At 42.3% G+C, this 72,089-nt stretch overlaps 1 protein-coding gene across 1 annotated transcript; it reads right to left on the reverse strand.

The window, feature by feature from the left end:
• Window positions 1-17,349: 17,349 nt before the first annotated feature.
• Window positions 17,350-18,087, reverse strand: LOC122644906. Its single transcript, XM_043838271.1, has one exon. The coding sequence runs from the start codon at window positions 18,085-18,087 to the stop codon at window positions 17,350-17,352; it is 738 nt and encodes a 245-aa protein (XP_043694206.1).
• Between the last annotated feature and the right edge of the window lie 54,002 nt (window positions 18,088-72,089).

A 72,089-nucleotide genomic window follows, 5' to 3' on the forward strand; every position in this document is an offset into this window, starting at 1 on the left:
TTGAGATTTGAGAGTTCAACAACTACCTTTTCTTCTACTCTTCTTAGTCTTTGATTTTCTTACCATTTTTACTTTTAATTTTATCTTTTATTTATTTTAATAGATATGTGATTCCATGTATCACATTGCATAAAACAATATATATAGACCAATAGCATATCTAGAAAAAGAATCACATTATCTTAATTTATAAATTTATAAAAATAAGATAACAAAATCCAATAAGGTAACTTGAAAGGATAGACGAACATGGAAATATATTTCAGATATTTTATTACTGTCGGATGGCTAAATGAATCGGATAATAATCAATCGGATAGGGGGATTATCGTATTCGTATCCGATTAGTTTCGAACGGATTCGGATTCTCCTAAACGGATACGAACGCAAATTGAATACAGATTTTTGAATATCTATTTAACATTCCTACCCGGCACAAAACTCATCAAACAGAATAAAAGTATTCATAATTGAATCCCTTGCTAAAAACCCCACAAAGGCCAGAAAAAAAATTAATAACCTAATGGCTAGTGTTAAGCATGAAAGAGGACCAAAATAGTGGTGTGCGTATGCTGTTTCGATTTAAATACAAAATCCAGCAATCTATCAACCACCAAAGGCATCTAACTACTTCAAATGTATTTTGTACAATTAAATAAAATGGGCTTATTATTAGTTTAGTTTCTCATTTTTTTGGAAAGTAGAGGAGATATGCATAAATATCCAAAACTCACAGGTGGATCTATAATTAGGCCTTACCTCAGGGGATGTACGTGTAATTTTCTATTTTATTAATAGTTGGATATCTATTCGAATCGGATAGATTATTTTCCAGATAATCTGAATTTGGATTCGGATACCCTTTTACCAGATACAAATACCTCTAAACAGATACAGATGTGGATCAAATTCGGGTTTTTGACTATCCATTTACATCCTTACATAGAAAGAATTCACTATTTCAGGCTTTCAACCCTTCAGTGAAGGAAGGAAGGAAGAGTCAAACAGCTCCTCCTAGCTAGACATTTACCAAGCATGAGATTGAGAAGCATATCAAAATGATGATTTATTTTCATCACAAAATAAGCATTCTTAGAACTTATCCTTGTTCACTTCATTTAATATGAGATTGCTTATAAATACCCTAATATTATCATTTACACATCATGGAAGTCTATGGATGTAGGGTTATGCAGAATGACATTGAGACATGGGAGGAAACCAATAAGAAGGTAAGCATAATTGACTACTAATTATTAGTTATGTATTATAGGTTTTGCCGATTAACTTCAATTGTAGTAATTATATTATATTTGTCAATATGGTTCATTTCACGGGTTTTTCATGAAACAAAAAATGAATGATAGCTAATAACTACTAACATATGATTATTTGTTTTTCTCAATCCTGTTAATTTTTTAGCCTAAAATCAACTTAGAGCAAACAATGAATATCTTGTATGGTTGGTAGTTGTATTATATTGTAAAATTACTAACAATTGTAGTAATTGTATTATATTTGTTTTTGTTCATCCTTGTTAAATTTTTGCTAGGTACGTTTCAACGGTTGTCCTCCTGTATGTTTCATGTATTATTGGTAGAAGATACACTAAATATCTTGTATGGTTAAGAATTAGGAGATAGAACTGATCCTAACAAATAACAATACATAAACATACCTATTAAGCTACTAGAACTAGTAAGGACGATGGCTAAGATGATAAGTAGTGTCATCCCGTGCATCAAACAGAAAAAATAATTTGAAAAATCAGTAGCAGTCAAATGCTCAAATACCTTCCAATCATGAAATGTTTCAGAAAGTATTAGGGGCTGAACTGCTATTGCAATAGGGTACGTTTGGTGGGCATTCTTCCAATGGTTTTAGACTTCCAGTACTTGGGAGCTTTTTGTTAAGAGTGGCAATTCTCGGTCAGTCTGGCTAATATATCTGACGTTATTGGGATTGGCCAAGTAGCCTAATTAATAAATAGGTTGGGCTACCTGGACCCAAGTAAGCCCAATAAAAAGATATACACCATTACCATTTCTTTTTGCTGAATTTGGCGGTCAAAACCAGCAAGTCATTAGCAGGGATGTAAATGGATGATCAAAAATCTGAATCCGATCGTAGGAATGTAAATGAATAAAAAACTTAAGTAAATAATGATTTTTTGTGTTTTTGAAGATTCAATATAGGTTCTAGAATATGAGAAAAAGAGAATCATGATCTAAGAGATATGGATTGAGAGTGAATTGTATCCACTAGGTGAAGGAAGGTTTGGGTTATACAAGGCAGAGATGTAAACGAATGATCGAAAATCCGAACGCGATCTGCATTCAAATCCGTTTAGAGGTATCCATATTTGGCCAGGAAATATCTGGATCTGATCACATCCAATCCGTATCCAAACTGAATCCGATCCATTTCCATCCCTAGTCATTAGGGATTGTCATATGTGCCATTGGGTCGAGATTTGGGCAAAGACCAAAAACAACCCTGGAATTGACAACCCAACAAAAAAAAAAAAAAAAAAAAAACATTACGAATTGTCCATGGCCGACTTCACCGATCCGACCTGACTCCTCAAGCCATGGATGGCAATAGAACTTGATAAAACAAATACCCACCCTGTCTCATCCCTAGTGGCTGGGGTATGACATCACTTTTATCGGCTAAGGGTCCAATATGGAATTTAAAAACACTCAAGTTGAGACCCAACCATATCCCAGGGGCAAAATCAGCCAAGCTGGGTCAGGTTTTCGAAAACTCCAGCCAACCCGAGTATGGTCACACCCAACTTTGAACTGATGTTTTGGTTCGACCGTAGTCACAGATGAAAGAGTAGATGAGTCCAAAGAATCTGTTGTAGGCAAAGGATAATGTACACCTTGATGGGGAAAAAAAAGTGCAAGTGAAAAATCCCATTGAATTAAATTTGATTCATGAGTCTAAGAAATAGTGAGAATTCTTGATTTTTCTTAATTCAAAGATCTAGTATAAATAATTTCTGATCTTTAATGGACTTTTCCCTTAAAACTAAAGTTTCATTAAAGAGCATTTCCACGATGTAGAACTTCCTCAAGGGATATAAGGTTTTCATGAGGATGATTCGAAGCTATCATCCAAACACGAACACCTTTATTTAAGAGAATTTTTTTTTCAAGAGAATTTTTTTTTCTTAGTGCATAGATCCTAAAAAATTCTATCTTTTCCAAAGTGGTATATCAAACCCTAGCCCCACTCTACTTGGTGGATGGGGTGGGTCATGTTGAGTCTTAGTCCAACAAGCATCAAAACTAGCTAATTAGCTAATCCCCAATTCTCTTTTGTTTTGAAAGTTGCATTGTGTAAATCTTAAATTAGTTTGCTAATATGTAATACGTCTATTGTATTAAAGTGTACTTTTTCTGGATATTTTCATCTCTAGTACTTTTTTTCACTCATTCTTCTTCCTGGCTTCTGTTTTCTTTGATTAGTAGACTCAAAGCCCATTTGAGAACATTCAAAGAATAGCTTTGACAACGACGTTGCCTAGTCAATGCATTATTTGCAATCTCAGAGGAGTTGGACCTTTCACACTTGACTTCAAGGCTCTCAGGAAAGTCAGCCCAACAACATTACCTCTTTGAAGGGTAATATGGTCATCTTTAAATGTTTAACTACACCTAATCGTTTAAACTTAACGTAAATGTCTTATTTGTAAGTTTCACAATTGGGAAAATTATGAAAGGTCTTATTTGTTAGCTTCACAGCTGGGCCCTGAGAACATTGCGCTGGGCTGAAATTGGGTTTTCTAAACCTAGCATAACCAGTCCTGATTGTGGCCCTACTTATTAGGTTAGTGTCAAGTTAAGCTTTAGTTATTCTAAATTGGAAAAATTACAATGCCACCCCCTGAGATTTGTATTAAATATAGAGCGACCCCCTGTGTTTTTAAATTATACAACCACACCCCTTGAGTGGACAGTGAGTGGATGGTGTTAAATAATACATTTTAAATACCAACTTTGCCCTCTTCTAATATCCTGTTAATACTCAGTGAGAAATTCCAACTTTGCCCTCTTCTAAGATTATAAACCAAAATTGACAAATCCTTTTTACCGTTGTCTTTTTCCTCAAATTTGAAGTTGCCTCCGTCGCTGACTTGCAACTCCACTGCACATGTATTCATTGATACATCTATTTCTTCTCTCCCTCATGTCTTCTCCCCTTATTCTCTCTTGGATTTTTTTTCCTGCTCTCATTAATTCGCTATTAACCCTAAAAAATCTGGAAACCCAAACTTTGAATCTCGACCTAACATGGTCTTCGTTGAGTTCTCCGCAAAGCTTGTAGCGAGAATTGCAGCATCAGACCTTGCTTGCAATGGATCAAAAACCCATAATCCCAAGCACATGCCATTGTCTTCCTCGCCAAGTTTTATGGCCGTGCTGGGCTCATGAATCTCATTAATGCCGAAACTGAACACCTTCGTCCTGGTAACTACCCCCTCTTTTTCTCTCAAGATTAAATTTTGATTTTTATTTGCTAAACTATTTTGCCGTTGATTAATTGCAGCGATATTCAGATCTGGTGAAATTTGTTTGATATGGACAAACAAGAGCTTTATCGGTTGCTAAAATAATGGAAAAATGGGTCTTGAACGGGAAAGACTGAAGGAGAGTAGAACAAGAAGAAGATTAAGTTGCACACTTTCTTCAACTAAGGCTACAGGAGCAGGGTTTATTTAACAGCCTTATAACCTGTAAATAAAATCTGCAAAATCCATCCATTTATGTGATGGAAAGAAAAGAAAGAACAAAAAAAAGAAAGTAAAGAGATGGAATCAAATAAAAAAGAAGTGGAAAAGAAAAGTTAACCCAGAGAAAAGGGGAAAAAGAAGACTTCATCAGGATTCAGGACTTAAAGGGGGTGGAGAACGGTAGATGCTGGAGTTGCATAGTATGACAATAGAGAGAAAAGCTTGTGCTAATTCTAGAAGAAGAAGATGGGAAAATGAAGAAGAATCGAGGAGAATGGTAGACGCCGGAGTTGCAAAGCACGACAGAAATGGAGACTTCCTCTGCTTCAGGATTGCCGTCGGATTGTCCCAAATTTCACCCCAAAGCCCTCTCAACCTACATCTACTTGCAGCAGAAGATCATTTTTGAACACCTAAAACGCTTGCAGTCTCTCTCTCTCAGTATTCCTTCTGAGCCCATAGCTCTTCGTCTCCTCTATCATGAGATGAATCTCGAGACTTCTCAGATTGTCTTCGTGGGTATTTACTTCAATGCCAGGGTGGGTTTCAATAGGGATTACAGTCTATTCAATTCGAGGTTGAAGAAACTACGGATCGATCTCCCTAGATTTCGGTTCTACAAGGCGAGATTCACCGTCAAGAGGCTTTGTGAAACCCTAGCTATTTGTGCAGGTCAGAGCAAAGCGAAGATAATGAAGGGAAAAGAACCTTCCTGTTTGGTTGATTTCTAGATGCAAGAGACAGTGAAGGAGATCAATGCAGCGGCAGAATCGGCAAAAAAGGACCGTTTTCCGACGACATCATCTCTATTATGGGCTGTCACACTTTTGGATTTACACTGCCGACTACAATACTAGGGGAATATTAGTCATTTTAAGTCATGAATTATCAAACACCGTACAACTTAACGGAATGATATAACGGAATGGGGCTAACTGTAACAACAAACCAAACCTCAGGGGGAGTGATTGTATAATTTAAAAATACAGGGGTCGCTCTGTATTTAAAATAAACCTCAGGGGATGACAGTGTAATTTTCCCTTCTAAATTTATAGGTGTAAAGGTTATACCGAGCATGAGTAACAATAAAAAACATGCCCTGATCCTTTAATTAAAGCAAATGAAAAAAAAAAAAAAAAAACTCCGAGAAATATGATCGGACCAAACATGGGATCAATTAACAGCTACACGATCCTTAATGAAATTGAGATAATTGGCATCATTAGTGACTAAAATATAAAATCCAATTGGTAAAGCAATAGAGGTTTTAACAGGATCACCAGCCAAACAAACGTTTACCCACACAATGGAATTCCAGGACTTTAGAATTCCCATTGCTTCTCCTACTACAACCTTACCTTAACCCCATCTTTCTCTACCCTCTTGATATTCTCCTCGAGTAACGTTTGGTATCTAACCTCAATCATGTTGCTTTGGCTTTTAAATTTCCATCCGGGAAGTACAGGATATTGGATTTGCTCCAAAATGTTGATAAAAGCACTGATTAGTAGTAAAATAAGAATCAACAGATGTACATCACCAGTTTTGATTGTGCCCTTAGTGCCCTCCAAAATCTTGATGTGTTAACGCTCCCTGAACATTCATGAACTATCAATTCAGCTTGTGACAAGCTCAATACCTCACCAACTTGTTTTCAGAAAGGCATTGGAAACTTATAAAATTCTAATTGGTAGCATGTATGTGACAGTCTTAAACCCTAGAGAACTTAATCGAAATTAGTAATAGGAAGTGAATAGAAGTGGTGAATCCCAGGTAGGGGTGTCAAAAAACCTGGCCAGCCCGAACAAGCCATGGCTGGGCCTGTGTTTCTACCAGGGTCCGGCTGGGTTTAATGTTTTCTTGGCTCTTGCAGGATTGGGCCAGGCCTGGGTTGAGGCCTTGGCCCTGGCAGGGCCAACCCAACCCTGTATTTTATTGAGTAGCTTAACAATAAATCAAAGTGGTGGATATAATAAGTGGGCTTAATAGTGTATCAAAGTGGGCTGTGATGGGCTTTGTTAATTCCACTTCTCAATGGGCCATAAATCATGATATTCAAGGTCAATCAGGTCCAATCAGGGTTGGGCCGGGCTTGGGAAAATCTTACCAAGGTCGAACCGGGTTGAGGGTATGCTTGGCCATGACAGGGTCGGGCTGGGCTTGGGTTTAGGTTAAGGCTCCTAGGATTGGACTAGGGTTATTTATGGCCTAACCCGGCCTAGCTCAGCCCATTGGCACCTCTAATCCCAGGGACCATATTGAACAAACAATAATTTGAATCAAGGACTTCTGAGACAATCAATGAGATTCTCATAACACTATGTAGATGGTCAGTGAAACCCACCCCTTGCCCCAAGTGCAATTCTCTATATTTCTGATTAAAATTAGAATGTTGGATTGAAAATCAATAGAAGAAAAAAAAAACCCACCCCAGCAATTATCAAACAGAATAAAAGTATCCATAATTGAATACCTTCCTAAAACCCCAGAAAGACCAGAAAAAAATTTAATAACCTAATGGCTAGGAGTGTGTGTATGCTGTTTCGATTTAAATACTAAATCCAGCAATCTATCAACCACCAAAAGCATCTAACTACTTCAACTGTATCTTGTACAAATAAATTAAATGGGCTTATTATTAGTTTAGTTTCTCATTATGCCGGATTTTCTCTTTCTTTGATTATTGCTCTGCATTGTCACTGAAATTATATGATAATAGACCTCAACCTAAGGGCGCACCTAGTGCACAAGGCTTCCGCTATTGCGCGGTTTGGGGAGGATCATAATGTACGCAGTCTTACCCCTGTTTTGCAGAGAGACTATTTCCAGAGACTCAAACCCGTGACCATTTGGTCACAATGGAGCAACCTAACCGTTAATAGAACTTTCAATCTTCAAATTGGTTTGTGCTCTAAGTTCACTTAATTGTTAATTGTTTTCCTTGTCGTGGGGAAGAAGAAAATTTCCTTAGGCAACTGCATTTTATCACCCTTACTGACCATTTATGTTAACTGAACTGCAAAACTTAGACTAGAATCATGGTTCAAACTGCTCTCATTGGAGACATCAATCTCTTCTTCCACTAGTTTTTTGAGCTCTCATTTTTTAGCTTGTTTAGGATGAAATCAAGGTACGTTGCTAGGAGTTATAGTGAATACTAGAGATCAGATTCTCATTGCTTCTCCTGCTACATCCCTGACCTCAACCCCATCTTTCTTGAGAGAGAGGAAACTTCTAGGCTTGTATGCATTTTGGTTTATCTTCTTTTCCAATCTGTTATGCACTTTCTTCTTGTGCTTTTGAAATTTCTTGTCTTCCCATTTCAATCCATATCCAAGATAAACTGAGGTTTTGTTTTTTGAAAAAAAAAAAAAAACCCAGGAATGGAAACCTTTAGAGCCCAAGAAAATTGGGTTTTTCACCTTTTCTTTTGTATCTGTTTCGACCTTTGTGGTATTACACCCCATCTCTGCTTACAAAAAATTGTTTCGGTTATAGATTCCTTAAGGCCTTGCATTGCACGTTGCCATCAAAGAGGTTTCCTATTTTGAACGACAAAGTGGAAAGGTGGGACCCGCCATGACTATAGATGGTGGGAGGTTAGAAACCCCACATGGCCAAGTAGCAGGACATTGGAATGAAAGTGGCCTCAATGCAAAGAGGTGGAAGTGTTGGTTCCCCATTTTCGGCTAAAGAGGGGCTAGGAGATGAAGCCACATGGTGGAGCATGATGGGATGAGATCGCACCAGGATCAAGGACATGTGGCAGCATTGACCCAGAATCTCATAGGTGCAACGGTTCAAGGTTTTAGGTTCTTATTTCTCAGCTAAGAGGTGAGCCAAAAAAGGTGGGCACGTGGAGAAAGGGAGGAAGAACTTGGACAGAATACGAGCTTTCTAAAAGTACATAGTTAGGCTGGGACCCACCATGCAAAGGATTTGTGCAACTGAAGAAACGTGCTTTGTGTTGGGATGCTCCACTAAGGGCCATGTAGAACACGTGGCGACAGGAGAATTGGATCAAGGATTGTGGGAAGAGATGACGGTTATGGCAACCACCTATAGGAGTCCTTCGTGGGCTCCATCTATAAAAGAGAATGAGCTTTCACAGCAAAAGGAACATACACCACAATCAACAACACAACACTCTATTATCTTTATTCCTTTTTTTTTTTTATCTTTCAAGATGTAGTCTTTCATCTTTCCCTGTAAGTTTTGCTAGAGTTGGCTTCCAGCCACCAATGCCTCATTGGCTTGTGTTTTAAGGGGCATTCATGTAGGTCTTGCTTGAAGAATAACTCCAGCAATCTTGTCTTGTTGCCCGTGCTTCAGAAGACAACCATCATCATCAAGTTGCAAACTTCATCAGTCCGTGGCTGGTCGAATTGTGGAAGCTTCATCAAAACCGTTTTTGGGAGATGCTTAAAGAACAACCCCAGCAATCTTGTCTTTTGGCCCGTGTTTCAGAAGATGATCATTAACATCAAGTTGCAAGCTCCATCAATCTATGGCTGGTAGAGTTGTGGAAGCTTTATCGAGTCCGTTTCTGGGAGATTATGCGATTTGGTCGTAGAATAGTTGTAGTGTAAATACCAAGTTGTAAGCCTCATCAATGTCGGATTTCACAAGTTGTACCGACTCCAATCGGACATAGACTGCAAGTAAGCAACTTTGATTTTCAATCTTCTTCCTTTGCTTCGTCCATCGCAATTTTCTTTCACCCAAAAGACCTTAGAGCTACTCAGGCATGAAAAGATCCCCTTTTCGTCCTGGTTAGAAGTCAGAACAGGCTGTTTTGCCAGTCAGAACAGGCCGTTTTGGCCTGGCAAGAAGTTAGAATAGGCCGTCTCGGCCTGGCTGACCAGGCCGTTTTGTCCTGGTCGAAAGTTGGAACAGGTCGTTTCCAATTCCGTTTGGGCCTGCGTCAAAGGCTCTGGCATGCCCGCGTTACCTCCACCACTTGCGTTGTGCCCCTGTGTGTAGGTGTTGGATTTTTCACCAACACATTTTGGCACGCCCGGTTGGACTCCAAAAAGGGAAATTGCGATGGTTCAAGGAAGAAGAAAGCATGCCGACAATGCAAATGCTCAACAAGAAGCAAATTTTGCAAATCGTGCATCGCAGGTGCTCAACAAGGGGCAAATCCCATTGTAAACAAGCATTGAGAAGCCGTAACTCACCGGATATTGATCAATATTGACCAAGCCAGGGGCACGGTTTATTTACTAGTCTTGTCATTGGTATTTTGAATGGCCAACAGTTTATTCTTTGGTCATTACTCGACACCAAGCAAGGGGCAAAGGGCGGCAGACAATTGCTGTAAAACCACTTTCTTCTTGAAGACAATGGGCTGTGTGCTAACTAAAAAAAAAAAAAAAGAAGAAAAGGGAAAAAGAGAGAAGTATGAAATACACTCGGAGCAAAATGCTTATTTGTTCGGTGAAGAAGGGTCTTTGGCAATGAAGAAATTAAAGTCGTCATTCTTCACGGCTAAATTTTTGCGGTAACAAGGTGTTTGAGTACATGCTCGACCATGGCTGTCATACGTGGTGGAGTATGAGACACAGTGAGGCCAACTACTTACATGTTGTTTCTGTTCCACTAAGTGGTGTTACCAGCATGATTTCTTGCCGAATTCATCTTTGTCATTGGATGTGTTCAAGGGGCAAGTGCCTGTGCGTGAGCTACGTGAGAGATTGCTGGAATTGCCCAACGACTACTTAGTAGTTTTGGTGGTTGACATGATCATGGAAGTGGCCCTGCCACGTGCCAGTTTTTTTCGCTAACCACTTCGATGGGGATATGGGTGAGTCGCGAAATTTTTGGAAAAAACCCGTTATTATTTTGGGTGTTTTTCTGATTAGCGTTTTCTCTTGCGGGGATCATCGGTGCTTGTTACCGTGTTTCAGTATTTCTCTGAGTTTATTTCCGTGTTATGTTCCATATTTTCTCTCTCATCTCCCCCATTATCTTTCTCTCTTCTCCCACATGCTTTCCACCACCTCTCTCCCTAAGTTATCTCTCTAATTCCCTCCATGTGCCATCCACTACTCCCATCTCTCCTAAACTCCCTCTTCCCTAATATCTCTCCCTCTTTGGTAGGAACCCATTCAAACTAATTGCTACAAAATGGGTAGTTAAGATAAAACAGTTTCTCTCTCTTCTTGCCATCATTGGAAAGAGAGTAAGAGACATATGTCTCCTCTCATTTCTCTCACTCAATTAGAATTCCCTTCAATTCTCTCTGACTTTGTGGATACCATCGATGCATATAGTGATATGGGGTGGGATCCGTCATCTATAAGTGTCATTAATCGATACGATTATCAAGGAAGATGGTTACGTTTAAGTCATTTAGAAAAAATCCTTGTGAGACGGGTCGACGGTTTTGGGTACCTGGTTGCTGATTTGGGTATTATTTCTATGGAGATCCGATGATGTTTGAATAGGTCTTAAGCCAGAATCGGCAAAAGGGGACCGAGAGAGTAGGGACAGTGGCACCGCATTTTGGTCAAATAGACCGAACTTAAGACTACAAAAGCATATCCACAATCCCATTCGCACTTGTGTGGCCTCGTTCAAACGGGATTGTGAGGGGCATTGTTACACCCCATCTCTGCTTACAAAATATTGTTTCGGTTATAAATTCCTTAAGGCTGTGCATTGCACATTGCCATCAAAGAGGTTTCCTATTTTGAATGACAAAGTGGAAAGGTGGGACCCGCCATGACTATATATGGTGGGAGGTTACAAACCCCACATGGCCACGTGGCGCAGGACATTGGAATGAAAGTGGCCTCAATGTAAAGAGGTGGAAGTGTTGGTTCCCCATTTTTGGCTAAAGAGGGGCTAGGAGATGAAGCCACATAGTGGAGCATGATGGGATGAGATCGCACCAGGATCAAGGACATGTGGCAGCATTGACCCAGAATCTCATGGGTGCAATGGTTTAAGGTTTTAAGTTCCTATTTCTCAGCCAAGAGGTGAGCCAGGAAAGGTGGCCACATGGAGAAAGGGAGGAAGAACCTGGATAGAATACGAGCTTTCTAAAAGTACATAGTTAGGCTGGGACCCACCATGCTAAGGATTTGTGCAACTGAAGAAACGTGCTTTGTGTTGATCGAGATGCTCCACTAAGGGCCATGTAGGACACATGGCGACAGGAGAATTGGATCAAGGATTGTGGGAAGAGATGACGGTTATGGCAACCACCTATAGGAGTCTTTCGTGGGCTCCATCTATAAAAGAGAATGAGCTTTCACAACAAAAGGAACACACACCACAATCAACAACACCACACTCTATTATCTTTATTCCTTTTTTTTTTTATCTTTCAAGATGTAGTCTTTCATCTGTCCCTGTAATTTTTGCTGGAGTTGGCTTCCAGCCACCAATGCCTCATTGGCTTGTGTTTCAAGGGGCATTCATGTAGGTTTTGCTTGGAGAATAATTCCAACAATCTTGTCTTTTGGCCCGTGTTTCAGAAGGCAACCATCATCATCAAGTTGCAAACTTCATCAGTCCGTGGCTGGCCTAATTGTGGAAGCTTCATCAAAACCATTTTTGGGAGATGCTTGGAGAACAACCCCAACAATCTTGTCTTTTGGTCCGTATTTCAGAAGACGACCATTAACATCAAGTTGCAAGCTCCATCAATCCATGGTTGGTAGAGTTGTGGAAGCTTCATCGAGTTCATTTTTGGGAGATTATGCGATTTGGTCGAAGAATAGTTGTAGTGTAAATACCAAGTTGTAAGCCTCATCAATGTCGGATTGCACAAGTTGTACCGACTCCAATCGGACACAGACTGCAAGTAAGCAATTTTGATTTTCAATCTTCTTCCTTTACTTCGTCCAGCGCAATTTTCTTTCACCCAAAAGACCTTAGAGCTACTCAGGCACCGAAAGATCCCCTTTTTGTCCTGGTTAGAAGTCAGAACAGGTCGTTTCGGCCTGGCTGAAAGTTAGAACAGGCCGTTTCATCTTAAAATAGGCCGTTTAGTCATTTAGAACATGCCGTTTTGTCCTGGTCGAAAGTTGTAACAGGTCGTTTCCAATTCTATTTGGGCCTGCGTCAAAGGCTCTGGCACGCCCGCGTTACCTCCATCACGTGCGTTGTGCCCCTATGTGTAGGTGTTGGATTTTTCACCAACATATTGTTTCCCCTTTTCTTTTGTATCTGATTCGACCTTTGTAATGTTTTTCTTCTTTTTTTTTTTGTTGTGTTTTATAGGGATGGTGACTGCATAGGGAGGAGGCCTATAATGAAGAAACGATTCTTTACTTCAAACTAGTAAGAAATTAATAATTAGACATACGCAATATCTCTTCAATATGCAATACGAGCTGGGAATCTCAACTTAAGATCTGGCTACAACTTGCTGATGAAACCGTGTGGCTGAACGATTTTATTTTATTTTGGGAAAATTACATGATTAGCTACTTGTGGGTTTTCATTTACAAAACTGTCCACCCTATGTTTGAGTTAACAAAAATAGACAAAAACAAGTTTAGTTTTACAAAACTAGACAAAGCAGTGACTCTCCTTCCTTCCTCGGCAGTCCCCCTCTGAAAAAATCTCTTCTTTTTTCCTCTGTTACTTGGGGTAGCAGAGAATGGCGGTGGCTGGGACAAGGGTAGGGTTGCAAGGAACGGAGGATGCCTGGGCGAGAAGGCAATGATAGGGGTAAAAATGTCTAAAAAAGTAAGTGTGGGAGGGAGAGACACTATTTTGTCCATTTTTGTAAACCTTAACTTGTTTTTCTCTATTTTTGTTAAGTCAAACATACGGTGGACAGTTTTGTAAATGAAAACCCAAAAGTAGCTAATCATGTAATTGTCCCCTTTTTTTTTTTGCACAGGGAGGTGGGGGTTGGGCGCTAGGCATGTGGTAGCGAGAGATTGGAAAGTGAGATAGTGGAACTCTCTCTCTCTCTCTTTTGATTCTTTTGAAACGATATATGATTCAAAAAATCTTGATGTTATGTAATTCACTCAACGGACGACATTTGTTGATGCTAATTCAACGAATAGGATTCAACCTAACCCCAGATAAGGTTAGGTAGTCTGCTGACCAGAAAACCTTATGCCATAAATGTAAATTGACATTTGCATTATTCCTCATTTGGTGAGGCTTCATTTAAAACACAGACTCGTAGAATATATAAGGTAATGACCAAGTTAGCACACTAAGCGTGATGGCCTTACCTCTGCTTGTCATTGTTCTGATGGGGTTCCCCATGATTCTATTGAAGCCTAATTTAATTAGGCTTAAAATCCCTATCCTAATAAGACTAGAAAATTGAACAATCATACTTGGTCTTCACTACTCAATTCCTTAGCCTCTCTACTTAGTTCACAACTAAGTTCTTAGAATTAGAGTTTTTGGCTCTCACCCTTGAATCATACCTAAGTACTACGGAGAAGTGTTGTCGAAGGTTTGACTTTGCCTATACAAGCGGCGTGACGAGCCCTAGAAACGTTTCTCTTGAGTCACAAAGGAAGGCTTCACTCTCACATAGTTCAAGCATCTTTTGACTAGGTAACATCTTGTTTTTGTTTCTTTACTTACTTTGAATTGGTTTTATTGCCACTTTTCACCTTTTGTTTTGCGTCTATTAGAGGTGTGTGATCCCATCTATCTAGATGATGATCACACACACCCATGTTTTTTGTTGTCTTTTTTATTTGTTCTCTTCACTTTAAAGCATGACTATAATCCACTGTAGACTAAGACTCCCCATACTTTCCCTTTTTTTTTTTTTTTTATGGAAATAAAAACTATATTAAAGATTAGAAAACAAAGTTCATCGGGTTTAGGTCAGTTGTTAAGTGGATAAATCCAAGAGTGTTTGGCCAAAATGGCTTATCTTTGATCATATTATGTATATCATTATACAGCAATTACAAGAGTGAAAGATAAGATTACAAAGATTACAAAGGATAAGATTACAAGGCTAAAATAATTCAAAGAATCTCCTATGAATATGCACAAGATAAAATCTATCCTATAAAATTGCACAAGATAAAATCTGCATCCCAATTTGGAGCGGACGTGTATGGTAAGACTCCCCCTCAAGCTGGAGCATGGAGGTTACAAACGCCCAGCTTGGAACATAGTAGATGAAACTGCTCACAACCAAGGGATGTGGTGAATAAATCAGCAATTTGTTCCAAACTTGTGACCTTGGTTGGTTGAAACAAGCCCTGTTGGAGCTTCTCACTAACAACATGGCAATCAATTTCGATGGGTTTAGTTCGTTCATGGAAGACCAGATTGGAGGCAATGTGGAGAGCAGCCTGGTTATCACAATATAGTGGCGTTGGTGTAACAGGAGCAAGATCGAGGTCACGTAAGAGAGATGTGACCCAAATAAGCTCACAAGTGGCAACAGCCATGGCCCGGTATTTAGCCTCGGCAGAGGATCGGGACACCGTGGTTTGTTTTTTGGTTTTCCAAGAGATTGGACAAGAACCGAGGAATATACAGTAACCAGTCATAGAGCGCCGAGTCATGGGGCAAGTGGCCCAATTTGAGTCACAATAGCCTGTCAAATCCAGCGAACTAGATGTGGAGAAAAAAATGCCTTGTCCAGGAGTGGCCTTGAGATAGCATAACAAACGGTGGGCTGCATCCAAATGAGGTTGATGGGGCTGATGCATGAATTGGCTAAGGATATTGACTGTATGAACAATATCGGGACTTGTGACGGTGAGATAGATCAGACACCCAACGAGCCGACGGTAGATCTAAGGATCAGGCAATAGATCACCATTGGAGTCAGTCAAACGAAGATTCTGTTCCATTGGTGTATTAGCGGGACGAGTCCCCATCACCCCACAATCGGCCAATATATCAGCTTGCATTGATTATCAGAGAGGGCCTTTATTTCAGCTTGCATTGATTCACGCCACTGGGGTAACTTCATAGCCTCTGCAAAGGTAGTAGGTTCTGTGATATCAGACAAGGAGGAGAGAAAAGCAACATGGTTTGACAAAAAATGAGTATATTGTAAAAAATTAATTAAAGGATGAGAAGTACCTGGTAGCACGGTCGAAGAAGATGGTTGCAGGGTCGGGTAAGATAACATTGGTAATCACGAAGACGGGCAGGTTGCACACGAGTGCACTGAGGGCGGCCAGATGAAGGGGCCGGTGGTGGTGGATCAATAGGTGGTGGATCAACAGTTGGAGGACCCAGTGAGACCAGGGGTGTAGTATCATCGGGTTCTGGGAGGGGAAGGGGTAACACAACAGAGGAGGGAGGGGTGGGTTGAGTTTGAAAGGGGAAAATGGACTCATGGAAAACCACATCATGGGAAACAAAGACTTTTGCAGTCGCGAGGTCATAAATACGATACCCTTTTTGTCCAAATGGATAACCAAAAAAAATTCCTGGGACAGCTCTTTGGTCAAACTTGTGTTGGATGGAGCTATTACGGGCAAAGCAAAGGCACCCGAATACGCGTAAGTGAGAGAGAGAGAGGGTTTTTGACCAAAGAGAATTTCATACGGGGTTTTCCCTTTAAGGACGGGTGTGGGAAGGCGGTTGATAAGGTAAGCGGCAGTAAGGACACAATCACCCCAAAGAGTGAGGGGTAAGTGGGCCTGGAAACACTGGGCGCGGGCAATATTGAGGAGGTGCCGATGCTTACGTTCCACCACCCCATTCTGTTGCGGGGTGGAAACATAGCTCGATTGGTGGATAACCCCGAGGTTGCTAAATAATGTGATGGTAGGGGCATTAAAAAATTCAGACCCATTGTCAGTGCGCAGGATTTTAATTTGGGCCCCAAATTGGGTGTTAACCATTGCAAAAAAGGATTTAATTAGGGTATTAACCTCTGATTTGGACTGCATTAGATATAGCCAAGTTCCACGGGAATAGTCATCCACGATTGTTGAAAAAAAGAGCTCCAGATAACGTGGGGGTGCGATAGGGACCCCAAACATCAAGATGTAGCATTTCAAAACAAGTTTGGTAGAAATGGAACTACTGGAAAATGGCAATCTAGTCTATTTTGCCAAAGGGAAAATATGACATAAACATTGTTTATTAAAAAAAACATCATAGTCCAAATTCCTTAAAGAAGATGTAAGAGATAAATAAACCAGGGTGACCTAGGCGGCAATGCCAAAGGTCAAAACTAGAATCAGTGGTAGCAGCGAGTGAATGAGAGTGGCGGTCCAAGAAGTAGAGATCATCAAGCCGTCTACCAGTCGCAAAAGTCATTTTCGAGCGTGGGTCCTGCAAGGTACAAAGATCATGAGAAAAAATAACATGACAATGAGTAGCAAGGGTGAGTTTGGGAATAGATAAAAGGTTGAAACGAAAAGAGGGAACATAAAGGACATTTTCAAGAATAAGAGAAGGAAAGGGATACAGAACCAATATGAGTGACTGGGATTGGGTACCATCGGGTAGGGTGATGGGGACAGGGTTAGAGTGAGGCATAACAGTAGAAAATGAAGATAAATCTGAAGGGATATGATCTGTCGCCCCCGAGTCTAATATCCAGGAAGTAGTACCAAAGAACTATGAAAACAAAAATTACCTGCGAGATTGGCTAGAGGGTGGGTGTTACCGGCAGGGAGCAATGATAAAAGCTGCTAAATCTGGGCTAGAGAGAGCGTGGGAGCCGATGAGGAGGTAGGTGAATCAGAAGTGGCAGCGGCAGCGAGAGGAGAGCCATGAGTATGGGGCTGTCCACGTGAACCAGGGCGTTTTGAAGCAGTGTTATGAGGAGTCCAGCCTTCGAGGTAACTGTGCTTCTTAAAACACTGGGATTCAGAGTGACCGTCCATCTTGTAATGGGTGCAATGATAATGGGGTTTGGGTAGCGCAGAAGTGGGCACAGATGCAACTTTCGAACCAGCAGCCATGGCAGCGTGATCTAGAGTTGCCGGTGCAATGGAATGAATAGAGCGTTGACGCTCCTCTTGCAACAATAATGAATAAGCCTTGGGAATAGAAGGCAATGGATCCATTAAAAGTATTTGGCTGCGAACAGCCGCATAAGAAGCATGCAAACCTTGTAAAAAATCCATTAGGTAATCTAAATCAGAGATAACGTTGAGAGCAGCAACAGAACCACAGGTACAGGTGGGTAAAGTGCGATAGGAAGATAACTCATCGCGATAGCCTTTCAGGGTTGTGTAGTAGGCGGATATGGATTCCAGACCTTCGCTGTGAGTGGAGATGGCGCGTCGAATCTCAAAGATGTGAGGTGCGTTCTTCTGAGAGAACCTAGTGTGCAAATCAAGCCAGGCATCCCTGGCCGAATCAAACCATAGTATACTGTGTGCGATGGATGGTATGGTGGAGTGGACGATCCATGATTGCACCATGCTGTTGCATCGGATCCAGTGGGGAGATCATCGGATGTCGCAGCAGGCCGGGGCAGAGTGCCATCAATGAAGGATCTTGGCCTCAAGAGCCATGGTCATATCCCGATGCCAGGTAGGAAAATTGTTGCCATCAAGGGCCGGGGTAACAAGGGAGGTATTTGGCTGATCAGATGAGTGCAAGTGGTAGGGAGAAGTGATCGGTAATGGAGAAGGAATAGTAGCAACAACAGTTGGTTCTCCCATGGTGGATCAAAGGGATCAACCTACACTGATACCATGTTAAGTGGATAAATCCAAGAGTGTTTGGCCAAAATGGCTTATCTTTGATCGTATTATGTATATCATTATATAGCAATTACAAGAGTGAAAGATAAGATTATAAAGATTACAAAGGATAAGATTACAAGGCTAAAATAATTCAAAGAATCTCCTATGAATATGCACAAGATAAAATCTGTCCTATAATAATGCACAAGATAAAATCTGCATCCTAATTTGGAGCAGACGTGTATGGTAAGATCAGTCATACTATGCATGTACATCAGAAATTCAATACTAGAAAAGTTTTCAGTTTCTTCTACTAGGACAAAAAATATATTTATAAGATTCCAAGGTATAGGGGAGTTGGTTCTAAAAGTTAATATATCAAAAAGGGTTTTATTGCATAACCAGTTCTGCTTGATTGTGATATTTTTTGTCTTAGCTCTTCTCCATCCTTGCCAAATGCCAAAAAGCTCCACTTCTTTTGCATCCTGTGTTGTGAGGCTACCTGCATCTGTTAGGATGCTTTGTCCATCTATTAAAATATTATAAGTCCACTTTGCTAATTTAAGATTTGGTTCATATATTCCTGCAACAATCAAACCAAATATTTTCAATTCAAAGTTAGCAAAGATAGGGGTAAGTTGTACTAAAGATGTATAATGGGGAATGTCCATCGTGGATGGGTTCCTTATAGGAGGATTAATATTCAAATCTGATGACCATCTTAATACATTTTTTATGACCAACATGGGGTCAGCCTTAGAATCACACATGATAACTTTGTCCCTTTTTATTCTTAAGTATTTTTTACATCAGTATGTCTCACCATTCATGCATACTAGGTCCATACCCCATCATGTTTTATACACCTTCATGCATATACGCCTCGCTTAGGTTTTACTCCTTTTCATGTGTCTCTATAGTTGCTGTATTTTTTGTTATGCACGACATCATCATAATCCATTCATCTATGTACTATACTCTCTTCACATGCGATGAATTATACTTTTTCCTTTACTTTCATGTATACTAACTCCTACCTTGCAACCGAACCCTCGGGGTACATCTTCCTTACATCCTGTTTACTTTCACTTTCTTACCTTTTTTTCTCTCTATTTTCTTACCCAAAAGCATGTTATACACCTTCCCCATCCAAGTAATTGGAAGACCGACTAGACCGGGCAGACCGGGGTGCCTAATACCTTCCCCGGACTGTAACTTGATCCGTACATAGATTAATGAACCGATCAGTCCCCAAAGGGCGTTGCATGAGAGTCAATCATACATTACGGGTCCTAGACCCTCCTCTAGGTGGTGATTCCAACATACTTTTAATTCACCTCTCTCTCCTCCCCAAAGAGGGATGAGCTGGAGGACAAGTGGAGATCCCCCGCCATGGCCCATTGTCCTCACACTAGTAATCATGCCCAAATTTATGAGCTCCACCGCCAGGTTCGAGAGACAACCCAAAAGGAATTGTCCCGTATAGCCTATTATGCTACCTTAAATGCTCTTCAACAACAACTAGATTTCTATCATCCGGTCCCTATGGCTTGCGCCACTAATGCCACTACTTTTCAGCATGAACATGAAATTGAACGCGTTTATGACTTTCATACAGTCCTGAATCTAGAGTATGATCAGATTTGTATTCAGATTCTCAACAAAGATAAGTTTCCTATGCTCCTTAAAGCATACAATCTACTTCAAGATGAAGGCCTTCACAGTTCTGTCATGATGCCATTTATTAATCCTGTTAGCTCGGCTCTAGTTTCTACATCTAAAAACACGGACTCCTTTAGTACTATGTTTGCACCTGTTATAAGAGAGCTTGTCAGATGTGACTATTGTGGCAAACCCTTCCACACCCATAAGGCATGCTAGAAACTTTGTGGTCTTCCCAGGGGGGTCGTGATGGGAAAAAGGGATCTACTCACCACTAGGCCCATCTCTCTAAGACTACTAAGAACTCTTCACTTAGGCGCACTCCACCTGCCCCTACATCTACGGTGTCATTCTCTTTAGATCAATTATTAGCTCTTCAGCGCATGATGTCTTAGATTGAGATTCCTTCAATGACCAACCTTGCCTAGTTAGGTATTTTTCATGTCTCTTCCAGATCTAGTTCTTCATGTCTCATCGACTCAGAAGCTTCAGATCATATCATTAGTTCGTCAAACCTATTTTGGTCATACCTCCCCTATTCGAGTAAGGACAAAGTTCGAGTAATTGATGGCTGCTTATCATCAATTTCTGGTAAAGGTTCTGTGAAATGTTCTCCTACTATTTCGTTACCGTTCATCCTCCATGTTCCTAATCTTTAGGCTAACTTGCTTTCCATTTATGATCTCTCTGTGGAATTACTCTGTTCTGTCCCATTTTATTCTATCCACTTTCTTTTTCAGGATCTAGTGATTGGAGCGACAATTGGATATGGTAGGGTTCAGGACATGTTGTATTATCTGGATCTAGGTCTGACTACTCTACCTCTCGACTTTCTGCTCATACTCTTCAAACCAATAGTGTCCTCCTTCCTTTTGTACCTTGGGATTGATGTTTCCTTCTTTAATAAAGGACTATAGTCCAAACAAATTTCATTGTGATACTGGTGAGTTGGCTAAACATACTCGTGTTTATTACCCCCAAGTCCTGATAAAATTGATATTCTTTTTTCTATTATTCACTCTAATGTGTGAATTCAGGAATGTAGCTCCCATAATAATTCAAAGATGAGTATGTTTGTGGTGGTCCTCCACTTCAGTCTAATCTAACTTTTGGTATTTAGGTGGCAATTTTGAACAGTGAAGTTAGGCTTAGTTTGATATCATTTCCATGGAGGAGAAAAAAACCACTTAAAAATTGTTTGGATTCTAGGAACAGTTCCACAGAAGCAAAATTAAATATGTTTTCTATGTTTTCAAAATACATTAGCCAAGACCAAAATGCACACACAAATTTATCTCTCATCTCCCACCCCTCACTCTGCCCTCTGTAACTCCAACCCCTATTGCTGTACCACCATTGACACAGCTCTACCGACGAAAGCTCTACAATTTGCCTTCTTCATCTCTTAGATCCTCTAATGGAGGCGCATGTTTATGCGGTGCTTGAGCAGACGCAGAGACAAATTTGATCACGTCTTGATGTTGTTTGGGGTATTGTGCACATACTTCATGGCTGGGATCCTCACAACACTCTCTCGTCCACCTGATCGTTCATCCTCGGATTGTCGAAAGCCCAATCTCATTTGTTAGCGACGAAGATCTCAAGCGGCGCCACCACTACTCCACCAACTGTCTCCTCAAGAGCATCGGTGGTAGAGCCAGTGTGGCATCCATATGGTGCACAATTCTTCCTTGTGGTGGGGATCACTTGAGCATCAATGAATATCAAATCAGATATTCACCATGAGCAAAAGGGGAGGTGTCTTGGAATGTGGCATTGGATGTACACCTTAACAAATGGTCTCATCTCTCTGATTTGGCTTGGCAGCTCTTCGATGTCTACTCGTTTTTGGTCTTCATCATTTCGATTTTTGTGGAGGAAAAAGGGCAAATAGAGGGATCAAGTAGAACGTAGGAGAAGTGTGGGAGTTGAAGAGGGCGAGATGGGAGAGAGAGAGAGAGAGAGAGAGAAACCCACTACCCACTGTTACCAAACGTGTTTTTATCTTACAGAAGTAATTTTCAAAAATAGAAATAAACTTCTACCTCATAAATACTGCTGCGGAAAACATTATCTTTTTGCAAATATTAGACAATGAGAATGAAAATGAGACCCACTCTCACCAATTTGGCAAATTCTCAAATCTTTTCTTCAGTGATCAATGGCTCGATGCTACCTTAATACCATACACCTTTAAGTGTTACTATCATCACCCTTTGACAGTCACCTCCCCACCATTCAAATTTCAATAAATTAAAAAAGGGAAAGGATTTGTTGCCCGGTCACTTGGCCCCTGCACCAAGGCGGGGGCCAATGAGGGAACACATAGGGGCATCCAAATAGGAGAGGTGGGGTAGTCATTTCACCCTTTGTGTGTGAGTGCAGGGAACGCATCCAGACAACATTCTTTTTCCTATGAAAAAGGAAGAGGTTTGCTACTTGGTTGCATGGCCTCTGCGTTAGCGTGGTGGGATGGGCATCCAAGAGGGGTGCGGTAAGTCATTTCATTGTCCCATATGAGAGGGCGCAAGGGGTGCTTCCAGGGCAGCATTATTTTTCCATAAATTTTTCTAGGGAAAAAATCCTTATCGCAGCATGTACTTAGACACAGGAGCATGTAAAATGACTGCCCTGCCCCTTGAAATGAAAAATTCCCACCCCTATTATACTAGGGACTTTGGGTTTTTATATGGGCACATTTTTCATATGTGGTTTGTATGGTGAGGCTTCTCACACAATGTGAGGCTAATATTGCGTAAGGAAAAATAGTTATTAGATTAATCAAGTCTCAAGTTTTGAATCATATGTTTATGTGTAGGAATGTAGTAAAATGATAAATCAATCTAGGAAGACAGAATTCTCATAAGCAATGGATTGGATTCTAAGTAGGATTTTTTTCTATATTTGGTTTCTATACTTTCAGTAGAGACTAGATTTGAGAATGGGATATCACGGAATCGGCATGCCTTGTTCAGATTCTTGAACCATAGAACTATAGGGATGTCAACTGATCAAATATGTTAGATGCAGATATCCCATAACCAGATATGAATACCCCTAAACGGATACAGATGCAAATTGAACCCATACTTTTGACTATCTGTTTACATCCTTGACTTGTATAAATGAGAACTTCCTCCACCAAGTGGATATGATTCGCTCTCAATCCATGTCTCTTAGTTGTCTTAGATCTTATTCTCATTCTCTAGAACCTATCAAATCTTCAAGAACCCTCAAGATAATTAGTTATTTAAATTTTTTTTATTAGTTAGTGATAAACCAAAAATATATGGGCCAATCCTGAGATGCCACGTGTCCTGACCCAAAGAGGAGGCCAGCTCAAGCCCAGCCGTGACAGAACCAATTTGGTAACCCAAGAGGAATAGGACCCAAGAGGCCACCCCAAAGGCCAAGTCTACCTTGCAAGCCACGGGGTCCAACCATGACGTCATCGGCAAGATCTACATTATCCTATCACTAAAAGATTATAACTGGAGGTATACCAAAGGGAGGACTATTCCAAAGAGGTATAAGCCTAATCTAACTCAACACGAGAAGAGGATGCTTAGGGAACCTCTTCCCTACATCTCACAAGGAGCTATTCCAAATACAACTCCACTACGTGATGATCCTATGTGTTATACCCGTACCCCGGGATATAATTAAATATCATTTCTTCTCGTGACGTGTAGATACCGCTGCCATGTATGCTGGTGACCTGTTCTCCATGATGGTCAAACCTAGCTACAAAATCGTTGACCACAGCACGGGTTTGCCTGTGGAGGAAAGATTCCTCAACCGCCAGTGGGGAAAGTTCATTGACGGCGACTTCGTCGACTACCCTCCAAGTACCAGCCCGGGAAGCGAGGAGTTCAGGAGAGAGCATCCTGGACCGTCACCTCAGTTGGATAATTCGTTCGGTGATGAGCTTAGCATTGCCGTGGCGAAGCTGTTCGGGGTCATGGGTAATAAACCATGACAGGGGAAAAGTAAGTTCTAGCCTCAAGACTTATTAATTATTCTTCCCTTGGTAACCTCGAAGTGCGGGTCCGGGCTTGAACCGCTCGAGCTATTTCATGAGAGAAGGGAATAATTTAAGTTCGGGTCCCACGTACCTTTAGGAAGTACATTGGGGACTTATACCCATCTCATATGAACCCATCTAAGAATGGGCTTTTCCCTAATTAAAGTTGTGGGCAGGCCCATTTAACCTATTGACCCAATGATGGGTTATTCCATCCACTTACCCACATAGAACTAATGGGTTGACCCATTAAGCCTCATGACCCATTTGACTAGAGGTACCCAAATACCCATTTATTATAAATGATTCCTTGAGGGAGAGAGAGAACATTACTTCTCCTTCATCATTCTCTTCTACCCTAAATCGTGGAGGAGAGAAAGAGGAGAGAAAGAGGAGAGAAAGAGGAAGAGGAAGGTGAAGAGGCTTGGAGGAAGGTGAAGAGGCTTGGAGGAAGGTGGAGACCCCATCTCTTGGGCCATAAATCGTGGAGCTCTCTCATCTTGGGGGTAGGTAAGCTATTGAAGCTTCTTCCTTCTTCTATTTTGGATTTTAAAAGGGGTTGGGTAATGGGAGAGATTGACCTAGATCTCTCTTGGAACCTAGGGAGTCGATGGAGCATTAAAGCCCAAGCTATGGTGGAGTTATTTCACTCCATTATGAGCTCTAATGTAAGGGTTCTCATTGCCATTTGAGAGATTTAAGGTTGGACCCTAATGAGCTTAGGATGGAGTTTCCTAGAAGTTCTTGTGCTTTAAAACCACTTGAAAATGGGGTCTTTGGAGGGAATCCTTCGGATTTTGGACCGAAGGTGTGAGGGTTTACATGTGGTTTCGCACTGCAAGAAACCACCCCTGAAATTACCTTCCCGAGAAGGCCCCTGTGAAGCTCGGATTTACACTCGGCTTCGTTTTCGAAACCACATCCGCATCCGACCTTGACTAAAATTGTCCCGAGCCCCGTGAAGCTCGGATTTACACTCGGTTTCAGTTTTCGAAACCACATCCGCATCCGACCTTGACTAAAATTGTCCTGAGCCCCTGTGAAGCTCGGATTTACACTCGGTTTTAGTTTTCTGAAACCACATCTGCATCCGACCTTGACTAAAATTGTCCTGAGCCCCTGTGAAGCTCGGATTTACACTCGGTTTCAGTTTTCTGAAACCACATCTGCATCCGACCTTGACTAAAACTGTCCCGAACCCCCGGTTTCCTAGGATTTACATGTGGTTGCAGAATTTGGGCATGAAACCACTCCTGCAACCACTTTGTTTCTGAAACCTTATACTTAAGTGATTATGGGAGACCTTTTGGGGATCCTTTCCCTTCGCTCGTTTAACCTTATTTCACTCTTTGTATAGGTTAATATATTCATTTTTGTGGCTTATTGCTTGATCGAGGCGACAATTGATAATCGTGGTGCTTGGCGTATACGTTGTGAGTGGGTTTGGTCGTTTGGGCCTGTTATTATTATTGCATTATATATTATGTAATCATTATAATTAATAAGCATGTTTGCGCATATTGCATACTCTTATATACAATTGTTATAATGTTGATCGGTAATGTTGTACCTTGATGGGTCTCGGTGCCGGTGGGTACGGTGCGAACCCCGAACACTATATACATTTATGAAGAAATTATGTTGAATGTCATGTTGAATCGTATGCGCCGTGCCGTCTTGTAACCTGGCACTAAACCGGATGAAAAGTTGATGCGCCCGGATTACCTCTCGGACGATAGGACTTGCATGTTATATTGTGGCTAGGATTTCACACCCTTATGCTACGACCCTTACCAACAGGGGTTTAGGTGTTGGGTAATCAGTACACCGGATTCTGTGGAGGTGGGAGAGGCCAGTCATGGTAGTATTGGTTATCAGGGGTCTGCCACTGAGTGGTCTTGGAGGCTTCGATCGGCGAGAGGTCCCACGTGACAATTGAAGTTTCATTGTGGCGATAAGTTAAGTGACCCAGTGTCTCCCGAGTTGTCACAGAGCATATGCCATTGACTTAGTTGTTTGTTAGGTGGAAAATGGACTTAACATGTGCATGCATCATTGGACTATGTGAATTGCGTGTTTGTGCATCCCCATCCCCTCACCGGCTCGTGGAGCTAACCCCTCGTGCGCACACTTTTAGATTATGATGCAGTGTGACGGATATCTCGCGGGACTTGGAGTGCAGCCCTCGGGGTACGATGAGATTGGTGAGGAGGAACCGGAGGCCGTGTTTGAGGAACATGGCGACGGGTGTCCTTGCGATGATTGTGCCTACAGGCCGTGAGGATATTCGGGACTCGATCCCTTTTTGATTTACTTTTGAGGCTAAGGCCTATGTTGAAATACTTACTGTTATACCATTTTTGATAGTTATTAGATGGTCATTGGAAATGTAACTAATTACTGTATTTATCATCTAGCCTTTGAACATCTTGTAACTATTCGATTTATACGCTTCCGCAATACTACTGATCCTTGGAATGTAATATTCCTCTTTTCTGCATTCTAATATTATATTGTGTTAATATTGGTTATGACTGTGCGTTGGGACACTGTGTCAGTGATCCGGGCGGTTTAGTAGGATGACACGCGTCGTCCTAGTCACCCTTTATATGATATTATATTCCTTGTCTGGAATAGGGGCGTGACAGCGTGGTATCAGAGCGAGATGCTCTGCACCAGCCACAGTCTAGCGGATTTGTGATTTACTCTCCACAATAGGTTTGCTAAGTTAAAAGCTTCCAACACTGCATAATTGGAATGTGTGTGAATGCTAGGGAGAAGACTAGTTTAGGGTGAAAGCCGAAGACAATAGCAAATGATAGGCACAACAGTGGAAGGAAAGACATGTGTATATATTTATAGATATATTCCTTCGTTTCAGCTGTGAATACATTTTCCATAAGCCAAATGAGTGATTACAAAAAAAATTCAGCTGAACTGTAAACTTCAAATTCTTACAACCAAGAAAAAGAAAAAAAATTTACTACATGGTAAGACAAATAGCTAGGAGTCCATAGAGAGCATGGTGGGAATGGACAGGAGGTCTACTGCTCCATCTCATCATCACTACTGGGCTCATCCTCTGTGCCCTCATCATGGAGGTAGGAGTGCAAGTCCTCCATCTGCTGCTCGAAGCTCTCCATGCATCTGTCTGATGCATCGAGCCTAGTGTTCACTCCTTCAAACCCCTGAGCCATGCTGGTGCTCATCTGGCCCAAAGCTGCAAGAATCCTATCGATGTCTGACCCACTAGGAGCAGTGCCGGATGAAGAGGCCGCATGCACAGCCGGCTGAGGAGGAGGCTCATGTACCTGAGGCTCAGGCCCGTGGCCCTCTGCTGGGACCAATGGCTCCCCATCACTATATGCATCCATCGCAATTCGCATCCTCGCCACTGCATTACGATCTAGAGGTGGATCTTCGGTTAAGTCTTGATCCTCCTCACTCAAGTCAACTCCAAAATGCTGGAAAATAGTGGTGAGCAACCTCCCATAGGGTAAATCTAAGTTCTTCCTGGGATTTCGCCCCGCATGATCCATGGTCCGCATGATAATGTAGGGCAGGCAGATGGGAATGCCTTTGTAGAGGTGATAGGCCACATAGCCTACGAAGATGGAAGGCATGGTGCGGTGACCTGCTATAGGCACGATGTTGTGCTGCACAATCCGGCTCAATATCCTGGGAGAATTAGCAAAAGAAGTCTCAGGCACTTTCTTCTCGAATGCCCCACGTGTAAGCTCCCTGTATAATTCCCTGTATGCCTCTCTCTTCCTGAGAAAGGAGTAGGGATTCTTCCATGGTGCGCAGTAGGTCTTCTCTCCCCAAATAGCTACATTGAGGATGCCTGCCAACTGTGCCCCTGTGAAGGAAATGGTGACTCCCTTGACATAAGAGATGATCCGGTAATCTCGCGTGCCTAGGTTCTCGGTGTGCAGGTTGGCGTAGAAGTGACGAATGAGCTTGGGATAGAATGGCTCTGGAAGGTTGAGGAGGTTGGACCACCCTAGTGCTTCAAATCTCGGCCCTACTTTGTAGGCCTTGAGGTCTTCTAGTACCACATCTCTCCCCTCCAAGATACTCTTAAAGCGGAAGTAGTCTTGGTACGTTTCTTGTTTTTCTAGGTCTTGAAACCATAGTGCATCCAAGGCAGCTGGGGCAGCTTGTTCGGCCCGTGCACGCCTTGTTCTAGGAGCCATTTACTTCCCTAACCTGTAACCAAGGAAGGCCAAGGATATAGAAACATATTAAGTCAATGCTTGGATATTAAGGCCTAAGCAGATATACAATGAAAAGAGACAAGGAATTAGAACCTAGACCTTGATTCCTACAACAGATTAACCAAATTACAGCAGGAAATGTACTAGGACAATTTTGTTGTGAATGGTCTAAGGAGTTAGGGAAAAGGGGAATGCATGGCCAACATGTAGATGCAATCATAGAGGATAAATGTACATGGCCACATTATGCTTGGAGAGCATTATATTATGCAAGCAATTAGTTCAAATAAAGTTGGACTGATTTGATAAGAAATATACTAAGAGGTCCAAAGAGGAAATTTTCAGATTTGTGTTTGGAAGTTGAAAGGCATAATACACAATGTAAGTACATGGCCATATTATACCTAGAACATGGAGTTTTATACCAAATACCTAGTTCAAGCAATATATGGAGCTAACTTGTGGTAAATCATGCTTAGAACTTCAAAGAAAGAAAAATTCAGATATGGTACATGGATTTTAACTCATAGGGACAATTATTCATAGCCATGTTATGCTTGGGATTAAGCCCTCTTATGAAATGATAAATGCAAGCAAACAAGGGGTGCATTCGATCATGAGGCATGCTTGAAACTCAAAAAAAAAAAAAAAAAAAAATTCAGATGTGGTTCTTGGAGTTCAAATTGCAAGAAGTAAATAGGTAATGGCTTGAGACAACCCCAAATTACATACACCAAGCCTACCTACCAAAACCGAACTTGATTTGGGCAAAAAAAAAAAAGGAAATAGAATTTTCGGTTAGGGTTTTGGGATTTCTCCAAAATCCAACCCAAACCCATGGTGATGGTGCAAAATTGGGGTAAATGCCTCAACTAGGTTGCATATGATGGGAAACGAAGGAGGGATGGACAAAAATCCATCTATATAGCTAGGAGAAAACAAAAAAAAACTCAAACCTAGTAAACCCGAAATGGGTTTTGGGATTTCTCCATAAGAGAAGTCGAAGGGAGAAAGAGATAGATCGATAGAGAGGGAAGAGGTCATACCTGAACTCGATCGGATTCTGTGGAGGTGGGTTGGAGTGCCAAAAATCCACCTAGAAGGGAAATGGAGCAAGAACGAGTGCGGTTTTGGGTTCTCCAGAGCGTAGGGTGTGTTTAGAAATAGGAATTTGGGTTTTGAAAAAGAGTTTCGAGTTAGAAATTCTATTTTTGGGCCATGCGGTTTTACACTCGGGTGCAAAACTTTGAAACCGACTGTGAATCCGCGGTTTCCTGAGACCAAACTTTGGTCCTGTGAATCTCGGATTTACACTCGGATGCAGCCTAGTGAAACCGCACGTAAATCCGACCCGGCCAGAAAGGGTTTTTTGACCCTGTTTTGCTTAACCAACTTGTTTCTAATGCTTATTACCCTCATTATTGCTTCCCTTACCCCTCGTGTAACCTGTGTTTACCTTTGTAAATCGATTTTGATTGGTTTGCTTAATATTGCTATTGTGCCTATAACTATGGGTGTTGACTGTAACCAGGTGTGAACCATGGTTAATACACGGTCAAATGCCAACCGTTCTCCTGCTAGGGAAGAGGCCGGTGAGGCTTCGAATACGGTTTTACCGGTAGCACCGCCAGTTAGTAATAATGCGGATGTCGCCGCGTTGTTGAGCAATAGGTTGCAATCCATGGAACGAGAGCATAGGGAGGCGCAACAAGAGCAGCGCCAATTTATGCAAAACATGACTGCTATGTTCCAAGACTTTGTTAGGGAAAGGCAGCCAGTGCCTCCTCCTGTGCAAGTCAATCCTCCCCCACCTGCCCCTGTGGGTTCTGCTGTACCTAGTGTTCCTCTGGCTCAAGCTACTGCCGGAATTCCTTTGACACAAGAGGTGCCAGCACCTACTCTACCTCCCACTTCAGTGGCTCCTCCAGTCCAAGCGGTGGCTCCGGCTTGGGTGGATGCTGCTAGGCTATCGGAAAGATTTCAGAAACATCGCCCTCCAACCTTCTACAAGATGGCCCATGATTCCTTTTTCCCGGCAACATTTATAAGGGATCTTGAGAGGATCTTTGAAGTGATACAGTGCAATGACACGGACAAGATCCGGTGTGCTACCTACCAGCTCCGGGGTGATTCTGATGCGTGGTGGCTCTCCTCTAAAGACCATTTTTGGGCAACTCACCCAGAGGCAACTTGGGCTCAATTCAAGGAAGTCTTCTTCAAAAATTTCTTCCCTCAGAACTTCCGTGATAGGAAGGAGTCTGAGTTTATGAGCTTCTTTCAAGGATCCAAATCGGTCCTTGAGTACTAGCAAGCTTTTGAGGAGCTGTTTTACTTCGCCCCGGTACACATGAAGGCCGAGAATGTGAAGGCTAGGAAGTTTGAGAAGGGGCTTAGACCTAGCATTAGTACTTCTGTGGTGCTACACAAGTACCCTACTTATGCTGAGATGGTCCAGGCCGCTAAGGTGATTGAGGACCAGCAGAGAGAGAATTACAGGGCCATTCAGGCTGGTAAAAGGCCCATGACCTCTCATGAACCTAGGGGATCCAAAAAATTCCAAAAGAGAGGATCCTACACTACTGCTTTTCCGGTCCAATCCCGGAGGTCAGATGCGGTGCAAGCACCCAGGCCTACATCAACTCCTCACTATGGTTCCCAGACTCTTATATGTTACAATTGCAAGGAGTCCGGGCATATGGTTCGAGACTGTCCTCATCCTCGGATGATAGGTCCTCCAAGTGCAGCTACACAAAAGGCACCCCAAGCCAAGGCAGTTGTGCGTTCTCTTCTTCCTGCTCCGGCCCATAAATCTCAAGGTCGGGTGTATTCTGTGACAAATGAAGAGGCCCAGGCCGATCCTAGTGTTATTACAGGTAATGCACTCTACTCTTAAGATGTGCATATTTATAGCTTTTGTTTCTATGATTGGTTGTCTGTTACTTGTCAGGTGTGGTTCTTGTTTTCTCTCAGCCTGCTTATGCTTTATTTGATTCGGGGCCATCACACTCTTTTGTGTCCCCTAGTTTTGCTAAGAAGATGTCCATTGAACCAAAGCTAATGGCCCAGAAATTGATAGTCAGTACACCAACGGGTAGCAAGGTTGAACTTAACTCGGTTTATGATCCTTGCCCGGTATGTGTGGGTGGTCACGGACTCGAAGCAAGCTTAGTACTGCTGGATATGAAAGACTTTGATGTGATTTTGGGAATGGATTGGCTATCAACTCACAAAGCCAGTCTAATCTGTTCAGAGAGGAAGGTTCTATTCAAACCAGCTGAAGGTGAAGAGTTTGTGTTTATGGGTACTAGGCGGGAGAGACCCAAGAAGGTTATCATCTCTGCCCTCCAAGTACAGAAGTTGTTGGCAGAGGGATGTCAGTGTTATCTAGCATCTGTGATAGACACTGAAGCCAAAGGCAGGCCTTTGGAAGAGTTGTACGTGGTGAAAGACTTTCCAGATGTCTTTCCTGAGGATCTAACACAATTGCCACCAGATCGCGAGACAGAGTTCATGATAAATCTGATTCCTGGTGCAGCCCCAGTATCCAAGGCACCTTACAGGATGGCCCCAACTGAGCTAAAGGAGCTACAAGAGCAGTTGAATGACCTATTGAAGAAGGGTTTCATTAGACCCAGTGTATCTCCTTGGGGAGCACCTGTGTTGTTTGTGAAAAAGAAGGACGGTAGTATGCGTCTGTGCATTGACTACCGTGAGCTCAACAAATTGACAATCAAGAACCGGTATCCTTTGCCTAGGATCGATGACCTATTCGATCAACTACAGGGTGCTAAGGTGTTCTCGAAAATTGATCTCCGGTCAGGGTACCATCAGTTGAAGATCAGAAATAGTGATATCAGCAAGACAGCATTCAGATCTCGCTATGGTCATTATGAGTTCTTGGTCATGTCCTTCGGGCTGACCAATGCCCCGGCCGCCTTTATGGAGTTGATGAACCGGGTGTTCCACGATGTTCTAGACAAGTATGTCATTGTCTTCATTGATGACATCTTGGTCTATTCCAAGAGCGAAGAGGAGCACGCAGACCATCTTCGCCTAGTATTGCAACGCCTAAGGGAGAAGCAGTTGTACGCCAAATTCAGTAAGTGTGAGTTTTGGCTACAACAGGTGGCATTTCTGGGACACCTTGTTTCTGGTAAGGGTATAGAGGTTGACCCTGGCAAGGTGAAGTCAGTAGTTGACTGGGCGATACCCAAGAATGTGGCAGACATTCGTAGTTTCCTAGGACTAGCTGGCTATTACAGGAGATTTATTGAGAACTTCTCAAGGCTCTCCGCTCCTATGACACGACTGACCCGAAAGGGAGTGAAGTTCGAGTGGTCTGATAGCTGTGAAAAGAGCTTCCAAGAGCTCAAGCAGAGGCTGGTTTCCGCTCCAGTACTTACCATTCCTAATGGTACTGGAGGGATGGTAGTCTACAGTGATGCATCTAAAATGGGCTTGGGTTGTGTTCTAATGCAAGATGGGAAGGTAGTGGCCTATGCTTCTCGGTAATTGAAGGACTATGAGAAGAATTACCCGACCCATGATTTGGAGCTTGCCGCTGTGGTTTTCGCTCTGAAGATCTGGAGACATTATTTATATGGTGAGAAGAGCGAAATATACAGTGATCACAAGAGCCTCAAATACTTCTTTACACAGAAGGAGCTCAATATGAGGCAGCGACGGTGGTTGGAGTTGTTAAAAGATTATGATTGTACCATCCATTACCACCCAGGCAAGGCAAATGTAGTAGCGGATGCGCTGAGCCAAAAATCTCAGTCCTTGTCACTGGCATCACTAGTAGCCAGTGAGAAACTCATTGAGGAAGCTAGAAGGATGGACCTGGAATTACTGGTTGATGGTGTTACCTTATCTCTATCAGCTTTATCAGTACAATCCACACTGGTAGGGCGAATTCAATCAGCCCAGGCTTCTGATGAGGAGATTCAAAAGGTTATTGAGGCTATCAAGGGGGACACGCAGCGGGAACTGGATTTTACTTTAACAGAGAGTGGTGTTCTCATGTTCAGACAACGGCTATGTGTTCCTAGTAACCCTCAGTTGAGGAAGGAAGTGTTAGCTGAGGCCCATGACTCTCCCTATTCTATTCATCCAGGTAGTACGAAGATGTATAGAGATCTGAAGGAATATTACTGGTGGAGTGGAATGAAGAGGGATGTGGCTGAGTATGTGGCAAAATGTCTTACTTGTCAGCAGGTGAAGGCGGACAGACAGCGACCTCATGGCCTCTTACAGTCATTGCCTGTTCCAGAGTGGAAGTGGGAGCATGTTACCATGGATTTTGTCACCGGGTTGCCCCGCACGCCTAGAGGTGTCGATACCATATGGGTTGTCGTTGACAGATTGACAAAGACGGCTCACTTCATCCCCATGAAGATTACCTATTCGATGGACAAGCTGGCTCGCTTGTACATTGATAATGTAGTTCGTCTACACGGAGTTCCTGTCAGCATCATCTCCGATCGGGATCCCAGATTTACATCTAAGTTCTGGGGGGGTTTTCAGAAGGCAATGGGTACACTGTTGAGTTTTAGTATAGCCTTCCACCCTCAAACCGACGGACAGTCGGAGAGGACTATTCAGACATTGGAAGATATGCTCCGAGCTTGTGCCATTGATATGCAGGGCAGCTGGGACGAGCATCTCTCACTTATTGAGTTTGCTTACAATAACAGTTACCAGGCTACTATAGGCATGGCACCGTTTGAGGCTCAGTATGGGAAGAAGTGTCGGACACCGTTATATTGGGACGAAGTAGGTGAACGGCGTATTCTTGGACCCGAGTTGATTCAGGCAACATGCGAGAAGGTGGACTTGATTCGTGAGCGGATCAAGGCGGCTCAGTCCAGGCAGAAGGGTTATGCAGACTTGAGGCGGAAAGACCTTGAGTTCACTATCGGCGATAAAGTGTTCCTTAAGGTATCACCCTCCAAAGGGGTGATGCGTTTCAGCAAGAAGGGCAAGCTGAGTCCGAGATTTATAGGGCCTTTTGAGATCCTTGCACGGATTGGACCGGTGGCATATCGGTTAGCACTCCCTCCATCTTTAGAAGGTGTGCACGACGTCTTCCACGTGTCCATGTTGAGGAAGTATGTCCATGATCTAAGCCATGTATTGACGCACGAACCACCAGAACTTGTGGCCGACATGTCCTATAAAGAGCAGCCTGAAAAGATTTTGGACAGCAAGGTTGTTCATCTTCGCAACCGGCCCATTCATTATGTGAAGATAAAATGGTGCAACCATCCGGAAGAGGAAGCTTCTTGGGAGGCAGAGGTAGAGATGCGGGCGAAATACCCTTTTCTTGCCTATCTACAAGGTACGTCAAATTTCGAGGACGAAATTTCTTATAAGGTGGGGGGGGATGTTATACCCGTACCCCGGGATATAATTAAATATCATTTCTTCTCGTGACGTGTAGATACCGCTGCCATGTATGCTGGTGACCTGTTCTCCATGATGGTCAAACCTAGCTACAAAATCGTTGACCACAGCACGGGTTTGCCTGTGGAGGAAAGATTCCTCAACCGCCAGTGGGGAAAGTTCATTGACTGCGACTTCGTCGACTACCCTCCAAGTACCAGCCCGGGAAGCGAGGAGTTCAGGAGAGAGCATCCTGGACCGTCACCTCAGTTGGATAATTCGTTCGGTGATGAGCTTAGCATTGCCGTGGCGAAGCTGTTCGGGGTCATGGGTAATAAACCATGACAGGGGAAAAGTAAGTTCTAGCCTCAAGACTTATTAATTATTCTTCCCTTGGTAACCTCGAAGTGCGGGTCCGGGCTTGAACCGCTCGAGCTATTTCATGAGAGAAGGGAATAATTTAAGTTTGGGTCCCACGTACCTTTAGGAAGTACATTGGGGACTTATACCCATCTCATATGAACCCATCTAAGAATGGGCTTTTCCCTAATTAAAGTTGTGGGCAGGCCCATTTAACCTATTGACCCAATGATGGGTTATTCCATCCACTTACCCACATAGAACTAATGGGTTGACCCATTAAGCCTCATGACCCATTTGACTAGAGGTACCCAAATACCCATTTATTATAAATGATTCCTTGAGGGAGAGAGAGAACATTACTTCTCCTTCATCATTCTCTTCTACCCTAAATCGTGGAGGAGAGAAAGAGGAGAGAAAAGAGAGAAAGAGAAGAGAGGAAGAGGAAGGTGAAGAGGCTTGGAGGAAGGTGGAGACCCCATCTCTTGGGCCATAAATCGTGGAGCTCTCTCATCTTGGGGGTAGGTAAGCTATTGAAGCTTCTTCCTTCTTCTATTTTGGATTTTAAAAGGGGTTGGGTAATGGGAGAGATTGACCTAGATCTCTCTTGGAACCTAGGGAGTCGATGGAGCATTAAAGCCCAAGCTATGGTGGAGTTATTTCACTCCATTATGAGCTCTAATGTAAGGGTTCTCATTGCCATTTGAGAGATTTAAGGTTGGACCCTAATGAGCTTAGGATGGAGTTTCCTAGAAGTTCTTGTGCTTTAAAACCACTTGAAAATGGGGTCTTTGGAGGGGAATCCTTCGGATTTTGGACCTGAAGGTGTGAGGGTTTACATGTGGTTTCAGACACTGCAAGAAACCACCCGAAATTACTTCTACATCCGAGACTAAAAGAGCCCTGTGAAGCTCGGATTTACACTCGGTTTCAATTTTCAAACCACATCTCGCATCCGACCTTGACTAAAATTGTCCCGAGCCCCTGTGAAGCTCGGATTTACACTCGGTTTTAGTTTTCTGAAACCACATCTGCATCCGACCTTGACTAAAATTGTCCTGAGCCCCTGTGAAGCTCGGATTTACACTCGGTTTCAGTTTTCTGAAACCACATCTGCATCCGACCTTGACTAAAACTGTCCCGAACCCCCGGTTTCCTAGGATTTACATGTGGTTGCAGAATTTGGGCATGAAACCACTCCTGCAACCACTTTGTTTCTGAAACCTTATACTTAAGTGATTATGGGAGACCTTTTGGGGATCCTTTCCCTTCGCTCGTTTAACCTTATTTCACTCTTTGTATAGGTTAATATATTCATTTTTGTGGCTTATTGCTTGATCGAGGCGACAACTGATAATCGTGGTGCTTGGCGTATACGTTGTGAGTGGGTTTGGTCGTTTGGGCCTGTTATTATTATTGCATTATATATTATGTAATCATTATAATTAATAAGCATGTTTGCGCATATTGCATACTCTTATATACAATTGTTATAATGTTGATCGGTAATGTTGTACCTTGATGGGTCTCGGTGCCGGTGGGTACCGGTGCCGGAACCCCGAACACTATATACATTTATGAAGAAATTATGTTGAATGTCATGTTGAACTGTATGCGCCGTGCCGTGCTGGTAACCGGGCACTAAACCAGATGAAAAGTTGATGCGCCCGGATTACCTCTCGGGACGATAGGACTTGCATGTAGTATATTGTGGCTAGGATTTCACACCCTTATGCTACGACCCTTACCAACAGGGGTTTAGGTGTTGGGTAATCAGTACACCGGATTCTGTGGAGGTGGGAGAGGCCAGTCATGGTAGTATTGGTTATCAGGGGTCTGCCACTGAGTGGTCTTGGAGGCTTCGATCGGCGTAGGTCCCACGTGACAATTGAAGTTTCATTGTGGCGATAAGTTAAGTGACCCACATGTCTCCCGAGTTGTCACAGAGCATATGCCATTGACTTAGTTGTTTGTTAGGTGGAAAAATGGACTTAACATGTGCATGCATCATTGGACTATGTGAATTGCGTGTTTGTGCATCCCCATCCCCTCACTGGCTCAGTGGAGCTAACCCCCTCGTGCGCACACTTTTTAGATTATGATGCAGGTGACGGATATCTCGTGGGACTTGGAGTGCAGCCCTCGGGGTACGATGAGATTGGTGAGGAGGAACCGGAGGCCGTGTTTGAGGAACATGGCGACGGGTGTCCTTGCGATGATTGTGCCTACGGGCCGTGAGGATATTCGGGACTCGATCCCTTTTTGATTTACTTTTGAGGCTAAGGCCTATGTTGAAATACTTACTATTATACCATTTTTGATAGTTAATAGATGGTCATTGGAAATGTAACTAATTACTGTATTTATCATCTAGCCTTTGAACATCTTGTAACTATTCGATTTATACGCTTCCGCAATACTACTGATCCTTGGAATGTAATATTCCTCTTTTCTGCATTCTAATATTATATTGTGTTAATATTGGTTATGACTGTGCGTTGGGACACTGTGTCAGTGATCCGGGCGGTTTAGTAGGATGACACGCGTCGTCCTAGTCACCCTTTATATGATATTATATTCCTTGTCTGGAATAGGGGCGTGACACTATGTACCACATTCATCACTAATGAGGACTCTCCACACCGCCATACTTAACTATAAATACTCAGATATTCTAACCCATTATTCATCTTGAATTCCAGTAATTCATCTGTTGTTGAGAGAGATCTAACTTAGGCATCGGAGAGTCCTAGGCTGGAACCACATTGGTTCTCCCTTGTCCCTGACGTCATTTTGAAGGTTGCGGCACCCGAAGGACCTATCGGAGATTTCCTGACGCAACAAATTGGTGCCATCTGTGGGAATGACGCTAGCCAACATTTCTACTAGCTCGCTTCCTCAAGCACTTAATGGCAACACAGGGTAAGAAGGCCGCTCCCTCCACCAATGCTCCAAGGGAGAGGAATGAGACGCCACCACCGGAGAGTTCTTGTTGGGGAGCCAATAATCATGAACTTAAAGAGATGGAGAACCTGGAGAATTAGCATGTCGACGTAGGAGAAGTAAATCTCAATAATGAAGTAGCCATGGAGACTATACCTGACCCAAACGCATCGGCAACTATGGGTCAGATTAATGACTTGCAGAGACAGATCCTCCAAGACCAAAACCTTGTTTGGGTAAGGTGCCAATGGTCCAAGACCTACTCAACGAAGTGGGGAATAGAGAAGCGAAGGCTATAAGTGAAGAAAACCTTATAAAGACAAACCTCATCCGTCCAGTGGGAAAAGGCACGATCATCACCCCCAGAGGCGTGGAGGACAACCTCAGAAGGTATATGGTACTACCGGTGTAGGGATACCAAGTCCGAGGTGGTCAAGATACTAAGGAACCTCCCCATCCTACTAGTGGGGTCTATAGCCGGGGGTACCACCCCAGAATCACCAGGACACCCATTGGGACTAGAGCCACCAAAGGCCCCCTCCTCCTCATCACTAACAATGGCTCTAGCAGAAGGCAATGGAGGGAGGGTATCCATAGACGAAGGCGAGTCTGAAGAAGGCCCATCCGTGGCATACCCATCACGGGTAGTGGTAGAATCTTATTATGATGATATTGGTGTGGACCCCGATGGAGGTCGTGCCGATGATGCATGCATTCTTGATGGTCATTGATGAAGACCGTTGAAGAATGCACTTGATGCTTTTTGTCTTGGGGACTCCTTTTTGTTTTTGTTAGGAGTTTATCCTCGTCCTGTTTGAGGTTTTGTTGCAGTTTTCTTACTTTCTTTTGGGGTTGAGTTATCTCACCCTGTATGTATATATATGTATGTATTTCTTCCTTTCATTTAGCTTTTGTTAGCTTAGTTTCTCGTTGTGGATTGTATCTAGGTGGGAATGTTTCAGAATATTTTGTATATATATATCACCATCATTCCCGTATCTCTACGCTTTCCCTTTTGTTATTGAAATTGTAGTTAACTGCAGCACTCTAATCTTACCTATAGTAATGTGATGAATGTGGGACTGTGAATGTAATAACTGCTTCTAGATCCGTGGGATTTGGCGGATTGCCGTTACGCAATTCAGGTCACCTACCTAATCCTCCCAGGGGGTGGTTTGGGGTGTGACACAATTTCTCTAGCAAAGAGTTTAATAACCAAAGATCAACTTAAGGAAATTTTAAGCAGCATTAGGGCTTCTTTTGATTTAGAAATGAGAGTTGTTCCTTTGGGAACCATTTTCAACGTATTCACCATATATTAATGACCAAATATTGAGTTTCCATATTTACATGACAACTCAATATTAGGTTACCATATTATCTAAGATTATTATTGTGCAAACTCACCTTGTAAACCTTATTTCCTAGCAAATTTCAATTCGGGCTCTCCTTGTATATATAACTATTGTGAAGTGAGTGAAATACAAATCAGAATATTCAGCTCTAATATGGTATCAGAACAACCAAAGGCTCAAGCCACTCAACCTTAGTCAGCCATCTTCTCTCCCTCTTTCTCTAGTCAATCTTACTTCTTCCTTACCTCCAAGTCTACTAAATTCCCCCCCATTACGTCATCACCAACCACCATCTTCCTAATCTTCACTTCTCTTTCCCCCTCTCTCGACTCAAGTCACCACTTTCTCTCTCTCAAACTGACTCCCAAGAATTTTCTCTTCTAGAAGACCCTACTAGTTCTCTTTCTCAAGGTCTAACAAATCTTCGACTTCATTAATGGATCTCTGCCATACCCATATGAAACCTCTGCCGGTACCCTATCGGAAGAACAAGATGTAACTCTCATGAGTCTCCTTATTGTTTTCTCGTTGAAGAGGTTCTTCCTCTTATTATTGGAAAAAATACCAGTCACGAAATCTGTGATGCCCTTACAACAGCATTCGGCTGTGCATCTACTACCAAAATTTTATCTCTGTATATTGGCCTTAAAGTTTTGGTACACAAACCGGATGAACTAGTTTCCCAGTTCTTGCAATATGCCAAATTTATCACTGACGAATTAGTAGCTGCTAGGAAACCACTGCAACCTAAGGATTTCAACATTCACATCTTTGGCGCTCTTCATCCTAACTTCAAGGATATTGTGCCTACTCTCCTTACTTTCCCAAAGGCTATTGATGAGCACATTTATGTGTGAAATTTTAGGGCATAAATTATACATTTTACCACATTGGACAGAGTTACTCGGTGCTTTCTTGTGTTTTTCAGGGTTTAGGTGAATTCTTGTGAAAATGAAGGAGATGATGCTAAGGAGATGTTTTTAAGCTTTTTAGAAGTGTAAATGGATGCATAGCCCATCGAGTCAACTTCGCAATGGTTCAAACGGCACTTAATTCCGAGTTGAAACGAAGAAGTTATGGCCGTTTCCGTAACGACGCGTGAAAATGGTCTGTAGGGGTTTATTTATAATTATTGACAGTCGGATGGGGACAAAGTGAAGCGGAAGTTCGGATTTTAGGAGCCTTAATGCAATTATCAGAAGTTACTTTACTATACCCGAAAGATTCCAGTTGGAAGGCTCTGGACAGTCCAACTTCAACTTGAGATATCTTGGGCTCCCCAACTCCGAATTGGATGAAATTTGGGTCTATTTTGTGTGATTTTTCGCAAGGAACACAATGGTGAGACCTATATAAGCACCCCATGCTCCACGTTTTCTGAAGGATAGAATGGGTATTTTATTTATTTTTGAAGGAATCCTAGTCATCACCCTTACTCTCTCTCTCCTTCAACTTCTCAAGGGCACTTCTGGAATTCTACTGGGGATAGATTTATATTTTCTCATCTATGGAAGGTTGAAAAATCAAAGATGCTTTGATTTTATTGCTTGGAGAAGATATCTACAAAGAAAAGGAAGCACTTGTTAGAATTGGAAGTTTATTTTTCTAGAAATAGAAGGTCTATGTAAACAATCTTCTCTTCTTCTTCTTTCTATTTTTTTTTCTTTTTTCTTAGGATTCAAGGCATTGTAAAAGAGGAAAGAGAAGAGAATATTCTCTTTTCTTAGGGAATATTTCTCCTACACTTCTATCTTCTCTCTTCTCCTCTCTTCCACCTATAAATACCCCCTACCTCTCTTGTAAAAATTTGCTCATTCACTTAGTGAAATTTCTTCTATTCTTCTCCTTCTAATTTGTGATTTTTGGCTTTTCTAAGTTATAGTTTGCTTTTATAATTTTTAGTTAATGGTTATAATAGATTTAGTTTATGCTTTAATTTCAATTTAAGTCTTCAATTGGGTTGTAATTTCTTAATTCTAGTTTAGGTTTTAAGCCTTCTAGTCTAAGTTCTTAAGTTGATGATAAGACTTGAAGATTTAGAAGAGGAGGCCATGGTAAGTTTATGCAAGTATTCAAGCTTTTCATTTACATTCATGCAAGCACATCCAGGTTTTACTATCTAAACTCTCAATCTCATTCTCTATCTCCTCTATCTCTCTCTATCTTCTTCTTCTTCCCCCTCTATTTCTTTTATTTTAATTTTATATGGTTGTGGTTTATGGATGCATTTTTATTCCCTTATTTCTTTTTATGTGGTTAGTATGTGTGGCTGCATTTTTATTCCTTTCAATTCGTTTTAGTTTGATAGGTTAGATGCTCATGTGTTAGGACGCCGATTTAATCCCTTAATTTTGTTAGATGCTTATGAGTTAGGATGCATTGATTTTCGTTAGTTTAATTAGTTTAATTTAATACTTTAATTTGGTTCATTTTGCATTACTTTTAAGTTAGTTAAATAGAGTGGCATATATCTCCTCGTGTTTGACCCGTAGTTACGATTGACCCGTACGCTTGCGGTTTTATTTTAACTCAAACAAGTTTTTGGCGCCATTGCCGGGGAGATTATTGTCCATTTTATTTATCTGATTTTTAAGTAGTTCAAAGTGTTTTAGTTTATTATTTTCTTTTCTTTTTTTTTTGAAAAAAAACAAAAAAACAAAAAAAATCAGTTTTTGAAAATCTCTTCTTGTTTCTCTTCTGTTTCAAATAGTATGCGCCCAATCTAAAGTCCTTCATATGCTTCAACCCTCCATCTTTTGGTGTCCCTCATAGGATTAAGTTACCTATGACGCTACATCTTGACTTGGTTGGGTGGATTGACAGGTGACTTATCTTTGGAGGTGACCACTCTTGATAACAGGAAAGCGACATAGTGAGAGTGTTGGAAACATAAACGTAAAGTAGACCTCCATTCTACATCAGAATCCATATTGGAGTCGCACGTAGGTGGCTATAGAAGACTATACGGGTTCCCTTGCTGTCAACCTATATGGCATCCTTACAGCTTTTGAACCATTGTTTCGATTTTTGAGGGATAGAGATGCACTATCTACCTTGGGGTCCCTCTTGTTTCTAGTTTTTTTTTTTTTTTAAGTGTTTTATTTTTCTTTAATTTTTCTAAAGGAGACCTCATATCTATTTAGGTGGCTAAGGTGTGGACTCATGATTCAAGTAATCGTCTTATTAGAAGACCATCTTCTCTACCACCTTTGACCATGGGTGACTAACAACCCAAGACTCTTAAGGATAGGTTTTACCCCACCAGGACTGCACAGCCCTCATGCATTAGTCTGCCTGTTGTTACAGGGAATAACTATGAACTGAAGACCAACTTCATCAGCATGCTACCCCATTTCCATGGGATGGCTAATGAGGATGCATATCTCTTCCTTAGGGAATTTGAGGAGGTCTGTGTTCTAATTAAGGTCCAGAATTTGACTGATGATGCAGTTAGGCTTAGGTTTATACCCTTTGCCCTGAAAGACCAGGCTAAGAAGTGGCTCTATGGACTGCCAACAAACTCCATTAATACATGGGATGAGTTCACCATTGTCTTTTTGAGAAAATTCTTCCCTCTTCACAAGACCAATAAGCTTAAAAGTGACATCCTCCAGTTCAGGCAGAAACCACATGAGTCCTTTTCTAAATTCATGGAAAGATTCAAGGACCTCCTCTTAGAATGCCCTCACCATGGTTTTGACTTATGGCAGCTATGCCAAATTATTTATGAGGGTATTGATTATCAGACCAAGCAACTTGTAGAGTCTATGTGTCCAGCAGGCTTTACTTCTTTTTCTAAGGAGAATGATGCATGGACATTCTTAACCAACTTGGCTGATAAGACTAGGGAATGAGAATCTTCCCAAGAGGTTGAAAGGACCACTAAGGGGTATCTCATTGAGGGTATGCCAGCCAAGGAGGCCAAACTTGACAGCCTCATAAAACGGTTGGAGTCCATAGTTCTTAAAGAGTCTATACCAGTTAATCCGGTCAACCAGGTCAACCATGTGTCGATATGCAGTTGGTGCCAAACCCCTGGACACCTTTCTGAGGAATGCCCCAACACCTTGGTGGGCAATTCCAGTACTGAGAATGTAAGTGCTCTCTACCAAAATAACCCATATAGCAATACTTACAATCCAGGATGAAGAAATCACCCCAATTTCTCATGGAATCAAGGGAACCAAGCAGACCCATCCAACTTTAACCATCAAGGCCAGGTTGGTGCCTAAAGGCCTAACTATGCACCACAAAGCCAAGGAATGTCTCCTAACCCCTTTCCCCCTCGTCCTCATCCAGGAACTTCTATTAATTCTGCTAGGCCTCCTCTCTTTGCACCTTATCAGCAACCCCCAGGGTTTACCAATACAGGAGAGGCAACAAGACTGAATGAGATGGACAACAAGATAGCTCTTCTCATGACAAGCTACAATACCATGGAAAAACAACTCACCCAGCTTGTCACAATCCTGCATGAGAGGGAAACAGGGAAGTTACCTAGCCAGCCTGAGCCAAATCCTAGGCATCAGGTTCATATTCAGCAAGGTACCCAAGCTCCTCTAACCAATGTTGCACAAGACCAACAGCATCAAGGGCCCTCCAGACAAGTAAATGTTGTTTATGCTTTAAGGAGTGACCGTGAGTATCAACAGGCTAGTGCACCTCAGTCTTTACCATCTCATACTACTGTTGACTCTCCCCCTTCTGAAGAGGCCATTGAAGTGCCTACTGTTCCAGGTTCGTCTGATGAACCTAAAGATATACCAGATGATTTGGTTGAGAAGATCAAAGAGGATTCTGTTGAGGAAGTTAAAAAGACCAACCCTGAAAGAATTTATACCCCACCTGCCCCTTTCCCAAATAGGTTGGTTAGCAAGAAGTCTCCTTCTGTGGAGAAGATATTGGATGTGTTCAAACAGGTTCAGGTGAATATCCCTTTGTTGGATGCTATTGCCCAGATCCCTGCTTATGCTAAAGTCCTCAAAGACTTATGCACCCAAAAGCGGACCACCAATGTGCCCAAAAAGGCATTCTTGGCTGCTAACATTAGTTCTCTAATCTCACAGCCAGTAGCAGCCAAGCATAAGGATCCTGGAAGCCCCACCATCTCTTGCACTATAGGCCATACCACTATTGATCATGCCTTATTGGACCTTGGTGCAAGTGTGAACCTCTTACCCTTTCATGTCTACCAACAACTGGGATTGGGAGAACTGAAACCGACCAAAATTACTCTTCAACTTACAGATCGATCGGTAGGGAATGATTGAGGATGTCCTATTGAAGGTTGGAGAATTTATTTTTCCTGTGGATTTTATTGTTTTAGATACCCAACCCACTGCCAACTTCAAGGACCAAATCTCAATCATATTGGGTAGACCATTCCTAGCTACCAATAATGCTTTAATCAATTACAGGAATGGTCTCATGAAATTATCTTTTGGCAATACTTCTGTTGACTTCAATGTGTTTAGGTTGGGCAAGCAGCCTGACATGGATGAAGAGGTGCATATGCTTCAAGGATTTCCCGATGATATCGATATGTTCTTTGAGATTGATTTTGATTCGAAATTTCAAGAATGTATGCAGGAATTAGAGGGTGTTGATGATACTCCCTTATCTGAGGTCTGGAGCATCCAACCACCTTTGGAGCCCCTTGGACCCCTATCCACTTCCATTCTCAAATCCTCTATGATTGAGCCCCCCACATTAGAGTTGAAGGCATTGTCCTCCAACCTCAAGTATGCCTTCTTACGACATTATCATACTCTTCCTGTTATTATTGCTTCTGATTTGACTTCTATTCAGGAAGAAGAGTTGATTAAGCTTCTAAAGGACCACAAGAAAGCCATAGGTTGGACCATGTCTGACATCAAAGGTATTAGCCTCTCCATTGTTCAACATCATATACATTTGATGGAGAGTTTCAAACCTTCTAGGGAACCCCAAAGGAGGGCTAATCCTGTGATGAAAGAGGCAATCAAGAAAGAGATCCTAAAATGCTTGGATCATGACATCATTTTCTGATAGCCAATGGGTGAGTCCTGTGCAGGTTGTGCCTAAGAAAGGAGGAGTCACTGTAGTTGAGAATGCCAATAATGAGTTGATTCCAACCCGTATCCAAATGGGATGGAGAGTATGCATTGACTATAGGAAATTGAATGCGGCAACTTGGAAGGACCACTTCCCTTTGCCTTTTATTGATCAGATATTAGAGAGACTAGCTGGCCATGAATATTATTGTTTTCTTGATGGTTATGCAGGCTATAACCCAATTTCTATTACTCTAGAGGACCAACACAAGACCACTTTCACATGCCCTTATGGAACCTTTGCTTACCGACGTATGCCTTTTGGGCTTTGCAATGCCCCTGCTACATTCCAAAGGTGCATGATGAGTATCTTTTCTGATATGGTAGAGCACTTCCTAGAGGTGTTTATGGATGATTTTTCTATTCACGGCTCTACTTTTTCTAATTGCTTGCATCATCTCTCTTTGGTTCTTAAAAGATGCATAGAAAAGAACTTGGTCCTGAATTGGGAGAAGTGCCACTTCATGGTAAAGCAAGGTATAGTTCTTGGTCACATTGTGTCCAAAGAAGGGATCAAAGTTGATAGATCTAAGGTGGACCTTATTGCCAATTACAATCACTCAAGAGTGTGAAGGACATTAGATCCTTTCTTGGCCATGCAGGTTTTTATAGGAGATTCATCAAGGACTTTAGCCAGATAGCTAGACCTCTCACCTCTCTTTTGGCAAAGGACTGCCCATTTGATTTCTCTTCTGAGTGTCATGATAGTTTTGAGCAATTGAAAAGAGCGTTGACTTCAGTCCCCATTATTCAAGCTCCAATTTGGACAGTTTCATTTGAACTTATGTGTGATGCCTCTGATTTTGCTATAGGGGCTGTTCTTGGGCAAAGAATCAATAAATTATCCCATGTGATTTATTATGCAAGTAGGACTCTTAATGATGCACAGCTTAATTATACCACCACTGAGAAAGAATTTTTAGCTGTTGTGTTTGCTTTAGAGAAGTTTAGGCCCTACTTGGTTGGATCACATGTGATTGTTTATACTGACCATGCAGCTATCAAATATCTTGTGCAGAAGAAAGATACCAAGGCTCGCCTCATTAGGTGGGTTCTTTTGTTACAAGAATTTGATCTTGAAATTAGGGATAAGAAAGGGTGTGAAAATTTGGTTGCAGACCATCTATCCCGGCTGCCTAATTCCTTGACTGTTGATTCTCCAGTCAACGAGAATTTTCCTGATGAGTATCTGATGGCAGTGTCTAGTGAACCTTGGTATGCTGACATTGTTAATTATCTGGTTACGGAGGTGACACCTGCACATTGGTCCACCCAAGATAAGAATCGTTTCTTTTTACTAGTTAAGTATTTCTTTTGGGATGATCCTTATCTTTTTAAGACTTGCTCGGATCAAGTAATCCAGAGATATGTCTCTGATCATGAGCAACAATCTGTCTTATCTTTTTGCCATGATCAGGCTTGTGGAGGCCATTTTGGGCCTAATAAGACTGCGGCCAAAGTTTTACAGTGTGGATTTTATTGACCTAGTCTGTTTAAAGACACTTTTACTTATTGCAGGGCAAGTTCTTCATGCCAATCCTTAGGGCGTCTTACTAAGAGAAATATGATGCCCCTCAACCCAATTATGGTGGTTGAGGTGTTTGATGTATGGGATATTGATTTCATGGGGCCTTTCCCTAACTCTTTTGGTAACCTGTACATATTACTTGCTATGGACTATGTGTCCAAATGGATTGAGGCAGTTGCTTGTAAGACCAATGACCATAAGGTGGTTGTGAAATTTCTGAAGGAGAACATCTTCTCCCATTTTGGTACTCCCCGGGCTCTCATTAGTGATCGAGGCAAGCATTTTTGTAATCGGCCTTTTGAGGCCCTCATGAAAAAGTATGGTGTCGTCCATAAGTTGGCCACACCCTACCATCCCCAGATCAGTGGCCAGGTTGAGGTTTCAAATAGGCAGATCAAGCAAATTCTTGAGAAAACTATCAACCCGAACAGCAAGGATTGGTCTAACCGATTGGTAGATGCGTTGTGGGCCCATAGGACAGCCTTCAAGATCGATCTTGGTCAATCTCCATACCGTCTGGTGTATGGAAAGGCATGCCACTTACCTGTAGAGATTGAGCACAAGGCCTTTTGGGCTATCAAGAAGCTTAACTTTGACCTACGCACTGCATGTGCCCATAGAAAACTCCAACTATCTGAGTTGGAAGAGCTTAGGAATGAGGCATATGAGAATGCCCAAATTTACAAGGAAAAAACCAAGGCTTTCCATGATAGGCATATTTTGAGAAAATCTTTTGAGGTAGGCCAGAATGTTTTGTTGTACAATTCTCGTTTGCATATCTTTCCAGGTAAGCTGCGTTCTAGATGGGATGGCCCCTTTATTGTTCAAAAAGTTTATCCTCATGGAGCTGTTGAAGTCCTCAATCCAAGTACAGGAGTTACTTTCAAGGTCAATGGCCAAAGATTGAAGCCGTACATAGAGATGCCTACTCCAGTTGACGAAGAGGTCATGAATCTCCATGAGCCTCTTTACCTTGACCCCTGATATCCTGGTATGTATCCCCTCCCTTGTCCTTATTCTTTCTTTTCTGTATACATTGAGGACACTGCATGAATTAAGTGTGGGGGGGGGTGTGTGTTGGACTTTAATTGTGAATTTTGAATTTTGTGAATTTTGATTGTGGCGATAGTTTTTGGGTATATGCATAAGTCTCTTCGATTTGCAAAGCGAGAGTGAGAGAGAATTAGGTGCCCTCCTAGCATGCGAAATAATAAAAAAATCCCTTTTCAAGGATGGTAGTTGGTTTGTATCCGGTGATGGAGATTGAGTTTGAAAATATGAGTGCTACTTCATGTGATGGTTAGATTCCTCTATGTGTTTATGGACCCCTTTGATCTTTTGGCTAGTAGTTGAGACCAATTTGTTTGTGGCAAGGCAAGGCATGAAAGTGGAAGTGAATGAAAAAAAAAGAAAAAGAAAAAAAACAAGGAACAAAAAAGAAAGTGAAATTCCTTAGGACTAGACAGGGCACTGTGCCTCATGAAGTAGGGTGACTTGATCGAAATTCCTTGGAAGGAAACTCAAAAAAAAAAAAAAACTCTTGCATCAATGTCTCAATGTCTTATGGATATATGCAAAAAGCGAAGCTACCAAGTATATGGGTGTCTGGTGTATGCTCCACCATGTCATTCAGAGAACAGTAGTGGAGTAGAAATAGAGTTTGTGGTTGAGAAAGAAAAAAACTTTTGCCTTAATGCCTGAAAAAAAAAAAAAAAGTATGGTCAACAATACTCAATGCCTAAGTCTTTGGTTCCATCGATGCTATGGGGGGTTTACTTGAAGGTGAGTAGTGTTCAGAAAATATGAGGAGATCCCTTGAACTTGATGCACGCTTGTTACTTGAATTGATGTGGGGTGATAAAATTCAAGTGTGGGGGAACCTTTGGCTCCTTGATCATTAGTTGAACACTTTTTGGGATTATGTGCACTGTCCTACTTATGCCATGATTAAAATTTGCAGCATTTATTTACAATTGAATTTTGGGTGTATATTCACTGCAAACACCCACGAGACACAACTCGTCCACTAGGGATAACCTAGGGGTTTAAAGGCTTGTTGCACATGCTAAGTGCAACCGTGATTCCTATGAAAGTGAGTTAGGATTTTCTGCATTCTAGGTTACTTTTTGTTTTTGCTTTACTTGAGGACAAGTAACGTTCAAGTGTGGGGGAATCTGATGAGCACATTTATGTGTGAAATTTTAGGGCATAAATTATACATTTTACCACATTGGACAGAGTTACTCGGTGCTTTCTTGTGCTTTTTAGGGTTTAGGTGAATTCTTGTGAAAATGAAGGAGATGATGCTAAGGAGATGTTTTTAAGCTTTTTAGAAGTGTAAATGGATGCATAGCCCATCGAGTCAGCTTCGCAATGGTTCAAACGGCACTTAATTCCGAGCTGAAACGAAGAAGTTATGGCCGTTTCCGTAACGACGCGTGAAAATGGTCTGTAGGGGTTTATTTATAATTATTGACAATCGGATGGGGACAAAGTGAAGCGGAAGTTCAGATTTTAGGGGCCTTAATGCAATTATCAGAAGTTACTTTACTATACCCGAAAGTTTCCATTTGGAAGGCTCTGGACAGTCCAACTTCAGCTTGAGATATCTTGGGCTCCCTAACTCCGAATTGGATGAAATTTGGGTCTATTTTATGTGATTTTTCGCAAGGAACACAATTGTGAGACCTATATAAGCACCCCATGCTCCACGTTTTCTGAAGGATAGAATGGGTATTTTATTTATTCTTGAAGGAATCCTAGTCATCACCCTTACTCTCTCTCTCCTCCAACTTCTCAAGGGCACTTCTGGAATTCTACTTGGGATAGATTTATATTTTCTCATCTATGGAAGGTTGAAAAATCAAAGATGCTTTGATTTTATTGCTTGGAGAAGATATCTACAAAGAAAAGGAAGCACTTGTTAGAATTGGAAGTTTATTTTTCTAGAAATAGAAGGTCTATGTAAACAATCTTCTCTTCTTTTTCTTTTTATTTTTTTTTTCTTTTTTCTTAGGATTCAAGGCATTGTAAAAGAGGAAAGAGAAGAGAATATTCTCTTTTCTTAGGGAATATTTCTCCTACACTTCTATCTTCCTCTCTTCTCCTCTCTTCCACCTATAAATACCCCCTACCTCTCTTGTAAAAATTTGCTCATTCACTTAGCCAAATTTCTTCTCTTCTTCTCCTTCTAATTTGTGATTTTTGGCTTTTCTAAGTTATAGTTTGCTTTTATAATTTTTAGTTAATGGTTATAATAGATTTAGTTTATGCTTTAATTTCAATTTAAGTCTTCAATTGGGTTGTAATTTCTTAATTCTAGTTTAGGTTTTAAGCCTTCTAGTCTAAGTTCTTAAGTTGATGATAAGACTTGAAGATTTAGAAGAGGAAGCCATGGTAAGTTTATGCAAGTATTCAAGCTTTTCATTTACATTCATGCAAGCACATCCAGGTTTTACTATCTAAACTCTCAATCTCATTCTCCATCTCCTCTATCTCTCTCTATCTTCTTCTTCTTCCCTCTCTATTTCTTTTATTTTAATTTTATATAGTTGTGGTTTATGGATGCATTTTTATTCCCTTATTTCTTTTTATGTGGTTAGTATGTGTGGCTGCATTTTTATTCCTTTCAATTCACTTTAGTTTGATAGGTTAGATGCTCATGTGTTAGGACGCTGATTTAATCCCTTAATTTTGTTAGATGCTTATGAGTTAGGATGCATTGATTTTTGTTAGTTTAATTAGTTTAATTTAATACTTTAATTTGGTTTATTTTGCATTACTTTTAAGTTAGTTAAATAGAGTGGAGTATATCTCCTCGTGTTCGACCCGTAGCTACGATTGACCCATACGCTTGCGGTTTTATTTTAACTCAAACAGCTATTATTTCTTATTCTAAATTTCATGGACTATTTCTCAGTCACGAGTTCCTATGCTCTTCCTCCATTAATAAGCTAACGTTATCTAAGATGCCTACTCCAACAAGTAATCTTGCCTGCCCCAACAGGTACTCCCTCCATTTCCCATGACTCCTAGTCTTCTCCATCTGGCAGTGGGATGGGCAGGGCCGTGGGGGGTATAGTTTTGGGGAGTCGCTTCCCCAACCAGGGTGATCGATTATGGTGTTCCATCTGTAATTGTACCAACCACACTATCTCCACCCACTATTACCATCAACCCATTCATTATCAAGCCCCATCCGCACCCTACTCATCTTACCTGCCCCTCCCCCACTGTCCAGCTACTATGTCAATCCCCCTCTCTTACAAACTCCATACTACCCTCCTCTACCCTAACCTGGTACCCAATCATAGGTGCTACACATCATGTTATCCCAAATCTCCAATGCCTTTCTTCTATTGTTAACTACACCGGTCCAGATCAACTTCACGTTGGCAATGGTAAAGGTCTCCCCATCTCTCAAATTGTTTTTGCTTCCCTATCATCCTCCTCTTCTATTACTTTCCGTTTATCTGATGTTCTCCATGTTCCCTCCAAAGTCTTTACTTTCTTAGTGAAATTTTGCTAGCAATAATGGTGTCTTTTTAGAGTTTCATTCATCTCATTTTTTATGAAGGATTAGATCACCAAGTCCATTATGCTCTTTGGTCCGAATAATGAGGGTCTCTACACCATCACCCCTCCTTTAGAGTCGTCTCCCTTTGCCAGTATTGCTAAAAGTAAAATGATTGATGGTTGATTGGTGTCTTGCTAATAATATAGTCGCATAAGAAGTCATTTGTTCGACTCTTATCTCATCACCTTGTGCCTTAAGAAACCCCCTTTCCCCCTCTCCCACTTCTCTGCCCCATATCACTCGGTCACTTTCTAGTACCTGTAGTCAAAGTCCTATAGGGCAAGTTCAATAGATAAACCAAAAAGAAAACAAAAAAGATATATAGTTCTCACAATGAGGTCAACAAGTTAATCGATTGACTGAATACTGGAATTAATCAGATTAGTTTAACATCTTAATAATAGTGACATTCCCCTTTTTCTTAAAGAACAATAATGAAATCTTCCATCATTAATGTTATCTTACCAAAAAAAATCATTAATGATATAAATTCTAAATCTCTAAGATTGAATACTGGAATTATATAGATTATCGGGTTTGACCTCTTGCTAATGAAATTTCCAGACCACCACATTATCCTTCGATTTTTGCCTAGTAGATAGCCCTTTCTTGTTGATTTTCACTCTACTCCATGTAGCCCTCTCCTTGGTAGCCCTTTTTGTGACTCAAACCTGTGACGTGGTGCCCGACTTTGATACCAAATGTTAGGTACTCGACCGGTGTGCCAAAAAGCTGCAGAGTTGATGGACCGTGTTAAATTAAGCCCTTTAACCTATCACATACTATGCTAACCCAATCTAATGCCCATATACTAGATTGAACCCCCTTTGGCATAACATCATTAAACTCCACTCACTTTTCCTAATTTATAATAAATTTTCTCACTTTCTCTGATAGACGTTCTGGAAATCACCTCCAAATTATAAAAATATTCCATGGACGGCCAGGTTTGCCATTCGCATTAAAACATTTCAATTTTTTTCCCTCAGTGTATAACAAAAGTGCCAACTATTTTCTTTCACATCCTTCAGTTATACATTTACTTTCCCTTTTAATTTGGGATCTTTGGGTAGCCTTTTAACCATACTTCGGTAGACAATTCTCAAATTATAAATCTTATGTCCTCGGTGATGTGGTGACATTAATCCCATTCTTTGTTAATAACTTAAATGACTTTCACTAATACTTTGTTATAGTTCTTTAATTTGTCTCCTCTCAAGTGCATTACTACTACATGCATCTGTTGAAGGTCCCACAACCTCATTGTATTAAACCCGTGACAAAAAATATGGCCTAATTTGAATTTTTAGTTGAAGGTCTGGAACCCGAGGTCAAAGCTACCTATACACTATGGTGCATTGATCCTGTGGTTGAATTTAATGAGGTAGTCCCGCTGGTGAGGACCTACATATCAATAAGAAGGCAAACACCAACTCCTCGTAACTGAACAGTTCACCACCAAAAGTACAACCTTAGGTAGGTGTCATCCCTTGATTTCTAAGGCCCTACTCGAATACATGATACGTTAGGTCTATGAAACATGTAGGGAAGGTTACGCAAAGGCATTAACGAGTTGGGTAACCCAACACTGTTTCTGCTAGGAGAAAGAAGAGAATTGATTATCCAAGTGCTGAGCATAGGTAAGAGTTTCTAAACCAATTCTGTTTTCCTTCTACCCCCCTTACCTAGACCTAGCATCATGCACAATTCTATTTTAGGCGGAACTAAACCATCCTTGGTCATGCATGTTAAATCTGTCCAAGGAGATACAATTCAGAAGGCCAATACCACGCATGCATGCTCCAATCTCACACCTGATTTCTTTCTTTTATTCTTCCCTAGACCTAGAATTTAGTTCAGATGTTAGGATAACTAGGAATGAACCTTTTATCCTCATGAATGTTTGGGTTTTCATGATTTGATTAAATTATAAACCAATTCCTTTGCATGTATGCTTAAACCCAACCATAGGACCTAATCCTAGTTCTAGGTTAAGCTAATGTTGACCCTCATCACCATGAATACTTGAATTAAAGCATTTTCATACCAAACATCAACTTGCATGTTTGATTTGATGATGAGAACTCAATTCCATACATGCATGTTAAATCCCAACTCAAGAATCAAAATTTGCTACTCTGGTAGATTGTCCCCCGCTTAGTTAAAATGATATAACTCCATTATCCAAACTTCATTACCTTGATTCAAATTTTTTTAGAAACTAGACTCAAAGAGCTGCATTTTCTTAGAAGGAACCATTATCCAATTATATCTCTAGGTGAGCTGAAATTTCACTTCAAGTTGCTATAAAAAATGGAATTCTGCTATTCAGGAGGCTATGATCACCCAACACATGCACCCCTGTTGGTAAGGTTGTAGCATAAGGATATGTTCAACATAGCCATATGATCTACATGTCAAAGTATGAGTTGAGTGGTGTCAACCGTATCCCATCCCACGGGCTACCACACTCCCCATTTCCAAGTATGACGTGTACAATGCTCCTATAGCCCATATTATGGCTCACCATACCATTCATTTCAAAGCTGACTACGACATCTAATCTAGCAGTTCAATATCAGGCATTACAACATAATGTAGCAAATCAACATAGTATAACCATTCCACATTTGTAATCATTGATTCCATACATTTTATAAGCAAAAATTAAAAGAAGTGTATTGTATTATCTTCATAGTGTTCAACAGCATCACATCTACAAGAATGATTCGCATCCACTCACCTTGGCTAAGGTCTACTTGCTCGAAAGGTTCCCGGCTCTCAAAAGCACTCCAACACGCGTCGTCAGACAAGTTGCTATAGCCTAAGGTAAATAAATCAAAATTACACATTAATAAGTATTAAATTACTTAAGTAGACCAGGGGTTTCCTTGGTTTAGGTTCTAAACCAAGGCCAGACCCAAAACTGGAAAGACAGCAGCAGTGGTCGCTTGGTACTGGTCCATCCAATAGATCAGTGGCAATCGACCAATAGCGCTGGCAGCAACAAAATTGAAAAGAATTCAGGGAAAAGGGCATAGCTTCACACCACAAGGTCCTAGGGTGATACTTCAAGTATTTCCCATGGTTTGGTCAAGTTTTAATCAAGGGTTTATACTAGTTGATTGGACTGGTTGATCCAATCAACCTGAGTGAGTCAACCCATTACTTAAATGCAGCAACAGGGCAAGGTTTCTTATTTGGTTCACATGAATGGCCTCTCATATGAGGTTTCAGGCCATAGGACTAATCAGACTCAGATCTGGTTCAAGTTTCTGGTAGTGGTTGATTGGTACTGGTCCATCCAATGGATTAGTGGCAATCGACCAGTAGGGTCACAGCAGTAAAACTGAAGAGGGCTTTAGGGGAATGGGCATGGTTTAACACTAAAAGGTTTCTAGGTGATACTTCAGTGGTTCCAACAGGTTTTGGGTCAGGGTATCATCCAAATCATGAATTGATTGCCCAAAACTCTTCCTGGGAGTCAAATCATTCCCAAAGGATAGCCACAAGGCAAGGTCCACAACATGGTTTACACAAAAGGCTCCACATAAGATGTCCTAGAACATGTGGGCTGACCAGGGTTGCATTTGGTCAAGGTTTCTAGTAGTGGTCGATTGGTACTGGTCCATCCAATGGACTAGTGGCAATCGACTAGTGCATGTACAACTCGATAATTTTAAAAGCCTGCACTGTTTGGGCTTGATTCTTCTGATTTATGACTAGCATGGATGATCAGGGAGTACAAGTAGGTTACATATATGATAACACTCAATGACATGGACGAGGAGACGGAAGACTTACTTGGGCAATACTCCCCAATGCCAAGCTGCCAACCCAAGAGAGAAGAAAGAGAACTGCCACATGCAAAAACAAGGAATCCAAAAGTTACCATTATGTAAAAAAAAATCTTCTTTTGGTTATGGCCATACATGAAGGCCACATGGGCAACAGTAAAATGGGCGAGTGACCAAGTGACTGAAAAACCGAGGCCAAGTGACCAAGTGATCGAGGCCAAGTAACGAAGTGACTAAGTGACCGAGTGACTAAGGCCAAGTGACCAAGTGACCGAGGCCAAGTGGATGGATGTGACGGCACCCTGGCATACTGGCGAGGTCGATTGGTGACTAGTCATGGGCGACTAGTCGAGGGGGACGGGCAGCCAGTGAATGGGTGACGCTGATCGAAGGCCGACAGGCCATGGGCGACTGGAGAATGGGTGAGTGGCCAAGGCCGATGGGCGACCTTCCACACCCCAAACCACCCCTAGGAGGATTGGGTAGGTGACCCGAATTGCATAACGGCAGTCCGCCAAATCCCACAGATCTAGAAGCAGTGCTTACGATCATGGAACCACAACCATCTCTTTACCATAGGCAAGATCAGAGTGCAGCTTCAATCATAGAAGGAAGCATAGCGATATGGGGAAATGGTGATAATATATACATAGGATAGTTTGTATATTTCCCTCCAACCCACAAATAAGAAACAAAGCTGATACGTACAGTACTATATACACAGCCATATACAAGGTGAGCATACTCAACTCCAAAAAGAAATAAAAAGAAAGAACTACAACTGATCCCCAGTCAAATGGGGAATCTCTTGGCAGAACAAAGAGGAGTCCCCAAAACAAAACATTAGAAGCACTCCTCAATAGTCTTTATCCATGACCATCGAGAAAGTATGCAGGATCGGTATGACCTCCATCGGGGTCCATACCAACATCATCATAACTACCAGGACTCTTCTCCTCGAGATGACCCTCCATGCCACAGCGGCATCGATCTATAAAATCATTTAAGAAAACATTATATAATAGAGTGTGAGCCCCACCGAGCTTGTGAGCAAATAACATCAATCATGCATGCACATGCAATCACAATTCATAGTTCATATGATCCTACAGGATATGCAAGTCCAGATTATTTATTAGCCACCTAGCAATACAACTAAGTCGGGTCTGCGCTACTACAATCCCCAATACATGTATCCCTGCTACCGGCTTCTAACCCCTTCCCGCGATACACCCATTGAGTTGTCAGAGAGGACCAGTCGGCTCCTGCATTCGTTCACCAAGGTCAGCCCGATCAGCCCTCTGTGATTAACCCGTGGGACAATCCATTTCTTTTCTCTTTTATTTTCTTTTCTGGCTTATAGCCCATATGCACCATTCCGGTTTTCTATTTATTCATGCAACATTCCAGTGTTCTATTCATTCCTTTTTCTCTTTTCTCATTTTCTGATGGTCACCCCCATAGGCATCCAACACCTTAACCCCTATTGGCAAGGGTGCGTAGCACGGGTGATGAAACTCTAGCCCCATGTCTATGTGGCATCGTATGAGTCAGGTGGTGTCAACCACATCCCATACTATGGGCTACCACGGGCCTCATTTCCAAGCCGACTATGGCATCTAGTCTAACATTCACAATCATCATGAAGAATTCACAGTGTTGATCAACATACAGTCATTATGTAGTGATTTGAGTAGTTTGAACAGAAGTAAATAACACAACAATTATATTCAATTCTTATTAGCCGGCATCAGATCATAATTACATATACACATATGATAGTATTATTCACTCACCTAAGTTGGGTTCTAAGCCCTCAGTTGCGAGCTCAGTTCCCACAGCAATTTGATAGTGGTCCTCGAGCACGGGATCAAGTCCTAGATATAAATCAAAAGTTATCATGTTAAGTTGTCAGTCTGTCACTGGGAGTCCTAGGGTTACCCTAAATTTACTGGGTTGACCCTGGGTTCAGTTGGTTCTCACTTGGAATCACTGGGCCTTGCACTGGGCCTTAGGTCATGTCCCAGTGCATCAATCAGTGTCAGTGGCTGAAAGGGTTAAATAGTCATTTCAAGGGTTGTACCTGACCCTAGGTCAGACCAAGTCCTTAGTGTTGTCCACAGCTTGTCTGTGCTATAGGACCAAGCACAACAGAGTTTCCTTCACTTGCGGGGCCCACAAGGGTTCCAAAACATTTCCAATCAAGGACAGATGTGGGGAAGGGCCTTTTGGTAATTTTTTAGCCTTCGCACAGTGTCCAGGGGTCAAAGGGTGAGGTCCCCCAGGCCTATCCACCAATCCAGCCAATTTTCCTTCACTGGGCGTTGGCTCTGGGCGATGTCTGTATCGCCCAGTGCATAGCCCAGTGGCTGTAGAATCGATATGGGCTGAGTTTCCAAGGTGGGGCCTTATGGGCTAAGGCCAGATTGGATCCCTTGCATGTCAGGGGGGTCAGGTAGCCCCTGAGATGGCCCACCTATTGGTCCAATTGGATCCTCCATCAGATCCATCATCAGGCTGCCAATGGCTGCCCAGGCAGTCCCAATGAATAGTGTCATAGAGTTTTGCCAAGCTTGGAAATCTGATTTCAGCCACATGCAAGGCTGGAAAAGCCTGAAAAACAATGGTTCAGGGCTGCAACCACCTAGGGTTTGGTCTCTACAGCCCTAGCTTGCATCCAGGACTCCAATCAGCTCATCAGGAGCAAATCTGGGCAGTGTAGTAGGGCACAACCAGATTCGGCTCCCAAGAACAGTAAATCAGCCTATTAAATTTACATAAAAATCACAGATCTTCCATGCATAAGGTCTGCATGGGGGATCTGGAGCAGATCTGGGCTAACCTCAGCTGTTCTGGGCTGCCCAGAAAGCAACAACACATCAAACATGGGGAAGAGATGGGGACAACAGGTATATGTTTGTAAATTCATACCTGAGATATGCTTGGATGCCACAAAATCCCGGCTCAGGTGTTGGGTGCAGCTTCCCCCTCCTTCCTCCCTCTCTTTCTTCTTCTTCTCCTCTTCTTTCTCTCCTTTCTGTCTTCTTTCTCTCCTCACGGTTTCAGGGTTTCTAAGGGTTCTAAATGAGCTCATGAACCCTCTATTTATAGGCCCTGCCCCCAACTAGGGCCTGTTTGGCCTTTAAGTCCTCTTTTAAAAGTGCATTTTTAACCCTATTCATAGCCATTCTGGGCTCTGTGGTGGGGTCCACACTGAACTAGGGGCATGAGGTGGTCCCTCAGACTTCCCTCTATCAGTGGAGGGTATCCATGTCCATATTGGGTGGTCCCCATAATTAAAAATCATTAAAATATTATGAAACACCCACTGGGCGATGTCATTGGGCCTTGCTGCATCGCCCAATGCCATCGCCCAGAGAATTCCAGTAAGCTGAAATTCAATGGGGCTTGCACAGGGTTTGACCCTAAGTCAGGGTATTGTCCCCACATGCCCATTAGGGGTTTTTGGCACATTTTTACATAGGTGGGTTCCAGGCTATACATCAGACTATGAGCTGTGCAAGTGTAGGGGTCCACTGTCCATCTTCTCATAGGCATAAAGGAGGACATGCACAAGGTTTCTGCAGTGATCCATGTCACTGGAGTGATGCTTCACAGTGATCCTGGTTTCCTGATTAGGGGTTCCTGTCCTTGAACCAAAATTCTAGCCAGTCAGGAGCAGGGTTTGACATTTCTCCCCACCTTACAAAAATTTCATCCTCGAAATTTGCTTACCTTGTAATCCAAAAAGTTGAGGGTACTTCCCTTTCATTTCTTCCTCACATTCCCATGAAGCTTCTTCTACTGGGTTATTTCCCCATCAAACTTTCACAAAAGTGACGGTGCGGTTACGGAGGTTATGCTTTTCTGTCCAGTATCTCCGTGGGGTGTTCTTCGTAGGTCATATCCACATCCAATTGTCCAGGTTCAGTTGACAATATATGTGTCAGGTTGTTAATATATTTTCATAGCATTGACACATAAAAAACATTGTTGACGCCTAACAAAGATGGTGGTAGAGCCAGCCGGTATGCTACGGGTCCTACTTTGTTAAGAATTTCGTATGGACCGATGAATCATGGGCTCAACTTGCCCTTCTTGTTGAAATGTAGCAATCCCTTAGTTGGTGATACTCGAAGTAATACTTTCTCCAACCTCAAACTCTATATCCTTCCTTCGATTATCCGCATAACTTTTCTGTCTTGACTGGGCTGCCCTGATCTTTTCTCTTATGACATCCACCTTGTCGCAGGTTGCTTGAATCATTTTGGGTCTGAGATATTTCCGCTCACCAACTTCATCCCAATATAGCGGAGTTCGGCACTTCCTGCCATAGAGTGCTTCGAACGGTGCCATGCCAATGGTGGAGTGATAGCTGTTAGTGGTATGTGTGCATCCCAGCTGTCCTTCATTTCCAGAGCACAGGCTCGGAGCATATCTTCTAGGGTTTGGATGGTTCTCTCTGACTGTCCGTCAGTCTGCGGATGGAAAGCTGTGCTAAGATTCAGTTGAGATCCCAATGCCTTTTGTAAACTTTGCCAAAACCTTGAAGTAAATCGAGGATCTCTATCAGACACAATACTGACAGGCACGCCATGTAAACGGACTATGTTCTCAATGTATATCTGGGCAAGCTTCTCCATTGGGTAACTTATCTTGATCGGTATGAAGTGAACTGCCTTTGTCAGTCCGTCTACGATCACCCAAATTATGTTCATGCCCTTCCTAGTGTTGGGCAGATTCGTCACAAAATCCATAGTGATTCTTTCCCACTTCCACTCAGGTATGGGAAGTGGCTGTAATAAACCATACGGTTGGTGTCTTTTTGCCTTTATCTGCTGACAAGTAAGGCACTTAGACACATAGATTGCTATGGTCTTCTTCATTCCAATCCACCAGTAATATCTTTTCAAGTCCATGTACATCTTTGTACTTCAAGGGTGGATAGTATAGGGTGAGTTGTACGCCTCTTTAAGAATTCAGTCTTGGACATCATAGTCATCTGGCACGCACAATCTATCTTGAAACTTCAATGCACCATCTTGGGCCAAGGAAAAATCTGGGTCCTTATGGACTCCTTGTTGCACTTCCCGAATTATCTTGGCCAGCTCGGGATCCAATGGTTGCTTCACAATTATCTCCTCTCGTATTGACGGCTGTAGGTCCATTGCTGCTAATTGCATAGCCGGTTCTTCGATCACGAGATCCAAATCAAATTTCTGAGCTTCTTCTATTAATTGCTCACTTACAACCAAAGATGCAAGGGACGCAGTCTAAGATTTTTTACTTAATGCATTCACCACAACATTTGTCACACCCCAAACCATCCCAAGGAGGATGGGTAGGTGACCCGAATTGCATAACGGCAATCCGCCAAATCCCACAGATCTAGAAGCTATGCTTACGATCATGGAACCACAACCATCTCTTTACTATAGGTAAAATCAGAGTGTCGCAGACAACCACAATTGATAAACAAAAGGAAAGCGTTTCCCATCAACCCACACATAAAGAAAATAAAGAAACAAAGCTGATAAGTACAATACTACATACAAAAATATATACAGGGCGAGCATACTCAGCCCCAAAAAGGAATAGTAAAAACTACAAGTAGCAGGTCAGAAAGGGGATATCTCCAGATAACCCAAAAGGAGTCCCCAAGTCAAAAAGCTATCATGAACACTCTTCAATGGTCTTCATCAACAACCACTGAAACTGTGCGCAGGATTGGTATGACCTTCGTCGGGGTCCACACCAACATCATCGTAACAACAAAAAGTCTCCTCCTCAAGATGGCCCACCATGCCACAGCGGCATCCACCTGCAAAATCATCTAAGAAAACATTGTACAACAGAGTGTGAGCCCCACTGAGCTCGTAAGCAAATAACATCAATCAGGCATGCACATGCAACCACAATTCACAGTCTATATAATCCTACATGATATACAAGTCCAGGTTTTATTATTAGCCACCTAACAATATAACTAAGCCAGGTCTGTGCTACTACAATCCCCAATATATGTATCCCTGGTGTGAGCTTCTAACCCCTTCCCGCGATACACCCATTGAGTTATCGAAGAGGACCAGTCAGCTTCTGCATCTCCCTCACCAAGGTCAGCCCGACCAACCCTCTGTGATTAACCTGTGGGACAATCCATTTCTTTCTCTTTTCTTTTCTTTTCTGGCTTATAGCCCGGCATATAGCTCAATTTCACCATTCCGGTGTTCTTTCATTCATGCACCATTCCGGTGTTCGATTCATTTCTTTTTCTCTTTTCTCATTTTCTGATGGTCGCCCTCACAAGCATCCAACACCTAAACCCCTGTTGGCAAGGGTGCGTAGCACGGGTGATGACACTGTAGCCCCATGTCTATATGGCATCGTATGAGTCAGGCGGTGTCAACTGTACCCCATAATATGGGCTACCACAGGCCTCATTTCCAAGCCGACTACAGCATCTAGTCTAACATTCACAATCATTATACAAGAATATACAGTGTTGATCAACAGTCAGTCATTATGCAGTGATTTGAGTAGCTTGAACAGAATTAAATAGCATAGCATACAATTCAATGATTATTATTATTAGCCGGCATCAAATCATAATTACATATCTACACATGAAAACATTATTCACTCACCTGCACTTGGCTCTAAGTAATCAGTCACAATCTTAGTTCCAGCAGTTGTCTAGTCATTGACATTGAGCACTGAATCAGGTCCTAGATGTAAATCAAGACTTGTCATGTTAAGTTATCAGTCTGTCATTAGAAGTCCTAGGGTTACCCTAATCTTACTGGGTTGACCCGGGGTTCGATTGGTTCACTCTTAGAATCACTAGGCCATGCACTGGGCCTTAGGTCATGCTCTGGTGCCTCAACCAGTGTCAGTGGCACAAAGGGTAGAATAGTCATTTTGATGGTTGTACCTGACCCTAGGCTAGGATATGCTTACAGTGCTGTCCACAGCTTGTCTATGCTATAGGACCTAGCACAGCAGGGTCACCTTTACCTGGGGGGCCCACTAGGGTTCCAAAGCACTCTCAAATAAAAGACAGATGTGGGGAAGGGTATTTCAATCATTTCCCACCTTCCCACAGTGTCCAAGGGCCAATAGGTGAGAAACCCCAAGTCTGTCCATCAATACAGCAGGTTTTCAATCACTGGGCGACGGCTCTGGACGTTGGGTGCATCGCCTAGAGGCTGCAATCGACAGCAGGGCTGAGATCCCAAGGTGGGGCATCTTAGGCTGGGCTTACACTTGATCCTTTGCATGTCAAGGGGATTAGGCAGCCCCTGAGATGTTCTACCTATGGGTCCAAGTGGATCATCCATCAGGTTCACCATCAAGCTGCCAGAGGCTGCCTAAACAACCCTAGTGAATAGTGTCATAGGGTTTTACCAAGCTTGGGAACCTGGTTTCAGCCACATGCAAGGCTGGAAACACATGAGATTTGATGTTTCATGGCTGCAATCATCAAGGATTAGGGCTATGCAGCATGGTTCACATCCAGGGTTCCAAATCACAGGGTAATAGGGCCATCTGGCAGTGCAGGTAGGCACAACCAGGTTTCGGCCACAAGAACAGCATAACAGCCTTTTAAAATTCAATCAAAATTATAGATCTTCCATGCACGAGGTCTGCATGGCAGATCTAGACCAAAACTGGGCAAACAAATCTGGACCTTAGCTGTTCAGGGTTGCCCAGATAGCATAATAACAGGGAATATAGAGAGGGAATGGAAGCAGCAGGTGAGAATAGGTATTTTTATACCTGAAATAGCTGAGGATGAGCTCAGATGCAGCAGGGATGGGTGGCAACAGCTCCCTCTTCCTTTCCCTTCCTTCTCCTTTCTCCTTCTTCCTCTCTTTCTCTCCTTTCTCCCTTCTTTCTCTCCTCACGATTTTAGGGCTTCTAAGGGTTCTAAATGAGCTCATGAACCTTCTTATTTATAGACCCAACCCCAACTACAGCCTATTTGGCCATTAAGTCCCTTTTTAAAAATCAATTTTTAAACTGATTCGGACTGATTCTGGGCTCTTTGGTGGGGTCCACTGTGAACTGAGGTCATGAGGTGGTCCTTCAGACTCCCCTCTATTAGTGGAGGGTACCCATGTTCATATTGGGTGGTCCCCATAAATAAAATACATTAAAATATTCAGAAACACCCACTGGGTGATGTCTCTGGGCCTTGTTGCATCGCCCAGTGCATCGACTAGAGAATTCCAGTAGCTGAAACTCTAAGGGAGCTTACATAGGGGTTTGACCCTTAGTCAGGGTATTGTCCCCACATGCCCACTAGGGGTTTTCTTGGCACATTTTCCATAGGTAGATCCCATTTAATGGGGAGGAGAATGGGGAGGAGAGAGATTACCTGCGATCCAAGTCATACATCAGGCTGTGAGCTGCACAATTGCAGGGGTCTGCTATCCATCTTCTGACAGGTATGTAGGAGGACATGCACCGGGTCCCTTCATTAATCCATGTCACTGGAAAGACACTCCATAATGGCCCTGGTTGCATGGTAAGGGGTTCCTGTCCTTCAATAGCAATTGCCAGCCAGTCAGGGGCAGGGTTTGACATTTCTCCCCACCTTACAAAAATTTCGTCCTCGAAATTTGTTTACCTTGTAATCCAAAAAGTTGGGGATACTTCTCCTACATTTCCTCTTCCCGTTCCCATGAAGCTTCTTCTATTGGTTTATTTCCCCATCGAACTTTCACAAAAGCGACAGTGCGGTTATGGAGGTTATGTTCTTTTCTGTCCAGTATCTCCGTAGGTTGCTCTTTGTAGGTCATATCCACGTCCAACTGTTCAGGTTCAGTTAGCAGAACATGTGTCGGATTGTTAATATACTTTCGTAGCATTTACACATGAAAAACATTGTGGACGCCCAACAAGGATGGTGGTAGAGCCAACCGGTATGCTACGGGTCCTACTTTATTAAGAATTTCGTATGGACCGATGAATCTTGGGCTCAACTTGCCCTTCTTGTTGAAACATAGCAATCCCTTGGTTGGAGACACTCAAAGGAATACTTTTTCTCTGACCTCAAATTCAATATCTTTCCTTCGGTTATCCGCATAACTCTTCTGTCTCGACTGGGTTGCCTTGATCTTCACTCTTATGACATCCACCTTGTCGCAAGTCGCTTGAATCATTTCAGGTCCCAGATATTTCCGCTCACCAACTTCATCCTAGTAAAGCAGAGTTCAGCACTTTCTGCCATAGAGTGCTTGGAATGGTGCCATGCCAATGGTGAAGTGGTAGCAATTATTGTATGCAAATTCCACCAGTGGTATGTGAGCATCCTAACTGTCATTCATTTCCAGCGCACAGGCTTGGAGCATATCTTCTAAGGTTTGAATGGTTCTCACCGATTGTCCGTCTGTCTGTGGATGGAAAGCTGTGCTGAGATTTAGTTGCGACCCTAATGCCTGTTGCAAGCTTCTCCAAAACCTTGAAGTAAATCGAGGATCTCTGTCAAACACAATACTGACAAGCACGCCATGTAAGCGGGCTGTGTTTTCGATGTAGATTTGGGCAAGCTTCTCCATTGGGTAACTTATCTTGATTGGTATGAAGTGAGCTGCCTTTGTTAGTCTGTCTACGATCAGCCAAATTACGTTCATGCCCTTCTTGGTGTTGGGCAGGTTCGTCACAAAATCTATAGTGATTCTTTCCCACTTCCACTCAGGTATGGGAAGTGGCTGCAATAAACCATATGGTCGGTGTCTTTCTAATTTTATCTGTTGGCAAGTAAGACACTTAGACACGTAGATTGCTATGATTTGCTTCATTCCAATCCACCAGTAATGCTTCTTCAAATCTTTGTACATCTTTATACTTCCGGGGTGGATTGCATAGGGTCAGCTGTGCGCCTCTTTGAGAATTCAATCTTGGATGTCATGATCGTCAGGCATACACAACCTATCTAGGAACTTTAATGCGCCATCTTGGGCCAAAGAAAAATCTGGGTCCTTATGGACACCATGTTGAACTTCCCAAATTATCTTGGCCAGCTCGGGATCCAATAGTTGTTTCGCAATTATCTCCTCTCGTATCGATGGCTGCAGGTCCATTGCTGCTAATTGCATAGCCGCTTCTTCGATCACGAGCTCCAAATCAAATTTCCGTGCTTCTTCTATTAATTGTTCACTTACAACCAGAGACGCGAGGGACGCAGTCTAAGATTTTCTTCTTAATGCATCCGCCACAACATTGGCCTTACCGGGATGGTACTGAATTTCACAGTCATAATCTTTTACTAATTCCAGCCAGTGCCTCAACCTCATATTCAGCTCCTTTTGGGTGAAGAAATGCTTCAGACTTTTATGATCGCTGAAGATTTCACTCTTTTCACCTTATAGGTAATGTCACCAGATTTTCAACGTAAAGACTACCGCTGCCAATTCCAAATCATGTGTGGGGTAGTTCTTCTCGTGTTCTTTTAACTGTCTGGAAGTGTAGGCAACTACTTTACCTCTTTGCATCAGGACGCCACCTAAGCCGATTCTAAATGCGTCCGTATATACCACCATTCCTCTAGTACCGTCCAGGATGGTTAAATTGGAGCTGTTACCAATCGATTCTTCAATTCCTGAAAGCTTTTCTCGCATGCTTCACTCCATTCAAACGTAGCACCCTTCTTTGTAAGCTTTGTCATGGGCTATTCGCGAGAAATTTTCTATAAATCGGCGGTAATAACCAGCCAATCCTAAGAAACTTTGGATCTCAGTGGCACTCTTCGGAGTTTCCCACTCGAGAACCGCTTTCACCTTGTCGGGGTCTACTTTGATGCCATCCTTGGTGACGATATGCCCCAAGAAGCCAATTTGGTGAAGCCAAAATTCACACTTACTGAACTTGGCATAAAGCTGGTGTTCCCGCAACCGCTGCAACACGAAGGTGAGGTGTTGAGCGTGTTCTTCCTCACTTTTGGAATACACCAGGATGTCATCAATGAATACAATGACAAACTTATCCAATACATCGTGGAATATTCTATTCATCATATCCATGAATGCCGCTAGGGCATTAGTTAATCCGAACAACAATGCCAGGAATTCGTAATGTCCGTACCGAGTTCAGAATGCCGTCTTGTGGATATCATTGCTCTTGATTTTCAATTGATGGTATCCCGACCTAAGATCGATCTTGGAGAAAACTCTCGCTCCTTGTAACTGATCAAATAGATCGTCGATACGCGGCAACGGATATGGATTCTTAATGGTCAGCTTGTTTAGCTCATGGTAGTCGATATACAGCCGCATACTACCATCCTTCTTCTTAACAAATAACACAGGCGTGCCCCAGGGTGATACGCTGGGTCGTATAAATTCCTTCTTTAGCAGATCTTGGAGTTGAACTTGCAACTCTTTCAGCTCGACTGGCGCCATCTGGTATGGTGCCTTGGATACCAGTGCTACTCTAGGAATTAGATCAATCGCGAACTCTATATCGAGGTCCAACCGCAACTAGGTTAGATCTTCTGGAAAAACATTAGGAAATTCTCTGACGACTTCCAATTCCTCCAATGGTTTGATCTTTGCTTTCGTGTCTATTACCATGGCCAGGTAGCCTTGGCATCCATTGTTGAGCAACTTTTGCGCCTGAAGTGCTGAAAAGGTTATTCTCCTGACCTTTTTTGGGGGTTCACTTTGATAGGTAAAGGTTGACCCATCCTTCAAGTTGAACTTTATCTTCTTCTCTGCACACAAGACGTTTGCACCATAGGCAGATAGCCAATCCATGCCTAGGATTACGTCGAAATCATTTATATCCATCTTTATCAATCATGCGGTCAGATTCTTTCCACAAATGTCAATCTGATAGGGGTTGTATACTTCTCGTAAACACATGACATTTCCCATCGGGGTACTAACTACTAACTCGTGCCCGATGTCCCTTGGTTGATCTCCCATCTTACTCGCAATGGTTGAGGAGACGAAAGAGTGGGTTACGCCCGAGTCAAATAATACTTGTGCGGGTATGGTTGAGATATTCAAGGTACCTAGGGTTGTAGGTAGTTTAGGTTACATGAAGTAAGCCATTTATTCCCTATAGTTAAGTAGTGTTTAGCAACTTACCTGCCAATACATCAGGATTCGCGTCAGCTTCTTCATTTGTCAGGGCATGCACCTTTCCTTGCATCCAGTTGTCCCGCGACTGAAATGGCCTAGCGTAGGGCTGATTTGGCAAGTTGTTGCCATACCCACGCGATCTGCAATCTCTGGCCTTATGTCCTTCTTTGTTGCATAGATAACACTTAAAGGGCAGAGCTCCAGGTGTTGAGGCTTTGCTCGCTTGACTTATTGCTGGTCGGGCTGGCGAAGCGGCTATTGTTGCTTGACTCGTAGCAAGTTGAGCAGGTTAGGTAAATGTGGGGTGGAAAGGGTTCTGACCCACGCTCGGCCTACGATACAGAGTCGGAGTAGGGCTTGAACTCAAACTTTTATAAACTTTATTCGGCCATCCAAAGGTTTGAAAATTATTTGGCATTTTGTTCAACCCAGGCGACACTACCGTCTTCTCTTTCTCCTTTTCCTTGAATCTATCCTCCATTATCTTTGCCTTGTCAACCATCTGAGCATAATCCTGGATGTCCATAATTGACAATACTGATCCAATCTCAGGTTTGAGTCCTTTCTCAAACTTCTTCGCCTTACTAACTTCCCCCTTCAGGTGATCTGGGGCAAAATGGAACAAGTCCTCAAATCATTGCTAATAGTCTAGTACAGACTTAGTTCCTTGCACCAGTGCGATGAATTCTGCTTCCTTTCTATCCCTGAAACTTTTGGGAAAGTAGTTCTTGAAGAAAACTTCCTTAAATTGTTCCCACGTGGGGTTCGGGTGAGTAGCCTCCAAATTAGGCTTCGTGGCTTTCCGCCAAGCTTCAGCTTCATTTTGCAACTGATAACCTGCACATAGAATCTTTTGTGCATCTGTGCACTCAAGTACTTCAAATGCCTTTTCTAGGGCACTGATCCACCGCTCCGGCTGCATTGCTTCTGGTGTTATTTTGGAAAATGCAGGCGATTGAAGTTTCTTGAACCTCTCCATAACCTTGGCGGTAGAGTTTTCCGCTAAATGTTGAGGTACTAGTGGTGGAAATAGTACGGGTCGATTAGGTGGTGGTGGTGGTACAGCGCGTTCATGCATCATGGTAGCAAATTGGGTAGACATTTGACCAAGCAATTCCTGTTGTTGTTGCATGGTCCGCATCATTGTGGTCATGAATGCAGTCACGTCATGAACTGCCACACTTGGCTGAGGTGCTGCAGCAGTAGCTTGTGCTATGTGTATTATGTTCCTCTTTCTTATGTATTTTATGTGTCAATATGCTATTCGTGGCACTAATGTGGAAATTTCAGATTTTTAAATAAAGACTTTTAGTTATTTACCTGATCTAGCAGGCAAGCAACTCCAGCTACTTCCCAGTCACAAATTCCATTGCCAGTAGAAATTCTATGTTAGCTCTTACCTCTCCAGCCAAACTCATAAAATACTCCTGTTCTTTGGGTCCACTAATGGCAGCGATAGCTAAGTAAAAGTCCAGTCGATTCTCAGCACAGGGTAACACTAATCGTATCCGTCTCAATCTCTCTCGTAAATGTCTAATGTAAATCATGATGCTGGAGTCTCCAGCCTCGGTCAAGGTAATAGGTCTTGCCACAGAAAATGATTCTAGGCATCAGGTCATACTTAATTAAAAGAATTAAGTAAATATCTACTGAAACTTAAATGAGTATGGATAAGAATTCTAACTCTTAGGTTGGCTCGAGGTACCTTAGCGTCTAAGTGTTTCGATTGACTAGGAGCCCTATTAGGTCCTATTCTCGACTATTCTAGGCCTTGGTTTAGGGTAAGATCTATGTTTCCCACACGTAGTACATATGTATTACAACATACCTATGTAGCTATGTCCGGTTTACACAACACTCCAGTCAATTTGTACATTACATCATTCAAGCATATAGTAGTTAGGTAATACTCACCACAACCTATAAATAAGCATATATATATATATATATAGATATTCATATGTATATAAATATCCATATGCATATTTTAATTTAGCAACATAGTTTGTTCCTAGTCCCTATGTGTTCTACCAACACATTTGTAGAGATTTCACCCCTTTAGCCATATGAACCCTAGGTCTTAAGTCAATTGAATATTTTATTATTATCTTTTGTTTATTATTATTATTTTTATATTATAAGGGTTTTTCTCTTTTATAAAAGCCCTTATTTTTAGGTCCTACAGGGTCATTATGGTTAAATCCCATGTCCTTATAAGTAAATAGTGCAAATCAGCAAAATTACCTTCACTGGGCGATGTCTCTGGGCGTTGCTACATCGCCCAGAGAATCGGGGAGCAGGATTTTAAGTCCAAGAGGGGCCCATTTCTCCTATTCTCTTCTAAACTCTTCTAAACTCTTGGGAAAGGTTCTTGTAGGGTGAGGGGACCACTTTTACCCCAAGTCCTTGTGATTCTCTGGGGTTTTCGTGCATCTACACGTGTTTAGGTATGCTTTCTTAACACTTACCCTATTTTATCTTTTCCTTTTTGTTTCCTATTGTTTTGGTTAGGGTTTCTATTGTTTTCCTTGCCCTAACTCAGTTGTTCTTGCTATTCCTTGTAGGAAATGTCTTCCAGTCGTCATACTACCCGAAAATCCATAGCTTAAAAGAGGCTACGAGTCAATTCCAAGGAATCTTCCTATTCTTCGGTTCCACCATCATCCTCTAGAGATGATTCATCTTCAGAGGAACCAGATTTTGACCACCACCTTTTCTCCAGGTATGAGCACGCTAAGGAGTGGAAAAATTTTGAATAAGTAAAGATAGTGAACGGACGGGTGGTGCGAGTAGAGGACTTCCACCAATACAACCTCTTTGCCAGGTTTAATGCCCTAGGTTGGGCATCGATGTTATCCCCCACCGATCCTTGTTATCCCAACTTGGTTCAGTGTTTTTATTGTAACTTGATGCCATCTGGGGCACAAGATTTCACACTGCTGAGTAGGGTGAAGGGAGTGGATATCAGGCTGACCACTACCCTTTTAGCAGAGATCCTAAGTCTTCCCGACACAGGAGAGAGGATCTACTATCAGCCCCGCATGGATATCTCAGATACGTTTTCTTTAGAGTCTAGGAGGACAGTCTTCGAGGCTTTGACAGGTTCAGGGGATACGCTTAAGTCCGAGACTTCCTATAGACCTAGTGCCAGGGTGATTAGTAGGTGTGTGACCTACAATATTTACCCTAAGGGTGGGAACAAGGGCAGTATTTCCATGATGAGAGCATACATTACTTACTGCCTCTTGGGAGCTGGTCAGGGGGGTCCGGTCATCAACCTCCCTTATTTGTTACTTCAGGTGATGCTTTATCACGCACAGAACCCAGCTGATGGGAACCTTCCCTACCAAAAATTCCTTACCTTGGTTTTTTGGTATTTTAGGGTGCCATTGGAGGGCGAGTACATAGACAGGGTCCGATCCAGGCCTATAGATAAGACCTCTATTTTAAAGATGAAAGTGCCAGGGGAGGATCCAGTAGAGGGCGAGGGGCAGATGGAGATGCAGCAAGATGTGGGGGAGCAGGGAGTGGGGCATGATGAGGATGTCCAGGGTATGGATGAGCAGAGGGACATTGAGGGTGACACCCAGGGTCTTCATGCAGAGGAGCAGAGGATAGGTCCAGATGATCTCGAGGGCTTTGGCACTCAGTTTATAGACTTACCTGCTTACGAGATGACCGGTGCCACTAGCTCACAGGTTCCAGGTCCTTCTGATTGGGCACAGATGATGACACACTTCCAGAGTCTTGGCACTCAACTCTCCAGCTTAGCGACCAGGGTGGATTGGGGCTTTACTTCCTTATAGACGAGAGTGGGGTCTGTGGAGCAGCGTCTAGATTTCTGGGATAGGTTCTACAGAGTTGACTCTGGCCAGTCTCAGCCTCCGCCGAGCGACATACCTCCTTCTGAGTAGTTCCAGTAGTTCTGGACCTTCTCTTGCTACGTGGTCATAATCATCTTAGTTATTATATATTTTTTTTCTTTGTTTATGCATTTTTCTTTCTTTGTTTTTAGTTTATGTACTTGTTGAATTGCAGTTATGTAATCAAACTTTTGTAATTATTGCTAAGTTAATGAAAATCTTGCATCCTTACTTAATTACATCTACCTCCCCTGTGGTTTTTATTTCTTGCATGTTTTATTGTTTAAAGCTTATTGGACCTAGTCTGTAATCCATAATCGTACGAAGAGCCTCACGCTCTGATACCAAGCTCTGTCACACCCCAAACCACCCCCCAGGAGGATTGGGTAGGTGACCCCAATTGCATAACGACAATCCGCCAAATCCCACAAATCTAGAAGTTGTGCTTACGATCATGGAACCACAACCATCTCTTTACCATAGGTAAAATCAGAGTGCCGCAGACAACTACTATTGATAAACAAAAGGAAAGTGTAGCAATACGGGGAAACAGTGATAATATATACATATAAAAATTTTACATGTCCCATCAACCCACACACAAAGAAAACAAAGAAACAAAGCTGATAAGTACAATACAACATACAAAAATATATACAGGGCGAGCATACTCAGCCCTAAAAAGGAATAGTAAAAACTACAACTTGCAGGTCAGAACGAGGATATCTCCAGATAACCCAAAAGGAGTCCCCAAGTCAAAAAGCTACCATGAATACTCTTCAATGGTCTTCATCAACAACCATCGAAATTGTGCGCAGGATCGGTATGACCTCCTTTGGGGTCCACAC

The sequence above is a fragment of the Telopea speciosissima genome, chromosome 11, assembly GCF_018873765.1.
Source record: "Telopea speciosissima isolate NSW1024214 ecotype Mountain lineage chromosome 11, Tspe_v1, whole genome shotgun sequence".
Taxonomy (NCBI): domain Eukaryota; kingdom Viridiplantae; phylum Streptophyta; class Magnoliopsida; order Proteales; family Proteaceae; genus Telopea; species Telopea speciosissima.

What these genes read in the sequence shown, in the direction of transcription:
- LOC122644906 (XM_043838271.1), bottom strand. Translation starts at nt 18,087, where the DNA reads ATGGTGCAATCATGGATCGTCCACTCCACCATACCATCCATCGCACAC.